Source organism: Pipistrellus kuhlii, unplaced genomic scaffold (assembly GCF_014108245.1).
Source record: "Pipistrellus kuhlii isolate mPipKuh1 unplaced genomic scaffold, mPipKuh1.p scaffold_m20_p_9, whole genome shotgun sequence".
NCBI lineage: Eukaryota > Metazoa > Chordata > Mammalia > Chiroptera > Vespertilionidae > Pipistrellus > Pipistrellus kuhlii.
Window position 1 is genome coordinate 36,180,703 of NW_023425595.1, and position 64,367 is coordinate 36,245,069.

A 64,367-nucleotide genomic window follows, 5' to 3' on the forward strand; every position below is an offset into this window, starting at 1 on the left:
GTAACTTGCCCAAAGTAACAGGGCTTGTAAGTAGCAGAGCTGGGATCCAAACCCAGGCCTTTCTGACTCCAAGGCCCAAGATCTTATTTTTTATTTTATTTATTTATTTTTATTTTATAGGAGAAGGGAGAGAGATAGATAGAAACATCAATGATGACAGAGAATCGTTGATTGGCTGCCTCCTACATGTCCCATACTGGGGAGCCAGCAATCCAGGCATGTGCCCTGACTGGGAATCAAACTGACCTCTGGTTCATAAATCAATGCCCAACCACTGAGCCCTGCTGGCCAGGCAAGGCCCAAGATCCTTTCATTGTTTCAACACTGCCATCTCCTATAACATAGTCCTGGCTTGTAGATGGACTCAGAACACTGGCACAGGGCTGCTGAACATTAGTCTTTTTATTATGGAAACTTTAAACACACACAAAAGGAGAAGGCATAGTATAATGAATCCATGTGTCCATTATTATCCAGAGTCAACTATTTTTAATATTCTGTACTATTGTTTCATCTACCTCTAACACACACTTTTAAGTAAGCATTTTTTAAAAATATTTTTATTAATTTCAGAGTGAAAGGGAGAGGGAGAGAGAGAGATAGTAACATCAATGATTGGCTGCTTCCTGCACATCCCCTATTGGGGATTGAGCCCACAACTCAGGCTTGTACCCTTGACCAGAAAAGAACCAGGGACCCTTCAGTTCATAGGCCAATGCTCTATCTAGTGAGCCAAACCAGCTAAGGTAATAGCAAATTCAAGACATCATTTCATCATAAATATTTCAATCTTGAAAATAACTTTTAAAAAACATATAGTCGATAAATATCATCATACATAATAAAGTTAATAATTCCTTAATATTATTAATATTCAATCCATGTAAATTTTCCCAGATTGTCTCAAAAATATCTTTTTATTCAAATTTATCTCTTACATTTTTGTCTCCTTCAATCTGTAATTTCCACCTCCCTTTTTCTTCATAAGATTTATTTATTAAAGAAATGAGTCACTTGTCTTATAGAATTTTTCCATCTTCTTGATTTCTTCTGTACTAATGGAATCATTTAACATGCTTCTCTTCCTTTATATTTCTGACAGTCTAGTGTTAGAGACTTGTTAAATTCAGGTTCAATTCTTTTAGCAAGACTATACTTGAATGGTTATGTGTAGTTGCTACAGCATCTTATCAGGGAGCAATTAAGTCTGGCTGGCCCACTTCTACTTATTAAAAATATATGTTTTTATTGACTTCAGAGAGAGAGAGAGAGAGAGAGAGAGAGAGAGAGAGAGAGAGAGAGAGAGAGAGAGAAACATCAATGATGAGAGAGAACCAGTGCATGCCTCCCACTAGTAATTGACCCCACAACCCAGGCACAAGCCCAACCAGGAATTGAACCATGACCTCCTGGTTCTTGGCTCAACACTCAAACACTGAGCCACACCAGCCAGGCTGGCTGTTTCACTCTTAATAACACTAAGGTTGAACAGTAGATTCGAGGGTTGTCAGCCTGACACAACCATTATAAAGTTCCTCATCAACCTTTCACTGAATAGTTTGGCAACCATTGATGATGTTTGCATAGATGTTTGCATATTTCATTAGGGACTTAGATTCATTTAAAATCCTGTAAAACATGTGTTTTCAACACCATCCTAAGATGGAATTGTATATTTTAGTTTTGGGACCAAAATATTGAAATATAATCTTACTTATTACCCATCATGAGTTGTTTTGGTAAGAGTAATTTTTGTTTCAATTCCTAAATAAGTCATAAAAAGTAAGAAGAACCCAGTTGTAGTGGCTCAGTTATTGAGCATCAACCCATGAACCAGGAGGTCAGGTTCAATTTCCCCATCAGGGACATGCCCACATTTTGGGCTCAATCTTCAGTAGGGTGTGTGCAGGAGGCAACCACTCAAGGATTCTTTCTCATCATTGATGTGTCTATCTCTCTCTCCCTCTCCCTTCCTCTCTCCGAAATCAACAAAAGCATATATTTTTAAAAAGTAAGAAGAAAAGTAAAAGATTGTCCATTTTTCCATGATCAAATGCCATAGTAAGCCAGTTATACATCTCTGAGTCATTTTCGATTTCACACCCTGCATAACTACCCTTTACATTAGAAAAGGTTACTTTCATCTCGTTCATTTCCCATTCATTTCTGTTTTCACTCATTTCACATTCATTATGGCTTCTGTCCTGGACCAAATTGTGAAGCTAAAGAGAGGGAAAGCCCAGACCCTGTCCTCCAAGGTTCCCAATCACCTACACGGATAAAATAGAGAAATGTCCAGAAGGTTCTTGGGGGTACAGGAAAGAGGCTATGGAATCAGGAAAAACCGCTCAAAGGAGGAACAGGTCAGCTGAGTTTTGAAGGATGAGTGGAAAGTAACTAGGGGAAGGGCATTCCAGGGAAAGAAAACCCATACAAAGGCACAGAGGCAGGAAAGAATGGGCCCTTTGAGAGCACTGCACACGGCTGTGTATGGCTGGGGAGGAAAGTCTGCAGGGAGGGGAGCAGCGGCAGAGCCAGGGCGGGAAGAGCCTTGATGTCCCCAAAGGATTTTAAGCAGAAGAGGGACAGAATCTTATTTATGTTGTATATTTTGTTCCTCGGCGCATTTTTTTTTCTTTTTTCTCTATTGATGTGAAATTCACATAACATGAAATAAATCATTTTTAAAGTATATTTTTATTGTTTTAAGAGAGAGAAAAGGAGAGGGAGAAAGAGAGAAACATTAATGAGAAACACCGATCAGCTGCCTCCTGCACACACCCCACAATGAAGATCAAATCCTGAACCTGGGCATGTGCCCTGACCAGGAATCAAACCACCTGAGTCACACCAGCCAAGGCAAAATAAATCACTTGTACATGAACAACTCAGTGGCATTTACTAAATTTACAATGTTGTGCAGCCACTGCCTCTTTCTAGTCTTAAAACATTTCATTGCCCCCGAAGGAAACCCATGCCTGATGAGGAATCAGTTCCCAGTGCCCCAACCTGTAGCCCCTGGCAATCAGCAATCAGCTTTCTGCCTATGTGTTACCTATTCCCTCAGAACATTTTTCTTTCTAAAATTACACCAGTGATGTGGATTCGCTCTAGGAGAATTAAAATACAAGTGAGCAAAAGAAAATAAACATTGTTCGTAAACTTAGTATCATAAGTAACTTTCAGATGCTGTGCATCCTTCCGAACAGTTTTTTGTTTTTTTTTCCCCCTGAGCTTCCTCACCCCTATCCACTGTGTACTTGACAGGGGCCTCCAATCTACTGGAGTCTCCCCAACTTTTGATATATCAAAAAATTCTGCTCAAGCCGAAACCGGTTTGGCTCAATGGATAGAGCGTCGGCTTGGGGACTGAAGGGTCCCGGGTTCGATTCCGGACAAGGGCATGTACCTTGGTTGCGGGCATATCCCCAGTAGGGGGTGTGCAAGAGGCAGCTGATCGATGACTCTTTCATCGATGTTTCTAACTCTCTATCTCTCTCCCTTCCTATCTGTACAAAATCAATAAAATATATTAAAAAAATAAAATTAAAAATAAAAATATTTCCCCCTTTAAAAAAAAAAAAATTCTGCTCAAACCCATACCCTATAAATGGCATGAAACCCAAGTCCCCACCAGTGTCCCCGAGGGTTCTGGGGATTTTTTTTATTTATTTATTTATTTATTTTTTTTGAGAAAGAGAGGGAAGGAACGGGGGTATATTTCTTTTGATCACCGATAGCTCAGATTTTCTACTTTGATCTCCACTCCTCATTTCACCTCCTGGTCCCTTCCATACTTCTCCACCCCCTTCTCTCTCCCAAATATGGTTGAAACAAGCAAACTGCTAGGCAAGATTTGGGAACAAAAAAAAACACAAAAACAAACAAAAGAAGAAGAGCTCAGAGAACAACTTGAAACTGAGAATAGGGAGTAGTTCTTTTAAGAGTTCACTAGTCATCCTTATCACCGGAAAATTCTCATTGGCCATTTCTCCATTGCCCAGTGTCTGTGCCTCCCTCCCTAATCCTTCATTCTCCAAATTCAATCTCCTCTAGCTGTGAACTCCAAAACACTCATTCTCAATTCCCATTCCCTTTGCATCAGGCAACTCAGCACTCCTTTTGCTTTGCTCTAAATAATAACAAGGTAAGTTATGCTGTGAAATCAACAGTCCCTCTCTGTCAGAATCCTAGTACCAGGTTGTCTAACTAACTTCTCTTCATCTACTGGCAGCATTTCCATTACTACTTTATTATTTTAAATATCTTTCCAAAAATAGTTTTTGTTCCTAAATATTCTTCCTTTGAAGTGACTGCATATATCCCCTATTTTTGGACACTTAGACTGTTATTATTATAGACAGTGCCATGTTACGTATTAAGAATTATTAAGGATATAGAGATATATGTTGAGGATTATTAAGGATATAAGTGTGGAAAGGGGCACAGCAGGAGTGTATTTCAATCCTCTCTTAAATAAAAGATAGTAGAGCATTCTGAATACCTCAAAACCTATGCAATAGCTTTTCCAAATAAACTTTAAAATAGATTTTTCATATTCTAAAAAAAAGTTCTAGGTATTTTTATTGGGGTTTTGTTAAATTTATAGACTTAGCTTAATAAAAAATTAATATATTTATAATATTTACTCTTCCAGTACAGTAATATAGAATATATCTCCCTTTATTTAAATTTTATTTTAGATGGTGAAGTTTTATAAATTTGCACACTTATCATTAAGTATATTATTTGGTACTTTGGTTATTTTTGATTGCCATGATATATGGGTTCTTTTTCCCATTATCTTTCTTAACTAATTATTGCCCATACATAAGGAAACTGTTATTTTTTAAATATTTCTATCATAATTGTCAAACTTTTTAACTCTCTTATTAGTTCTGATGGTTTTTCAAGCAACCATATAATCTTCAAGTAATGATCATTTTTTTCTCTTCCTATCTAATATTTATACCTCCCTCACTGATTAGCACTTCCAGAATAATGATAAATAATTATAATGACAGCCCTACCTGGTTGACTCAATAGATAGAGCATCGGCTTGTGAACTGAAAGGTCCTGGGTTCAATTTCAGTCAAGGTCACATACCCGGGTTGCAGGCTTGACCCCCAATAGGGGGCATGCAGGAGGCAGCCAATCAATGATTCTCTCTCATCATTGAAGTCTCTATCTCTCTCTCCTTCTGCCTTTCTCTCTGACATCAATAAAAATATATTTTTAAATGATAATATCAAAGTATTAGTTTTAATGGAAATACTTCTTCAATGCTTTATTGCTAAATATAATATTGATTGTTGGCTTGAGATCAATATCCCTTAATATTAACATATTAAGATTTTCTTGATTCAAAAATCTATGTTGATTTTTATCAAAAAACATTTTAGCATTCTGTTAAGATGATCATATTATTTTTCTGTTTTGATACACTGATGTCATAAATTTTATAAGTAAGTACCTTTAACTCTGAACTTTTCTGAACTTTAACTCTGAACTTATCCATGGAGTAAACCTTACTTGGTAATGATTATTTGCCTTTTAAAGTTATAATTGCAGAGTCAGTTCAGAAGAAATGGGTTAAAAGGAGGCAAGGTCAAGGGCAGAGAGAACATTTAGGAAGCGATTATAGCTCTAAAATAAAACAGTGGCCATGAAAACAGAGAAGAGGTCTGGATCAATGAGATAGTTAGGAGGAAAGATCAATAGTGACTCACTGGATATGAAATCTGAAGAAAAGAACTAACTGCCGGGTTCTGGATGTGTTGACATGTACAAGATAGAGCTACAGGAGGAAAAGCAGGTTTGGTGAGGGTTGGGAAAGAGGATAGAAGATGAGCTCACTTCTAGGACTCTTAAGTGTGACCACCTGAGTTATCAGACAGAGATACGTGGATCTAGAGCCATCATCTCCATGGATCTAGAGCAGAGAGGTTTGGGCTGCAGATATTGACTTGGTAATTATTAGTGCATAGAAGACAGCTAAGTGTGGAAAGTGAGAACACAAGAAGGCTAAAAATGGAAATCACAAAGAACATCTCATTTTAAGAGATGGGAGAAGGAAAAAGTCCCTAAGAAGTCACAGCCAGAGAAGCAGGAACAGAAACTATTCTGTTAATCAGGAAAACAAGAGGGAAGTAGAGTTTCAAGGTGAGAGTGATCAATAGTGTCCAATAGCCCTAGCTGGTTTGACACAGTTGGTAGGCCTGCGGACTGAAGGGTCCTGGGTTTGATTCCAGTCAAGGGCACATGCCCAGATTATGGGCTTGATCCCCAATAGGGGACATGCAGAAGCAGTGGATCAATGATTCTCTCTCATCAGAGATGTTTCTCTCTCTCTCTCCCTTTTCCTTCTTCTTTTTTTAAATTTATTTTTTATTTTTTTGAAGTGTCCAACGAAGCAAAGCTGTCAGAAAGACAAAAATTAGGAAGTATCCTCTAGATCTGCTATGCTCTCACTGAGGCCCTCCACCACGCACTGCAGTGGAAAGAGGAGGGTGGTATCTGGCTGGACCGTGGAGTGTGCACAGCCTCACCCCTCTGCCTGCTCCCTTTTTCCCAAAGGCACTCACCTCCTGGACTGCCGCCGCCTCTGCTGAGCTCCCTGCAGCCAGAACTGAAGCTCAGACCAGCATGGCTCGCACATCCTCCCACCTGCACTGCTTTGCTTCTTCCTCTCAGGACGAAATGCCATAACAGGGCACGAAATCTTCCTTCTGGAGCTGCTGCCAGTGGGCTGGACGATGCATCACTGAGGTTGCACAGAAGCTCGGGAGAGTTGGCACAAACCTTGACAAAGGGGAAATGGGAGTGAGAAGTGAGGCAAACAGGTGCACTTTTATCGTTTCCCCCTTCCACAGACTATTTTGAGATTGTGATTCCTCCCTGAGGCCATGACAGAGACTCCTGTGGCTCAAGGAACCTGCCTGCTAAGTGGCCTGCTGTTTCTCATCGGGCTTCTTGGAAGCCGTTGTTGACATGGTAATGCATCATGTGGCACTGCTTGACATGCCTTTTTCTTCACTTTTACCTTCCTAAACTTGGCCTCCACCCACAAAAAATCATCAGCACTTTATTGTTGACCCCAGGCTCTGTGATCTAGAGAATTTGGGCTAAGACACAGTTCCTAAGTTGGAAAATTGAGTGGGAGGAAGACAATTTAAACTTCACTTGAACTATTTGAGCTAAGAGTGTCTTCAGAGCATGTGTTCCATTATTCAAAATAATGTAATGAGAAAGAGATTTCAACATAATGTAATGAGAAAGGGAATAAAAAGAAAGTCAGTATAATAGTGTGAATTAGATTTGAGAAAGGTAGGACTGGACCAGGTACAAAACTGTCAACCAATTGATGTGTTTCTCTCTGTCTTTCCCTTCTCTTCCGCTCTCCCTAAAAATTAATGGAAAAATGTCCTTATGTGAGGATTTAAAAAGAAAAAGAAAAAAAAGAAAAGGAAATTATCATTAGGAAAAATACATAGAAACATGGGTAAATGATATTAAATAATATTGAGGGAAAATAATTACAATATAAAACATTTGGAATTATGATAATAGCCTACATTTATTAAGAATTTACAATTGAGCCAAGACCGGTTTGGCTCAATGGATAGAGCGTCGGCTTGGGAACTGAAGGGTCCCGGGTTCGATTCCGGTCAAGGGCATGTACCTTGGTTGCGGGCATATCCCCAGTGGGGGGTGTGCAAGAGGCAGCTGATCGATGACTTTCTCTCATCGATGTTTCTAACTCTCTATTTCTCTCCCTTCCTCTCTGTACAAAATCAATAAAATATATTTTAAAAAAAAAAGAATTTACAATTGAAAAAATATACACATATGGAAATAATTGTTTAGGATATGAGATTTGGGTGAATTTTTATTTTCTTGAAAGTCTTCTTTGATATTATCACAGCAATTTATCAATTAAAATAAATACAGTCTAAGAACTAATTCTAGAAGAAAAACAGACTGATGAATACCCAGATTACTGCTATTGGCTTTCCTGTGCCTTGTCACGTATTCCAGTTTATGATGGAGAAGCACTGGCGGGAAATTTAACTTTGACAGGAAACAACAAAGCAATCACTTGTAAACTTTTTTAACAGAGAGAGAGAAAATGAGGGGTTTGGGTTTGAAAGTTTGAAAAGGAAACATAAGTAGTATTTATTTCAGATACATGACTTGAAGGGACCATGCTAACCCTTCAGCTCTTGTAGGGATTCCCATGTGAGGCCCACAGCCTGGTGGTTTGCATTTGGGGAGCTCTGTATCTGGACTCCAGCTCCACCACTTACTGGCTGTGAGCCTTTGGTTAAATTACATAAGTTCCCTAAGCCTCAGCTCCCTCCTTTGAAAAACAGAGACATAGATAATCCACCTTATTAAAAAATATATTTTATTGATTTTGTACAGAGAGGAAGGGAGAGAGATAGAGAGTTAGAAACATCGATGAGAGAGAGTCATCGATCAGCTGCCTCTTGCACACCCGCCACTGGGATATGCCCGCAACCAAGGTACATGCCCTTGACCGGAATCGAACCCGGGATCCTTCAGTCCCCAAGCCGACGCTCTATCCATTGAGCCAAACCGGTCTTGGCGATAATCCACCTTATTAGACAGTGGGAAGGCTTAGAAGGCACATAAAACAGGCACCTAACCCCTGGCCTGATAGGCAGTTCCTGTTCAGTAAATGCAAGTTCCCTTATCCCTCCATTCCCTTCTCAGAAACCACCGCGTAAAAGTAAACCTATCACCTGGCCAGGTGGCTCAGTTGGATGGAACATCGTCCTGTACACCAATAGGTTGCAGTTCAGTTCCAGTCAGGGCACTCCCCAGGTTTCGGTTCCATCCGGGTTGGGGCACCTGTGGGAGGCAACCAATTGATGTTTCCCTCTCACGTCAATGTTTCTTTCTCTCCCTCTCTCTTTCCCTCTCTCTAAAATCAATAAAAGTATATCCTCAGGTGAAGACTGAGACTGCTTACTAGGAGACTCAGTGCCTGGAACACCGTGGGCTCCCAATAAAGATATGTTGGATGGATGGATGGATGACGGATGGGTGGATGGATGGATGACGAATGGATGAATCTGTCTTTAGATCTCTAGCAGAAGAGGCATGGGTTTGTTCTACATATTTCTAAAGATTACAAGGTACTAGAAGGTACAGTGATAATCCCTCTATATTTCTCGAGCAGAGAAAGTGAGTTGGCTAAGTAAGGAACAGGTTATTGCGGAGGAGCCTTTGGGAAGAACAGACGTGAAAAGGAGTCTTCGCTGAGCAAGACACACACCCTCCCTGTCTTGGGACTTTGCTGGGAAGAGTCCCTCTCTGGGTCTGAGAGGACTGCACTCTGCCAAAGGGGTGCAGCTCGCTTCTTTCCTTCCCTGAGGCCCTGAGGGTGGACAGTGTTTAGGCCAGAAGGAGGAAGGACAGCGCAGAGCAGTGGGGCCCCCACTGGTGTCAGCAACATCCCAGAATAATCAACCTTGTGGAGAAGCCTGACTCAGAGGTATAGGCTCTGCACATGCCTCGGCTCAGCTGCAGATCACGGGCTGTTTCCACTTGCTCCTCTTGTAGAATGGGTGGACGCTACAAGGAGGCCGCGTTTCACGTCCTAACGAAGCTGCGCAAACATGGCAGATCCCACCTCACGCCAGGCCCTGGCCCGGGAGGAACGTTGCCACGGTCGCTGTCATGCTGGAGAGGTTATTCCAGATTTAGGCTGATAGCTAAAATGAGAAAAACTCTTTCCAGCCTGAGGTTTTCAGTTCATCTGAGACTCTCACCCTCTCAAAACTGGGCTTTCTACTGACACCTTCAGGCCTATTTGTAAATATCACCACACACCTCAGCCTGAAGGAAGCGCCATCCTTCCCAGCTCAGACTTTCAGCTTCGCCTCCAGACAGTCCCAGGGGAGGAGTCTCACAGAAGACAGGTGTTAGGATCTTGCGGTATCCTCACGTCTTGAAACAGCCACAGAACCAGGACAGAAACAGTTAGAGCCCTGGCCGGTTTGCTTCAGTGGATTGAGCGTCAGCCTGTGGACCCAAGGGTCCCAGGTTCGATTCCAGTCAAGGGCATGTACCTTGGTTGCGGGCACATCCCCGGTGGGGGGTGTGCAGGAGACAGCTGATCGATGTTTCTCTCTCATCAATATTTCTGGCTCTCTATCACTCTCCCTTCCTCTCTGTAAAACACACACACACACACACACACACACACACACACACACACACACAAAAAAAAAAAAAAAAAAAACACAAAAAACACACACAATAAAATATATTTAAAAAAAGAAAAAGAAAAGAAATACAGTTAGAGGAAGGCCCCCTTCCTCCCCAGACTGATGGAGAAGGAAACGGGTCATACACATGACAAAATAAATTCCCACATGAGGTAGACTTTGCCAAACGGCTAATGCGGGTGATTCATGCCAGGAACGCTGAGTGAATAAAAAGATCCCTGTGGTGTAGGTGGACGGGCTGTGGGGGAGGCAGTGGAACTAGAGCTGGCTCTTGGAGAAACAATCCAGAAGGGAAGGTGGGGAAGGAGCAGATGGCAGCGAGTGCAGCGGAAGAGCCGGGCTTTGGAGTCCAGCAGACCTGCGTCAGATTCTGGCTTCTCCTGGCTGGCCGGGCTGGCCACTGGCCCCTGAGCGTCTCTGAGTGTCTGCTTCCTCCTCCTGCAGCGGGATCCTCACTCCTTCCTTGGGAGCGTGCATGGTTAGCGATTCCATGTGTAAGTGGCTTTGCTCCGTGTTTGGCACATGATAGGCACTCCAATGGCAGCTCGTATTGCTGTGGGTTTGACACAGGAGTGACCCGAGTGTTCAGGGAGAATAACAGGAGACGATTTGATTGGGGCAGAGCGTTCGTGTGGAAGCACAGAGGCGAGCCTGAGGCAGCGCCGTGTGGGAGACAGAGCCCAGGACTGGGAGTCAGGAGACCTCGGCTGGTTACTCATCTCATTTTACCGGACAAGTCCCTTCACTTCGTCTGGGCCTCTCTTTGCCGTCTGGACAGTGAGGGTGCTGGTCCAGAGAAGTATTTCTCTATCCTGGCTGCAGACTGGGATCATCTAGTTTTAAAAATCCTCAAAGACCATGCTGCACCCCAGACAACTAAATCAGAACTTCTCAGGCTGGGACTCCAGACAGCAAACTTAAAACAGAAACAGAACAACAACACGATGCTTTGCTTTGCTATTAATTACATGCCCTATTTTTATACTAGATCTTTAGAATTTATTCATCTAACATAACTGAAACTTTGTACCCACTGAACAACTCCTCATTTCCCCTCCTCCCAGCCCCTGGCAGCCACCATCCTAGTCTTTGCTTCTGTGAGTTTGACTATTTTACTTACTTACTTACTTACTTATTTATTTTAATCTTCATTCGATATTTTCCCATTGATTTTTAGAGAGAATGGAAGAGAGAGGGAAAGACAGAGAGAAACACATGGGTGTCAGAGAAACACATCGATGTGAGAGAAACATATCGACTGGTTGCCTCCGACCAGGGCCAGGGCCCAAGGAGCCCGCAACCAAGGCACGTGCCTCTGACCGGGATCAAACTCGGAACCCTTTGATTCACAGGCTGACGCTCTATCCACTGAGCCAAACTGGCCAGGGTGAGTTTGACTATTTTAGATACTTCATATAAGGGGAATCATCCAGTATTTGTCTGTCTGATACTGTAGTGTAATGTTTTCCAGGTTCATCCTTGTTATCACAAATGGTAGGATTTCCTTCCTTTTTAAGGCTGAATAATATTCCATTGCATATATACATTTTTCTTTTTTTTTTAATATGCATTTTTATTTATTTATTTTATTTATTTATTTATAGAGAGGAAGGGAGAGGGAAAGAGAGATAGAAACATCAATGATGAGAAAGAATCATTGATCGGCTGCCTCCTGATTGGCCCCTACTGGGGATCGAGCCCACAATCCCAGGCATGTGCCCTTTTCCAGAATTGAACCTGAGACCCTTCAGTCCACAAGGCTGATGCTCTATCCACTGAGCCAAACTGGCTAGGGCACCACATTTTTCTTTATGCACTCCTTGATGCACATTTAGGTAGTTTCCATGTCTGATCTATTGTTAATAATCCTGCAGTGAACACGGAAATGTAAATAGCTCTTTAAGATCTTGTTTTCAATTCTTTTGGATACATACCCAGATGTGGAATTGCTGGATCATATGCTAGTTCTATTTTTAATTTGCTGAAGAACCTCCATACTGTTTTCCATAGCAGCTGGATCATCTTACATTATTACCAACAATGTACAAGGGTTCCAGTTTCTCCACATCCTCACTAACACTTACCTTCTGCTCGTTTTTATAATAGTCATCCCAGCAGGTATGAGCTGATATCTTTTGTGGTTTTGATTTGCATTTCCCTGTTGATCCTCTGATATTGAGCATCTTTTCATATATCAGGTGGCCTAAGTAAATCCTCTTTGGAGAAATGTCTTTTCAAGTCCCTTGCCCATCTTATTTTTTTTTTTTTTTTTTTTTTTTTTTTTTTTGCTATCAACTTGTCTACAGTTTATTGATTGGTGTCAGGCCCTTCACTAAGAGCTCTTTATGCTACTTAATATTACAATAAACCTAAGGGGTTGAATAAATGATGCTAAATGAGCTTAGATTTTCTCTTGCCTAATACTGTGCAGCTAAGTTTCATAGCTGGAATTTTAACACAGATCCCTCTGACATCCCAAATGGAAATCTGACCACTGCTTTCTACCACTTCACATCACTCCCACACAGTGTTGGGAATGGTGCTGTTGCTTTTTGTTATTTTATTGATTTTTTTTTTTTTTTTTTTTTTTTTTTTTACAGAGAGGAAGGGAGAGGGATAGAGAGCTAGAAACATCGATGAGAGAGAAACATTGACCAGCTGCCTCCAGCACACCACCTACTGGGGATGTGCCCGCAACCAAGGTACATGCCCTTGACCAGAATCGAACCAGGGACCTTTCAGTCCGCATGCTGACGCTCTATCCACTGAGCCAAACCATTTGGGCTGCTGTTGCTTTTTAATTATGTTTATTTAGAGGCAAATGTCAAGCTCCCAATGCACGTGAATAGGCATAGTTCTGCGAATTTGGGGTCTTTATTCTGGCTCTTGATAAGAATTTCTGGTTAAGATGGGTCCGGACACAGTACTTTTTATTCAGTCTTTTTGTACTGCCAACAGTTGGCCCTGGAGCATGTGTCCCTGAGCCCAACCAACGGGTGAGATGCTGCTGCCATCTAGTGGCCTTTTTTTGTAGGGCCAGGTGTGTAACGGAGGAGAGCCCAGAATTCAACATTTCTTAATAGCCTTCCACCTCGTTATCCTCCTGCTGTCTTCCTACCTGGAACATGACTTTGTTTCCCCACATGTAGTATTATAAATAAGTCAATTCAGCAACATAAGAAAGCAGGTAAGAACTGAAGACAAAACAATGAAGCTGCCTTCTCCTCCTAGTTTCTAGCTTGTCAAGTTATTTTCTTATCTGTAAAATGGGGAGAATAACACCCATCTCTTCGTACGACTTTAAAACCAAATTAAAACATACATGTAGGCATCTGGGCAAAGAGTGGCCACTTAGCAAACAGTTCCGCCCTCCCCCTTCCTGACCCTTCGCCCTTTCTCAGCTCGTCCCACTTGAGCCATCCTCCGCTTCTGCGTTCTCTTCCCTTTCCTCCGTATTCCCCATTGTTTTTCAGTTCCCTGGCCCCATCCCATCACACACACACCGAGGGTGTCCCTGGTTACACACAGGAACCCTTACCCTGGTCAGGTGAGGCTTGGGAAGTCTCGCCACATTATCGGATTATGGCTAACGCCCCTCCACTGCAGAATTTGTGCAGTAGGCCCTGGCCAGTTTGGCTCAGCAGATGGAGCTTCGGCCTGCGGACTGAAAGTCCCAGGTTCGGTTCCAGCCAGGGGGCGTGTACCTTGGTTGGGGGCACATCCCCAGTGGGGAGTGCTGCAGGAGGCAACTGATCAATGTTTCTCTCTCATCGATGTTTCTAACTCTCCATCCCTCTCCCTTCCTCTCTGTAGAAAATCGATACAAATATATATTTTTTAAAAGAGAATTTGTGCAGTAGTGGCTATAACAATGCAAAAAACCCTCCCCCTGGGCTCCACCAACAGCATGCTGTGATCCTGTCACGGTCCAGTGCTCTCAAGCTCTGCTTCTCCCTTCTCCCTGGCCCTGGGAGTCCAGCCACACAAGCCTCCACTCCCTCTCTGACCTCATTCCCCAGCCACCTTACCCGCTCTGCTCAGCCCCTGGGCCTCCTCCCTTCCAAGGCTCCCTGGGCCTGAAATGATCTCCCAGATACCCCATCGGTTTGCTCCCCTACTTCTGCAGATTCCTGATCAGAGGCTTCCTGCCATCCCACACAACTATGTAAAAAGCACAGTCACAAAACCCCAGTAACTCCTCCCCCCTCCCCCTGCCTAGTTTTCATTTCTGGCACCTCTTACCACGCGTCCTATTGGGTCTGCACTAGAGCAAAGGTGAATGAGTTGGTAGCTTCTTAGTGTTCTCCTGGGGGAGGGCAAAGTTCACTTGTGGGGCATTGGGTCCTCGGTAGTGGATTATTCCTGGAAACATTAATTAGTATGCATGTTAGCTGGTGATAACACCTGTGAGATAAAGCCATGGGAACTGATTTTCCATTCTTACTGCTGCTACTCCTCAGCAGTTACTCTACATTTCCCCCTGCCCCCCATATCTTAGAATTTCTGCTTCTTCGGGTTTCATCTGATTTGGATATTACCCTATCTAGGGTAGGAATACTAAACCCAGAGTTCATGGCAGGGCTTGAAATTATTGGCAAGTTTTTGGAGTATGTTTGTTTTCTGAGGCAAGTGTCCATGACATTGATCAAATTCAAGAGGTCTATGACTACCCCTCCCTTCCAAAAAACGATTAAAAAACATCGTTTTAGGGATGACAGCATAGCATGCATAATATAATACATAATCACTCTTCAATATTATCCTGTCTTTCTCAATAGCTTAAGCACCAAGAGCAAAGGGACAGCGTTTATTCATCGCTGTGTTACAGAGCGGAGCACACTGGCTGGCACCTAACTCATTCTCAGTGAGTATTTGTTGAATGAATGAAGGCTCCACAGTGCTAAGAGCCTAGTATTTAGTCATTCTATCCACGATCATCATACAACAAATCATCATAACCAAAGCCTTGTTCTTTGGTTAGGGTATGTCTTGACAGATTCTCGTCTAGAGGTAAGGGAAGAATTAATCCTACTGGAAAAACAAACAAACAAAAAAACCACAAAGACCACTTTTAACATAGAAGAGCCAGTCATAATAATACACACTATAAGAGAAATTTGAGCAAAGATGAAAAAGCTCGATACGCATCAGGAAGGGAACAGAGAATAGGAAGTTAGGTGGAGTGAAATTCAGAAGGACATGGCTCCCATAATTAAAATTCAAAGACTTGATAATCCTGGCAAGGATCAGGTTTGTCCAGTTAAATTCAAAGCTAGACATTTAGGCATACGTTCAAACTACAGTCCCATCATTAGCAATAAAGGGAAGTTGAAAAACCAGTTGGTTGAGGCTTGTATTTCTAATAGATCAGGTATATTAAAAGGGAATTCTGCAACTTCGTACTTTATTTTAATCTTTAAAAAGTACTCTGAAAAAAAATAAAAAAAATAAAAAATAAAATAATAAAATAAAATAAAAAGTACTCTGACTCAGGCCATTAAGTTGCATTGGGTGGGGCATATTTTATACGTTTTTATATTTACATTTATATTTACATTTAGAGAGATGTATAATATCTTGACAATAAGTCTCACTTTTCAGGCATCAGCAAATAAAGGACTGCAACAATAGTCACAAAACAGTCCTTTGTTGGCTCTGCTTCCATCATTCCGCAGGAAAGCCAACTTTCCTGTTTTCTCCCAAATTGTTTTATAAAGCGCCAAGTGCATGGGATAGCAGCTGTTTTCACTACTATTTCCTTCCGGCCTGCTCTTCTCTGGCTCCCAGGAGAGACCTCTGCCTCTGTGAGGCTCACAGAGCAGACCGGCCTCGGATCTGCCCACAGCACTCTGCAGGTGTCCACAGGTGTCTGCAGGTGTCCGCTGGTGCCAGCCCCAAGCTACTCATGTCCTACACGGAGGCCTTTTCTTCCCGGACCATGCTGTGTCTTCACCATCGCTTGTCATGTCAAAATCACCAGAGCCACCTCAAGTTCTGCTGAAACTATGTGGTGTTTCAAATTCTACTAAAAAAGGTAAGAGTGCTCTAGCTGGTTTTCCTCAGCAGACAGAGCTTCGGCCTGCAGATCTAAAGGTTTGATTCCAGTCAAGGGCCCTGGTCAGGGCACATGCAAAAGGCAACCAATTGATGTGTTTCTCTCACATCGATATTTCTCTCTGACTTTCCCTCTCTCTCTCTAAAAAAAAAAGGAAAATATCTTCAGGTGAGGATTTAAAAATAATTAAGAGTAACTTTTATTTTGTGTGATATTATTTTATTTATTATTTTAATAAACTTTTAAAATTTAAAATACTTATAAAAAAAACTCACACAAAAGTTACAGGTTCACAGAAAAATTGCAATGTAGTACCAAGAGTTCTTATGTATTTTATATCCAGTTTTCCCTTATTTTTATTTCCCTTATATTATTATCATCTTACATTAGTATGGAATAGTAGTTATAATTAATGCATCTATGTTAATATTAACTACAGTCCACATTTTATTCAGATTTCCTTAATTTTTACCTAATGTCCTTTAGCTGTCCTAGGATTCCATCCAAGATACTACATTAGATTACATTTAATCATCATATCTCCTTAGGCTCCCTTTGGCTATGTCAGTTTCTCAGACTTCCCACACATAGATATAATTTGAGAGAGTGAAAGGGTGGGAAGCAGGGGGGGGGGGAGACAAAGAGACAGAGACAGAGACAGAGACAGAGAGAGAGAGAGAGAGAGAGAGAGAGAGAAGTGAGAAACATCAACTGGTTACCTCCCGTATCACCCTAACCAGGGATTGAACACACAACCTGGATATGTGCCCTGACAGGAAATCAAACCTGAGAACTTTTGGTGTGTCAGTCAACACTCCAACCAACTGAGCCACACCAGTCAGGGCCAGAGTTCCCTTATTTTTTATGGCCTTGACAATTTTAAGGAGTATTGACCAGGTATTTTATAGAATGTCCCTCAACTGGTATTTGTCTGATGTTTTTCTCATTATTAGATTGGGGTTATGTGTGTTGGAAAGGAAGGTCACAGAAGTGCCATTTTCATTACATTATATCAAGGGCACATACTACCGACATGATATCACTGTGCATGTTAACCTTGATCACCTGGGTGAGGTCATGTTTGTCAGGTTTCTTCACTACAAAGCCACTCTTTCCATACTGTTCTCTTTGGAAGGAATCAATATGCAGAAACCGCACTTAACCAGTGAGGAGCTGTGCTCAGCCTCCTTGAAAACAGAGTATCCACATAAATTACTTAAAATTCTTCTTCATGGGAGATTTTTATACTCTCTCATGTTAATTTGTTTACTCGTTCTATGATTTATCTACATCAATATGCTTCATGGATTTTTAATTTATACTTTGGGTTATAATCCAATACCACTTTATTTTGTTGCTCAAATTGTCCAGCTTTGGCCAACTCTTTTAGTTGGCTCCTGTGTCCCTTTGACATACCTACATCTTTTAAATGTTCCTTATTAAGACTTTCTAGCACTACTAGATGCTCCAGGTTCACCTTGCATATTTCCTGTCTTGGTCATTGAAACAGTCATTCCTGGATCCTTTTATTGGAGAATGGTATAACCAAGATCTGGAGATAAAAACCCTCAAGACAAAGGACTCAATGCCTCCCTCTCTCTCTTCCTCCCTCCCTCTCTCTCTCTTTCTCTCTCTCACCCATGCTTTTGCCCCTCACATTCCCCCAGGAGAGTTTTCTTTGTCTTTCTTTCTCCTAAGCTCCAAGGGCCCTTCTTTAGTCTCTGTAACTTGTTTTTTCTACCTCTGTGACATTCTAAATAAATTTTTGCTTATTAAAAAAAAAAAAAGGAAGGAAGGAAATGAAAGGAAAGGAAAGGAAGGGAAAGGAAAGGGAAAGGGAAAGAGAAGAAAAGAAGAGAAAAGAAACCAAGATCTGGGCACTCGGTGTACTCATTGCTACCAGGGTATCCACCTGCTAAGCTCTTCCAGGTATCAGAGTAAGGAAATACTGTATGTGTACTAGGGGTGTCGAACTCAATCAGAGAAGGGGCCAAAATCTAAAATCCAGCCTAAATCGCGGGCCGAATGGCTTACTGAACAGTCATAAACTGTCATTGTGATGGAAACACAGCAGAGTGCAGTGATGACAGCGCGGTGTGGGCCACATTGCAAGGCCTGGCGGGACGGATTTGGCCCTCGGGCCTTGTGTTTGACACATGTGGTACCATAGCACACACACACAAACATCTATAAATAGTTCTGTATGTAACTGCCTGTATCAGTATTCAGCTAAACATGAGGTCATAGTGACATCTCCAACTCTAGTTCATCACCACATGGATCATTCTAGCCTTTCCCCCTGCGGATAGACAAGTTTTCAACTGAGATGCAGTACAGAAGGCTGCATCTAGCTTTACTGACTCCACTCATTCCCAAGTTATAGACAGGCATATTTTCTCCCTTCCATGAGGTTGGTTCACACATTTATAATGTATGTTACTTTGTTCCAGTCTTTATTCCATTTTGGAATTCTCCTAAATGTTTTTTTTTAATTTTGCCTACATTAATGCATGGTGTCATATATCCACCCTTCCAGTATTATGCATAATAGTGTTACCACCATAAAGTATCCCCCGTGCTTAACCTTTTCAACCCTTCTCTCCCTCCGACTCCCTGCTAATCTATTTTCTGCCTCTATAGTTCCCTTTTCTAGAAGTCTATAAATAGAATCACATTGTTTGTAGTCTTTCAGATTTTTCACTTAGTAATATACATTTAAGGTTTATTCATGTCTTGTTTAACTTGCTAGCTCATCCCTTTAAAAGAAAACTTAAAATTGTAGTAAAGTACACATAAGTTACCATCATAACCATTTTTAAGTGTACAGTTTAGTGATATTAAGCACATTTGTAACAGAGTGAAATGTTTTGTGTTTATTCTTACCCTGCATTTCTCTGAGAGCCTCTGGGTTAATATGCTAATTAACCAAAGGAATTCTACTGGAGGCTGGAGTGTTTGCCCCAGTAGCTCCTGGCCCAGGGGCCTTTCTGTAAGGTGTGGGAAATAGTGACTGCTTATCAAAGATTTACTGGAATCTCCACACCCGGACTCAGATCTGAGGGGCTCAACCACAGACTGGATCAAAGCGATCTGGAGAGGTCCAGCTCTTCCTTGGACTCCTTTTCAGAGCCTAGCTCTCCAGTTCTCTTGGGAGCGGAGGGGAGGGGAGGGGAGGAAACCACCGCTTGCTGTCGCCCCTCATCCCTTCCCTTGACAGATAAGGCAGCCTGAATTTGGGGCTCTCTTAAAATGGATTTGAAGATTATTTCTCCCATCTTCTCGGTTGGAGCCTTCTCGATCAATGAACCCTTCTTCACTCTAAACTCTGACGGCTGGAATATTGGCCTTTCTTTTGAAGCAGCGGGTGCACGAACTTTGCACCTGTAACACATTCGCATTATTGTGCAACCATCACCCCATTCATCACCCCAGAGCTCTCTTCATCTTGCAAAACTGAAACTAGACTTGGGCCCCATCAGACCTGCTCTTTCACCTTTAGGCTCGCACTTCCTGGACTCTTCCTGGTTGCTGGGCTCCGGGCTGCAAACCAATCCGCGAGGTGGGTCCCATGACCCACAGCTCTGTGAGGCAGGTGAGGAAAACTAGCTTGATTATCAAGGAGATAATCGAGCTGCATGCCCTTATTCACGGGTCGAAGGCTGGTTCGCTCTTCTCCGAAGTCCATTGCCGCACAACCACCCCCCATGCACCCGCTGCGCTGCACTTCCCTCACCTCCCGTCCTCTCCGTCGCCTCATTGGTAATAAAAATAAAAAAAAAACTGGTGGTTGGTCAAGGTGATCTTTGGGTGTCTTTCCAGCCTGGCGGCTTTACAGCTTTAGAAAGCGGGTAGTAAAAACCCGCAGTTTCCTCGCTGCAAAGCAACTGTCAAACCGTGGTGGCGGCTCACCTTCCCGCGCCCCGCGGGGCGCACCTGCACCTGCACCCCCCGCGCTGAGGTCCCCCCGGCGCCGCGGGGCCCGGCCGCCGCGCACGCGCAGTGGTCCCGGGCGGCGTCCCCCGCTCCCCGCACCCGCCGGCGCGGAGAGAGTGAGAGAGAGAGGCAGGGGCAGGCTGTGTGCGCGGCCGTGAGGCTCACCCTTGACCCCTGACCCCTCCGCCGGTGCCCTAGCGAAGCCGCCGCCCCCTTCCCCTGCGGCTCCGGTCCCCGCACCTCGGCGGGGAGCGGGGAGCGGGGAGCGGGGCCGGGGCGCGGGGGGCGGAGCCCTGCGGTGACGCGCGGGCCGCTCGCCGGTCTGGAGTCCGCCCGCCCCGAGGGCCGGCGCCGGGGGCGGGGCCGCAGACTTCGGACTCGGGACTCGATCCCACACACCGCCCGCCGCCGCCGCCGCGCCGACCCGCAGCCCAGCCGAGCCCAGCCCGGAGGGGAGCGAGCCATGCCGGCGGCGGCGCAGCGCGGGCTGTGGCCCGAGGCGCAGGACACCTGCACGTCGCTGGGCCTGATGCTGACCGTCGTGCTGTCCGTGGCGCTGGCCCGCGGGCTCCTCCGGCGGCACGTGCACGGGCCCGCGGCCCACGCCTTCGTCCTGGAGGGGCTGGCCACCTTCCAGCTCTGCTTCTGCACCCACGAGCTGCAGCTGATGGGCGAGCAGGAGCCGGGCCACCCCACCTGGCCGCTGACGCTCACCTACTTCTTCTCGCTGGTGCACGGCCTGACGCTGGCGGGCACGTCCAGCAACCCGTGCGGGGTGATGATGCAGATGCTGCTGGGGGAGATGGCCCCCGAGGCCGGCGCGGCGCGGCTGCTGGCGCAGCTGGTCGCCGCCCTGGGCAGCAGGTACTGCGTCGGCGCCCTGTGGGGCCTGGGGCTGACCGGGTACCACGTCGGGGAGAGGAGCCTCGCCTGCAGGAACCCCATCCACGTCGACTTGCCCAAAGCCGTCGTCGTCGAGGCCATCTGCTCCTTTATCTTCCACAGCGTCCTGCTGCACTGCCAGGAGGTCCGAGCCAAGCTCCGCATCCACATGCTGGCGGCACTCATCACCTTTCTGGTCTATGCAGGTTTGTGTTATTCCCACCCACCGCTCGGCTCCGCACCTCTGTGATCCGAGGCTCTGAGCGCTTTACCAGGATGTGAATTTGAAAACCCCTGAACCTCTGGGATGTCAGTACTAGTATCCCCGTTATTCTAGCCATTTTTCGCGGGACTCCCATTCTTTTTACCGGTAGGGCCAACCTAGTGTTCCTCCATTCAGTCCATTTTTGGACACTCAGAAAAAGGAGCCACTTCGGTGCTGAAACTGAGAACGTGTGAGATATTGCCAAGGGCTCGAATAGCCTACAAAGGGGTTGTTTCAGTGGCAGAGAGGAAGATACGTTATCAGCTACCTCTCGCCTCAAGCCAACCTGGTATAGATCCTTTCTGACACTCACTGAAAGATGATCCAGGGCTTAAAAAGTTCCTTCCAACTTAAAGCTACATGATTGTTTAATAGCAAGAGTGGCAGAGTACAGTTCTGTTTCTTAGCTCTTTTCCTGAAAAAATTACTTAAAAGTAATTTATTTCCTCAATAATTCATCTTGAGTAATAAATGAACTTTTAAGTGACCAATCAAGAAAGATGCTTTAAAATTAAGACTTGGCCCTAGCTGGTTTGGCTCAGTTGATAGAGCGTTGGCCTGCGGGCTGAAGGGTCCCGGGTTTGATTCCAGTGAAGGGCACATGCGCAGGTTGTGGGCTCAACCCCAGTAGGGAGCATGCAGGAGTCAGCTGACCAATGATTCTCGATTTTTTTTTTTTAACAATTATCTTTTTTAATTTATATTTTATTGATTTTTTACAGAGAGGAAGGGAGAGGGATAGAGAGCTAGAAATATCAATGAGAAACATTGACCAGCTGCTTCCTGCACACCCCCCACTGGGGATGTGCCTGCAACCAAGGTACATGCCCTTGACCGGAATTGAACCTGGGACCTTTCAGTATGCAGACCGACGCTCTATCCACTGAGCCAAACCAGTTTCAGCCTCATCGATGTTTTTATCTCTCTCCCTTTCCCTCCCTCTCTGAAGTCAATAAAAATATTAAAAAATTAAAACTTGCTTGAAGTTAAAGGTTTTTAAAAACAACTCTTGAGAAATCTGATTTCTTATAAACCATCTGTTTACCTTGACAGATATAAGATGCAAAAAGTTTAATGATGAAATGTGTCATTTTAAAAGATTACAACAAAGTATCTTCATTGGGACTATATCTGAATTATAAAATGTTTTGGAGGAAATATGTAGTAAGAGTTTATCTTCTTCCCATTAAAATAGGAGTAGAAGCAAACCTTGAGCTGAGTTCTCCTACTAAACATATGCTTGCCCTCCCAGGGTAAAAATGAACACCAGCAATGCAATGTTTTCCTTTCTTTAACTCTAGTACCCTTCTTTTTTTAAAAAATAGATGGAAATAAATGCTACAGGCAAGAGGGCAGGATATAATGTATATTTGAGGAGCTGGTGAATAATTGCTTATTAAAGTTTTAGGTTTTAGCTAAAGCAGAAACATCACATATAAACAGGGTCATCCCTTGCAAAATGTTTTGCCAGTTGGGACACGGTTGAGGGCACTCAGAAGTCACCATCAATACAGGTCACATCAGAATAGCTGGTTCTATATTTTAAGGCAGAACATAACTGTCCAGCACCGTAGCCACATGCCCGTTGGATAGCCAGTGACCAGGTGTCTGATGGTGCGTTTGTTGATTTGGCGCCCTGCACTGGATGCACGAATTAAAGCCACTGATATCACCTCTAGTGTACTTAATTGATTTCCCAAATAAAGAGGACGAAAAAGGTGGCAGGGAAAAGCTGTGTGCCCTATTACTAACATAAATTTCAAGAAAATCTTAACTTAGATATGGGGAATTTTAGCTCATTGAACAGAGTAATAGAGAACTGCATTCATTTTTCGTTTTTTCAATATATTTTATTGATCCTTCACAGAGAGGGAGAGTTAGAAACATCGATGAGAGGGTAACATTGGTCAGCTGCCTCTTGCACACCCCCTACTGGGGATGTGCCCACAACAAGGTTAAGTGCCCTTGACCAGAATCGAACCTGGGACCTTTCAGTCTGCAGGCCAATACTCTATCCACTGAGCCAAATCGGTTTTGGCTGTATTCATTTTTCAGTTCTACGTTGGAAAAAATTAGTTTACACATCCAATTTGTCTTTACTACAGCCCCCTGTTCATTTCCTTTGTAGAATTTTTATACACTTGTTTTCTGAGACAATGTCTGTTTTCCTTCACCAGACAGTAAGCTTTATGGGTAGAGACTAGAATTGATTCATTATAACATATAACCATGACTTAGCATGGTGTCACCTGCTACAAAATAGTAAGGATTTTCAGAATGAGTGAATCAGCAAATATTGTTTACTTTTTAAAACTCTCACAGAAAGAAATAATACAGCCCTAGCCGGTTTGGCTCAGTGGATAGAGCCTCGGCCTGCGGACTGAGGGGTCCTAGGTTCAATTCCGGTCAGGGGCATGTACCTTGGCAGCTGATCTTTGTTTCTCTCTCATCCATGTTTCTAGCTCTCTATCCTTCTCTCTTCCTCTCTGTAAAAAAGTCAATAAAGTATTTTTTTTTAAAGAAATAATACATATCTGGATATTCCATATGTAATGTCTAAGTACTTTCAAAATAAGCACAATAAATTATCTGAAGAAATTGTAGGATTTTTACTTTATTATTTAATTCAGGAGTTTTTCATGAAGAATGTAAGATTTTTATCAGTGGAGAAGGGAATTAAGCTTTTTACATGTTTTCATTTTTAATACAATAACCATCTGAAATAGGTGCTAATTTAAAGATGAAAAATAGGTTCAAATAAAAGTTTAAGACGTTTTTTAAAATGTTTTTATTTATTTCTGCAAGAAGAAGGGAAACATCAGTAGAGAATCCTTGGTTGGCTGCCTCCCACGCTGGGGACGAAGCCCACAGCCCAGGCCTTGTGCCCTGACAGGGAATCGGCCCTGATCTCTTGGTTCCATATTCGGACACTCAACCACTGAGCCAGATCAGCTGGGCTCAAGACATTTTATATTACGCTAGTTATAAGAGAATGGTTAAGAGGAATTGGACTGTTTCCTTAGGAGAGATACTTAAATTGGGTTCAGTTTCCTCATTTTTAAAATGAAGAACATACTGTCTATCAATTGTGAATAGAATAATGTATGCAAGTTCTTAGCATAGTACCTGCTACAAATACTCCAGTCACTAGTAAGGGCTAGTCCACTGTAAATGAGTTCATGGACATTCTGGATTACACGAGCCTTATGGGATTTTAAGAGGGTCATTTTGCCAGAGAATGTGATTCCCTTCAGGAGTGCTGAGAAATAGTGCCTAAAATTGCCAAATTTGGGGCTCAGCCTTTCACTGTGGTGACTTCACTCAGTTCATGCTGTCCTCCAGGACTCTTCACGGCAGCTGGCCAGCTCACCCTGAGACCTGTTCAAGTTGTTAAGACTTCTCCCTTTCAAATGTCAATGATTAGTAGCTTGTTTTTCAAAGCCATTTTGTTAGTTCTATGCCTGGTGCATGATTTCTTTTTAAATAATTCATGTTTAATTACACAATACATGTGTTCTTTTTGTAAAAAACAAAAACTAAAAACTGACACTACCAGTGAGACTAGAAGTGACTTCTGCCTGCCATCCTCCTGCCTACCCTCCCCGTCCGTGTACTCTCCCCTCCAGGCAACCCTCTGTGCATGAATTGTGTGTCCTTCCAAACTTGTTTCCTGTGCATTTATTATATATATAGATGAGACCCTACAGAATCCAGTATATGTGTTTGTGTGAACATAAAGTTTCATATCTTACTTCCTGTGGTTTGCTTTTTTTGGTGGTGGTTATAAGGATACTGAGATCTCACATTATTCCAAATATTGAATGGCATTCCAAGTTAACAATAAACTAGCGTACTTAGCTGTTTTCTTATGAATGGGCACGTAGGTTTTCCCTATTGCTACTATAAACAACCTGTATGCAGGTATGTCTACTTGGTTGTCCAGCTAAAATATGAATCATGCTATGAATGAGGCTAGTGAGCTAGAAGAAAACTCTTAGCCAAGTGAACTTGGGTCACTGTTCAACATCGTCATCTCAACACAGCTTCAGCGATTTCAGCCTATCAAGTGTGAAATCTGGGTGAATTCTTATGAACAGGTCACTAAATTTCCCATTTTACTTTGCTGCATTTTATGAAGGCAGTATGCAATAAGGATGTGTATCTATATAAGATCTGTGAAAATATTGGCTTTATCTCCAGAGCTGTCAGGGGCAGCTGTGTGCGCCCAACCTTCCTCATTGAAGAACCACCAGAAATGTCCCTCTCAGGCATGCTCTTAGGGTGTGTTTTGAAAAGCTGGGCTCTGCTGAGCACTGTTGGACCGGCAGGCAGTCCTTCCTCCTCTGCCTTTCCTCTCTTGCTGTGCAGCAAGAACGATGAACTCCGAGGCCCCATGTCAGAGAGAGACCCTGGGGGAGGGCTAGACCGTGAATCCTGAAAAGCAGTTGACAGAACTTGTGCTCATCGTTCATGACTCCTCAGTCACTTCTTGGCAAAACTTTTTGTAACCACTTTACTGAGGTGTAATTTACATACCATTCACTTGCTTCTTTAGGGCTTTCTTGACAAGTAAAAATGGAGTTCATGATAATGCTTAGGTCCATTTTACTTTTTGTTTTCTACACAAAAGTATGCTGTGTACAAGAGAAACCTGAGGTATTGAATCCATTTTTTTAATGTATTTTCATTTTATTTTTATTATTTATTCATTTAAATTGACCGGTCAAGGGCAACCAAATCTCCCGTTTTATAAAACCTTATAGGAACAGCAATAGAGCAGATTCATTCTGAATGTGCATTTTGCAATAATATATAGGAAAAGCATTGGGTTCACTTTCTTTTCTTTTTTATCCTCATCTGAAGAGTGAGGATATTCTTCCACTGATTTTCAGAGTGGAAGGGAGGTCAGGGAGAGAGGAGAGGAGAAAAATCGATGTGAGAGAGAGACATCAATTGACTGCCTTCCATACATACCTGACTGGGGGTGGAGATCAAACCTGCAACCCACGCAGGTGCCCTTGACTAGGAACTGGACCTCTGGGGTACAGAATGATGCTCTAATCACTGAGCCATGCTAGGCAGGGCTGGATTAACTTTCTTAATAATCTGTCTTTTTTTTTTTCTTTTTGCACCTGGCATACTATAATCTATTTTTATACTCTATGACAGGTGATTCTACAAAGAAAAATCATAGAGCAAGAATCCAGTCGGCTCCTATATTTGAAACCCCACAGGTTCTGAATCTATAAATTCCAAATCCACGGATTCAATCAACCATACCTCAAAAATATGCTTAAAAAATTATGTTGTTGTTGACATGTACTATGTAGCTAGGACTATGATAATTGTGTCTGTACTGACTGTGTGCACTTTTTTGCGTCATTATTCCCTATATAATAAACAACTATTTATATGGCATTTAGATTGTATTCCATATTGTAAGTAATCTTGAGATGACATAACATAGGGGAGGATGTATATATATATATGTGCAACTCCTATGCCATTTTATATAAGGAACTTGGACAATTATGGATTTTGGTATCTGCAGGAACTCCTGGAACCAATACCCCACAGATACCAAGGGGTGACTGTACTTAACTATTGTATGTAAAACAGAAGTCACATTTAGTAACCCCTTTATTTTCAGTTACAAGAAAATGTTTGGTATCACTCTGTTTAAAATGTATTACAGGAGGAAGTCTAACAGGAGCTATATTTAATCCAGCTTTGGCACTTTCACTACATTTCAAGTGTTTTGATGAAGCATTCCTTCAATTTTTTATAGTATATTGGCTGGCTCCTTCTTTAGGTAAGCATGTTTTTATTTAATATGATTGAAAGATCAATTTATCTTGAAATATGATATGGAATGTCACTGTCACACATCAATTTCTAAAGCCAGAGAAGGCACACAAAAAAAATAAAAAGGATAGTTAACATGCCCGAAATAACAGTTTATCTTGTGCAGTATCTTTTAAAACTGTTTTTATCTTCAAAGAAACAAAATTATCTAGTTAAGGATAGTCAGTTACAGTATGATACCACTTAAAAAAAACTCTCAGATATGAGGGCAAAAAAAGTGCCCTCATATCTGAGAGCTTCATTAAAGGTAAATCTTCTCTAGTTTTGATTTTTAAGAAGTTAAAAATGTCACCAAAGTTAATTAAAAATGTATTGTTTTTTACTAAAGAAATTAGTTTTTTCAAACTTGTGAATTCCAGATAAAATATTAGTTCATTTGGCTCATGTTGCAGAAAAGCATTTCATAAAGCAATGTGTACCTATAATGAGCATAGTTTTAAAATCCACAAGATTCATTACTGTTACTTCTATTTAGATCAGAAGATATATAGAACTCTATACAGATGGGCCAAATAACAAAGAAAGTTAAAAAATAACTGTAGTTATAATATGCACTTCTTTATGTTATTGATCAGTCGTTTGTTTTAAGCTTGATTATAATTCATAACTATAAATGAGTGTGAGGATACCTGGCTTTCTATTAGTTCATCCCTATTTTTATCTATAGTTAGCAGTTTGTTTCTTGTTGCTTGGTTCCATTTTTTGTTTGTTTGTTTCTGTTTTAAGGGTACATTTAGAAGGGAACAATGGCACAGGTTTGACTAGTCCTCACACTTGACTCCTGCCATTTACCTCCCATTCTTTCATGTAGTATCTATTATGTTAATATGTAGGTCTAAACATGAAGAATGTCAGAGAAAACCTGCATTTTAAAATGCTAATATTGGTGCCCTTTTTTTTTAGTTCAGCAGATTGCTAATTTTCCAATAAAAGCTTTAAAGGTAAATCTTCTCTAGTTTTGATTTTTAAGAAGTTAAAAATGTCACCAAAGTTAATGAAGAAGTTCCAGACAAATGGGACATGTAGGTACTGGTTGGTTTTTCAGTGAGGAACAGGTTAGAGTAGAGTGCTCAAGTCACTGCCTTGAAAGGGAAGTCTCCAATAGTTAATGTGTTTTATCTTAACATCCTTAGGGCTAAAGCTCTAAGCCACTTGTAACTGAGAATAAGAATATTTGCCACATGCAGATTTGATATTATATTACCCTTATTTGGTAACAACAGGAAACCTTAAGGTTTAGCTAGCATTTGGATAGCTTAACATTTTTAAAAAGATGAGTCTGTTTTGCAACCAAAGGCTTGAAATGAAAACAATGTCAGAACAATCCTGTTACGATCCACCAAATCTGACATTTTCTTTATAAAGAAAATAAGACATTACATTGAAAACTTTTTCCTAAAATGGAATTCCCATTTCATATAAGCGAATGTAATTTGCTAATTTTTATTCTATGATAGGTATAAATTAGAGAAATAATTTTATATTATATAGAGTCTTATAGTCACAACATTTTAAATTCGTTTTGGGGAGATGGCAGAGAGCATTAAAGGAATTACAATATCTGCTATGAAGAGAAATAAGAACTCAAAATGAAGATTTACTATTATGTGATTTTTTTTTATATCTTTTAAAATTTCAGCATTAACCCAAATTTTGTTTTGGATATTTTGCTTGATACAGCTTTAAAAGCTATTAACGGTTAAGATTTGATGAGAAAATGAGGAGATAATCTAACATAGTGTTCTTTTTGATCATTCCAAGTGAAAACTCAAGAGTGCTTTCAGTTGTTTTATTTTCCCAGAACATCCTTAGGGCAGCAATTTTTCTTTCTTTTTTTCTAATCCTCATCTGAGGATGTGAACTCCTCTCCCTCCCCCCTCCCCCCATAGGTTTTGAGAGAGAGAGAGAGAGAAATCAATGTGAGAGAAACATTGATCGGCTGCCTCCCATATATGACCAAGGCCTTGACTGGAAATTGAACTAGCAACCTTTAGGTGTAAGGGGTGACACTCCAACTAACTGAGCTACCTAGCCAGGGCGAGGGCAGCAATTTTCAATGGGTATACTGCCGGGATTTTATAAAACATGCATTAATGACCATTTCCCTTAGGGTTGTCAAATGAAAAAACAAAAAACAACAACAGCTAACATAACTATAGACATCAGGTGTGGATGAAATCAAAATTATACCTATCTTTTCTGTCAGATTGGCAAAAAATGTATTTTTTGGTGTGCTGCAGAATTTTAGTAATTAGTTTATGTGTGCAATGAGATGAAAAATGTTGAAAATCACTACTCAAGAGTGTGATGATACCAGTTGCCATTTTAAAGAGCAAATGGAGACCCAAGTCCAGTTTCTTGCTCAGCAAGTCAGTAATGGAGTCAAAACTAGAATTCCCAACTATTTAGATTTAGTTTATCCTTTATGTTTAGATCTTACTGGTTTCACCAAGTACATATTGTTTTTAAGGGCTCATGATTGAAGAAAAATAATGTGAAACAGATTTAGAAACGATCTACATTTCACGTCGAATTGATGTAGCTAATTCTTTTAAACATTGCTTTCCAATCTCTAGATATATAATTGTACATATAATCTTAAATTATTCCTACTTGGTGATTATGAATTTCCTTAGAGATGTGTTTTTATTTTATTGTGCTTTATCTTTCAGGTATATTGTTGATGATTTTGACATTCAGCTTGTTTCTTCCATGGCTGTATAACAACCATACACCTAATAAGAAGGAATAATCTGTTCCAAAAGACTCAGACTAAGTCACAAGACAGTCCAGTTGGACGTGACAAAGACTTTGTCTCCTCAGATTCAGCACACTGGCTGCCCTGGACTCATCAATGGCATTTCCTTTGAGGAAGCTGCCTTAGTTTTCATCACTGGGACTTAAAAATTACAATGAAAAGGAGGCATCTGTATTTCTGTTAAGACTTGTTTTTTTGAGTGTGAATTAAATGCTTCTAGCTGAGACTTGCTACATTAACTATAAATCAAGTGATAATTGTTCATTTTGATGAGGAAAGAAAGAAGAAGAAAAAAAAAGAGTACTGGGTGGGAAGGGGAAGGAAGGTGATGGGAGGCCCAAAGGGAGTGTGTATATCAAGTGTCTCCGGAATGAACAGGATTTTAACCACAGCTCGAGTCACGCTTTCAGACCTGGAGGGGATCCTTTACAGCCAGCACCTCACACAATGATACCCAGTGTCATTTTTCAATAGGAAAGTTGCTTCTGGAAGCAGATTATATACCCACTCATATTCCCCGTGTTTCCTAAATTTTAAATATATTCTAACTAAAATATTATCTCTAAATAGAGCATCTCACTAGCTTTAGGCAAGTTTTTATCCTTTAATAGTATATAATGACACAAAGCACCCACACAAAGTCAAAATGTAACCTTTTCACACTCTCATTTGATCCTAATCAAAGTAGGTAGGGCATGTATTTTTAATCTGTTTTACAGATAAGGAAACTAAGTCTAGGGAGCCTGCTGCCCTGTCCAAGTTCAAATACAGTCAAACACCATCTTGAGGACGTCTACTTTAATACAAAAAAATAGTCTCAGTCATCAGTACGACTAAAGGAAAATTAAAGATTTTGAAGAAAACATTAAATATTTTATAAAAGCAATTTTTAAAAAATATATTTTTTTATTGATTTTTTACAGAGAGGAAGGGAGAGAGAGAGCTAGAAACGTCGATGAGAGAGAAGCATTGACTAGCTGCCTTCTGTATACCCCCTACCGGGGATGTGCCCGCAACCAAGGTACATGCTCCCGACCGGAATCGAACCCGGGACCTTTCAGTCCGCAGACCGACGCTCTACCACTGAGCCAAACCAGTTTCGGCTAAAAGCAAATTTTGTTTAGGAATTAACTAGCGCTTTTTTTTTTTTTTTGCCTTAAAGAACCTTCAAATCTTCCCCTATTTATTGTATGAGGTCTACTTTAATGAAAGTTCTGGCCATAAAAGGTTAGGTGTGTTTCTCTGCAAAGGCAATTTCATTATCAGAGTTAGAACTGAAGTAAAAAAACATGGGGTGAAATAAAATCTGTTTGCTTAATCAATTAAGCAAGTGACAAACTGCCAGGTACTTCAGGTGCTGCTTGGTGATCAGCTTGTAGACAGTCCCTGTTTACACCTGCCAACTGAACTGTGGCTGCAGGCCATCTGACAACCATGGACTCACAAATACACACCTTAGTAGTTTCTATTTTAAAGCAGAGTTCATAAAATTGTGACAATAGCTAAATTCAGTCTCTGTCATATTGTTGTGTTGTTAATCCTCACCCGAGGATCTCTTTCCATTGATTTTTAGAGAGAGTGGAAGGGAGAGGGTGAGACAGAGAGAAACATTAATGTGAGTTGGGGAGGGAGCCTGAAACCTAGGTACATGCTTCTGACAGAAATTTTACCCATGTCCCTTCAATCTGTGAGCCTATGCTTTATCCACTGAGCCAAACCAGGCAGGGCATGACATGCTTTATTTGGCCTGCACAGTATTTAAAAACAAAACGCTGGTATTTTAAGTCTTTTTCACATAAAAATCCAGTTTTCTCTTGCAAAATATCAAAATAGCTGGTAATACTAGACCTGAATTCTGCTCTCTATAAAAAACATGCCATCAGACATGACATCTGCTACCTGGGACTTCTTACTGCAATAATCTACTGTACAGTTCCAATTCCCCATTGTTCCTTTAAGAACTTAGTTCCTGTCTTACTCTCTACACTACTCCGGTATATTTCTGGTGATTTCAATGCCCAAACTGATGATGCCTTCAGTGTCTTGGCCTCTCATTATGTTGGCTGAACTGAAAGACTCAGTAATTTTGCCTATTCTGTCTCAGCTACGACTTTGGTCATAACCTTGAGTTTGTCATTAGCAATAATTCAGACTCTTCTATGATCTCAACACCCCACTCTTCAACACTAATATCTCTTTCCAGATTGAGGACCCTATTTCGAATGATACCTTGGCCTTCATGGGGAGTTTTTGTTTATTGCTACCACCCCCTTTTCACATCTCTCAAGTGTTCTCTTCTCCTTACACATCTTAAAATTACACATTTGCATACCATTTTAACTTCCTTGTTCCTTTATCTCTTTATCATACTCACATGGCTTAACCACAACTTGATTAAATCTATGTGCTTTTCCATGCCTATACCTGAACAGTTTTAGAGTTTTTCTGTAAAGGAAAGAAAATGTGGGCAGTTTCTTATGAAGGAGAAAACTGGGTCAAGAGTTGTGGGGGTTTTTTTAATGGGAAAGACATCAGCATGTTTATATGCTGATCAGAATGGTGCAGTAGAAAGAAAACAACTGATGATGCAGGAGAGGAAGGGGTCATTTAGTGAAGACAGAATCAAGTATACAACTGAAGGGATTGGCTTCAACCAGAGGCACAGACAGCTCCTTCATAGTTTCAGGAGAGAAAGTAATATATTGGCACAAGAAGAGTTAGGTAAGTAGGTTGTTGGTGAGAGTTTGAAGTTCTTCAATTTTCCTCTTCCCAATTTCTCTAAAAGCATTCTAATCAGGCCTTCAATCCCAACATTCCACTGAAACTTGCCAAGAATCTCCATGTTGTTAAATGGAACTCTCATCTTTCCTGCCTTTCAGTATTTGATACAATTGATTGCTGTCTCCTGAAAACACTTGTTCCAGAAAATAATTTTCTCAAGTTTCTTTAGTTAGTTCTTCCTCCTTTCCCCATACTACATGATAGTTTCCCAGGGCTCACTTCTCTGAGCTCTTTTCTATTTATACTTACTCCCCGGGTAATTTTATCCAGTCCCGTGGCCTTATAGCAGCAACTATATCCTATGACTGCCAAATTTCTGTATCTTCTACAACTCCAGACTCATATTCATCTGTATATATGGCATTTCTCTTCATCTAGTAACTCAAGTTGATACACACAGCTCTACTTAATTCAAATTGCATAGTTTATCCAATCTATTGATGGGGTATTCTAGTCATTCACTTTAAAAAATTTTTTAATTGACTTGAGAAACATTGATGTTGTTCCACTCATCCATGCATTCACTGGTTGCTTCTTATATGTGCCCCGAACAGAGATTGAACCTGAAACACTGGCGTATCAGGACAATGCTCTAACCAACTGAGCTTCGCAGACAGGGCCTGCTTATTCACTATTAAAACAGTGCTTCAAAAAGCTTCTTTGTGCACACCTCCTGTGCACATGTGCTTTTCCAGGAAGGCAGGCTTTCATAATGTCCATTATGGCCTCTTTTGGTCCAAGCCTCCACCTACTTCTTACTTCCCAGATTACTGCAGTATCTTCCTGTTTCTTCCATCTGATCGATCCTATCAACATATGACACAACTTCCTATTTCTGACATAATGCATGGATTCCTCCAGTTAACTTATAAAACTGTAGAAAATGGGTGGTACTTCATATTAATGTGTTGGGGAAAACTGCGTATGAACCAATGGGACTTTGGGTTATACTGACATCACTGCCCTATTTAGCAATTGTTTGTGAACTAGTTCACATTATTTAAAAAACATTCTATAACAAAACTGTATTTGAATGCTGGGGCTAGAATAACTACAATTTAAATAATCCTACATGGGAATAAATTTCCTTGCTTCTAAACAGCATACAAAATTCCACAACTTCTTGTGGAAATATATCTTAAATGCATTTTTATTGATTTCAGAGATGAAAGGAAAAGGAAAAAGAGATAGAAACATCAATGATGAGAGAGAACCATTGACAGGCTGCCTCCTGCATGCCCCCTACTGGGAATCAAACCTGGGACCCATCAATCCTAACCATTAGGGTTATTTAAATGGCTCACATATGGGCAGGAAATATCTATGCCTTTCTTTAAATTTGCTCTATATCAAGGAATAAAACAATTTTAGCAACCCTAAAATTAAACTCAAACAGACTCAAGTAATGTTGGCTTGCTGATAATTACGAATTTGACTTTTTAAAAGTCTAACCTAATCTCTTTCTCCCTCCTTCTCCTATTTTCTCCCATGGGTGCAACTGACTAGTATTACAGAATGTGACAGTTGACTCTTTGCATCTTGTCTGCCCCACCAGGAGATGCATGGCCTCCTACATCTTATTTGAGTATGTTATTCACTACTAAGCCGAGCACAGCAGTGCCTACAGGAAACACAATGCACAGAATCTTCTTGACATTTTGTTGGTATGTTATCAGAGCTCTTTATATTTCACTAAAAGTTAGGATCAAAAGTCTGTAAGCATGACTTTTAAAAAGGAACTCAAGCCTGGCTGGCGTGGCTCAGTGCTCGAGCAGCGACCTAGGATGTGATGGTTCAATTCCCGGTAAGGACACATGCCTGGGCTGTGAACTTGATCCCTGGTGTGGGGTGTGCAAGAGGCAGACAATCAATGATTCCCTCTCATCACTGATGTTTCTATCTCTCCGCCCCCCTTCCTCTCTGAAATCAATAAAAACGTATTTAAAAAGCGGGGGTGAGGGGGTATTAAAGGGTAACTCTCTCTCTAGAACACACCAGCATCTTTCCTCAAGTCAGTTTCCCTGGCCTCTTTCTCCTCAACTCCAAGGGCCCTTCTTTTGCCTCTGTAACTTTGTTTCTTGGGCCCCTTTCTTCTATGGCTCACTTCTACCTCTGACTTTCTAAAAAAATGTTTTTATTGAATAAGTTAATTAAGCTAAATGGTACCCGAATAGAATTTCTAAAATCAACCCATGCATAAGAATACCTTGACTGCTTACTGGATTGGATAAATGTCTAGGACAGAATGAGTGCTGCGGAGATTTATAGCAGTCCGTTTCCTTTCAGCTCCTGGTAGATGGTAAGGCTTAAAAACCCCAGCTCTCTCTCTCTGATATTAAGCGTTTACTTTGCCTCTCTATTAAACCATTTCCTCATCTCTAAAGTAGAGCAATAAAAACATCTCATATGTACTTTTGAAGAGTATATGCATAACGTATGCAAAGAACTCAGGACAATAGTTGGTACGAAGGTCTCAGTACATTTCAGTGTCCATTCCAATGGCCCTTTCACTTGCCTATTTTAACAAATTTGGTATTTTTGAGAGGGTCAGAAAAAGAAAAATTACTTTCCTTTCAGTCTACCATGCAGGATGAGAAAAACTAAGTGAAAATGTTGAAAATAAAATTAGGCTTAGTGGTGACAAAGTTTAATCACTAATTAGCCAAGTGCTTCTGAATAGCTTTTCTAACCTCATTTTTAAAGTCAAATAATGGTACTGAAGTTCAAGTATAAATCTGTAAATACAAACTGAGAGTTGGTAAATACGCTAGAAGAAATTACTCTAAATCAAGTGGAAGAAGCAGAAATTCCTTAAAATGTGTTAAATCCTTGCCCTACTAAATATCTGCCAGAAGCTTTAATGACACATTTTCTTATTCATTTCATGTTCATATTCTCAAAAGTCAAACAAAAATAAAAGACCAAAAAGATTCTCATTTTTGCCAACATTACATTAAAAAAAAAACACAAAAATTTCCCGTTAATGGTTTTAGTCAAGAATGAGAGTACAATCACATAGAAAACCTAGATTTATTTGTTATGCTATTACAAAGACAAAACAATTATCATGTGGAATACTTTGAGAACTTCATCCCAATTTCATGTGTCCTGCTACAGAAACTGAATGAAGAGGCTAGAAATTAAAGGATATAACAAAACCTAAGAAGCTTTATTAGAACAGACTGGTGAAACATGGTGAAAGGAGCAAAAGCTGGTCAGTGTTAGTATGTGTGGCTGGGATGCTTCCAAAAAGGCTCCCTAGAGATGCCTGAATGAATGAATCTGGGTCCCAATAGTAAAAAGACCCTGACCCCTGTGGAGAACGAGCAGACGCCAGATTCATCTGAGATCTTTGTCTTTCATTTTAGGGTAAGGGTGTTCCTGGGCCCTAAACGGTCTATCTTAGCTTCAGCCTCTCTTCCATCCCGTCCACCAACACCTAAGTGCCCGTGCATTTTCACCATATACCCCTGCTAGGTTACAGAAGATACATACACTGAAGGCAGGAATTACAGGCCTACTCAGAAGGTACCTGGACACAGAAGGTTTGGGGACAAAAGATAAACTACAAATACCCTCTTGGTTAAGTAAATTCACCTTGGTTAATAAAAGTCATAGTTTCCTCTGCTGGTGACAACTTGTTGTCTCATACAGTCTGTGCCAAGAAAGAACTGGTTGAGGAAGTTTTGGAGAAGGAAAAATAATTTCATCAACACCCACTCCACCGAGGAAAAGGCACCAAGTTCTCTCCTACAGTTATGAGTAAAATCTGAAAAACAAAAGGTTTACAGTGTTTGTAATAACAGCTGTTATTTATTGAGCACCTAGTCAAGAGTGCCACCAGACTTAGATATTACATCTCAGACTATGCAACAATCCTCCCATCATCCCCTTATTTTGCAGAAGAGGAAACTGAGGATTAGAGAAGTTACACGCCTTGCCCGAAGAGAGAGCCAGTATGTGGTAGGGCTGACATTCCACCATTCATGTGCCTTCTCCTTCACCCCATCTCATGTGTTGAGAGATGGGAGGTTCCACTGCCTTAAAAATTTTAATTGTTACATAAACACTCTAATTAATCCCTGCTCATTCCTTAAAGGCAAACACAACTTTAAGTGATTAAAAATATACAGATATTGTTTGGAATTCAGGTCAATTATCCACATGAAGAACTTGCATAAACTTGATGAATAAATTATCTCTTAGCTCCAGCTGTAGCATAAAATGAATAGAAAACAAATCACCTCATTAGAAAGTTTATTTCACCATAAAATTACATTACAAAGTATGCTACCAATTCTTTCCTAGGAACTGCAATGACATCCCATTTGTGCAACCATTAGTGACAGACCAAATGAGTTTCTCTAATCCTTATTAATGAGTGGTTGGTGTTTTCTAGTCTACTTTTCAGGAAGAAATATGTGAAAGACAGATCAAATAAATCTGTTTTCCATTTCCAATAAAAGATATAAAAAATATTACTGAATTGAAAAAACAACATGCTATAAAGAATATGATAAAGTATAAGACAAAAAGGAAGAATTAAATTTATACCAAAAGAGTTCCCATGAAATAAAATGCTTAAGTGAAACTATGAGATATGAAAATTAAAGTTAACAGAGCTCCAGCAATATGAATATAATTTTTTAGCTAACTGTAGAGGAGATATTGCTAATTTTAGACTGTATGGCTACCAATGACAGAAGTAAATGTTGCAGAAATAAAAATCACGTACTTAAAGAAAAAGAGAAGGACTGTAAGACAGTATTTTCTGATAGTTCACCTGGCAGCACCTGAGATGAAAGCATGGTAAGTGTAAGAAGTATTGGCAATAATTTGGAAGGTAAATGGAACTTGGATAATGGATCTCACAACCTAATTAGATGCCTGACAATAGCAGAAGAGTCAAGTTAAATATATATAAATCTTGCCATGCTATTGCTACCTGCTTTAATAAAATAAAGTCTCTATTTATTATAATAAATTATTAAAATAAAGCTGGACGTAAGTAGAATTTCAAAGATTGGAAGAAAGCCAGTATTCAAGAAAATGCTATCAAATCAGAGGCAGGACACTATAAAGAAGAGGGATAGTAACTTAATGTGAAAATCTTACAGCTTATAAGGAAGGGTTGCTAGGATTATTTGTCTTGGCTCTGTATGATATGAACTAGTTACATAAACTTTAACCTATTATATTAACTGCCATGCATCCACATCACAATATTTTGAATTTAATTTTAAAAAATCATCTGATTCTGGAGTTGAATAAAGGATGTCACTTCTTCCTGCGAGGTGCTTGGTTCGATTATTTTTTCATCTGATGCCATTAATGAGGAATGAATTTTATTTGCACAATATAATATATTACAATGATAAATTCAATAATTTTCAATTCTATGGAAATATCAACAAAAGCAAGTGCTAAATAAACTGTCGATATGAAAAGCCTCAAAAGACGAAATCTGTAAAAAAAAATAATGAAGAATGCACACCATATTTACCATTTTTGGCGTGAAATTCATAACACAAACAAATCTCAAGTACTCAAGTGTCACAGTGTTTATCTCGTGGTCTTAGTCTGCCATATATATACATATACATATATATATACATATACACACACACACACACACACACACACACACACACACACACATATATATATATATATATGAATTTTTTCCACATACGCTGGAATATTTACAAATTTAAGTTACCATAATTTTCTTTACAAACCCAGAGATGTCACCAACAAGTCTGATTTTAAAATTAGGCGACAAGAGTTTTGCTATGCAAAGTTTATATCTATAGTCACTTATGGTGTACAGAGGGTTATTATCTAACATTTAATTGCGATGTTCAAGCTTGCTCAGGACAACTGATTTCTCAGAGTACCATGTAGCAAATAAACAAGAACAAAATGCAGACGAAGCTCATGAAAAGAACAGAGGGCAGAAAACTGGCAGTGAGCTCTTGTATTAGTCAGGAAAAGCAGGTAAGAAACAATTGGAAAATGATAGCTTTTGGACAACTGTACATGGACTCGTTATGCTTTGGCAAACCAACCTTGAACAGTCAGGTGCCCAGGACCTAGGCCCACCATTATTTTCAGAAGTAGAGAAACCAACACAAGATTATGAATAGAAGCTTAATGAAGTTTGAAATTACTTCTACTTCCTCCCTGATTTGAACAGCAGTGAGTTGTAGCAAATCTCTGCTTTGTGTTTTCTGAAGAAAATGTTAAGGTTTCGCCCTAACTGGTTTGGCTTGGTGAATGGAGCGCAGTCCTGTGGACTGAGGGGTCCCAGGTTTGATTCTGGTCAGGGGCACGTACCTTGGTTGTGGGCACATCCCCAGTTGTGGGTGTGCAGGAGGCAGCTGATCGATGTTTCTCATTGATGTTTCTGGCTTTCTATCCCTCTCCCTTCCTCTCCATTAAAAAAAAAAAAAAAAAAAAAAAAAGGCAATAAAATATATTTGAAAAGAAAATGTTAAGGTTTCAAGTCACAAATGGGGAAAGGTGACTCACGAGCAGACCAGGACATGATCTCAGGCTTTGCAGCTCCCACCTGAGCCAGCCAGGAGCACTACGTTTTTGAAAAAAGGGCTAATGTCATTCTCCTCAGTTCACTGAAGACAGGTGTGTCTTAATCTTCCATATACTCTCAGTGCCTGGCATGCGTTAAATGCTCAGTAATTGTTAATTAACCTGAACATCACCATGCTTGTAGACCTTGATTTCTTAGAGAAAACGCCACACACATAATTTTCAATAATGTCAGAAATGGATTACTTTTTTCCAAACTGCTCATTTTATACAATCCTCCTGAATTATGAAAATAAAAATTAATTATTAGACAGGATTTTCATGTTCAGTGACAAGGGAAAAACAAACTACTTACCCCAAAGCAACATAAAATCATTTTCAGTGATCAACATCTGCATCCTCAAACTGTCCAGCAACCGTGGGTGTAGCGTCTACCTCCATCCCATCTGAAGAAACAAAACTGACTGCTGAACAAAGTCTTCAGAGCACTTTAAACATGTAAAGATTCAGCTTATACTTTGACCAGAAAGAAGCTAGTGCCCTCTGTTGGTAAGAGTTCCCATTTTTTTCTATTTTGAAAATTCAAGTACTATAAAGGAACACAATGAGAACGAAAAATGCCATCTGTGGATTTAGGCCAAGGTAAAATGAGTTAAAACACTTTAACATTTACTTTGTAAATTCTCAGTCTCAACACTAACATAAGGTAGGAACTTGCAAATGCAGTTACAATTGTTCACTCTTCACAGAACTGTGTTAGGTAAGGATTTCTTTCTTTCTTTCTTTCTTTTTAAATATATTTTGATTTTTACAGAGAGGAAGGGAGAGAGATAGAGAGCTAGAAACGTCGATGAGAGAGAAACATCGACCAGCTGCCTCTTGCACACCCCCTACCGGTGATATGCCCACAACCAATGTACATGCCCCTGACTCGAATCGAACCTGGGACCTTTCAGTTCGCAGACTGACGCTTTACCACTGAGCCAAACAGATTTCGGCTAGGTAGGGATTTCTGTGCAACTTTTTTTTTTCCCCCCTCAAGTATCAAGTCCTATCTTCACAGAACTTTGACATAATTCAGAAGGAAAAAAAACAAAAAACAAAGTAAAGCAAGGTTCTCACTTTTCCTATTTATCTCATCTTATTTTTTTAAAAGGGGGAGGTTAGGACTGTGGTCGGCAAACTGCGGCTCAAGAGCCCTTGAGTGTGGCTCTTCCACAAAATACCATGCCTGGGTGAGTCTATTTTGAAGAAGTGGCATTAGAAGAAGTTTAAGTTTAAGAAATTTGGCTCTCAAAAGAAATTTCAATGGTTGTACTGTTTATATTTGGCTCTGGTGACTAATGAATTTGCCAACCACTGGATTAGGACAAGTAAAACCCCCATCACATCTCTAACTTCTATTGCTTCTATCTTTTAAATATCTTCCAAATCTGTTTTGTTTTTGTTTTTGTTTTTTTGACATTCAGTGCTACTACCTAATTTGAGTCACTATCTCTCATCTAATTTAAGACTTAGGTTACTTAACAGGGTTTCTCTTCTTTTCTCCAGTATTTTCCTCTGCAACTAATTTTCCATAGCATAGCCAGAGAAACACTAATCAAAGTGTTCCTTGGCTTCCCACCGACCTAAGCATAAAATTTAAATTCTTTAACAGAGCTTCAAGTTCCTTCTTTATCTGTTGCTATAACTACCCTTCACTCTCAGAGTTGCAGACATAAGTTTCAGTTCTCAACTAGCACATAGATGACCCCTTTACTGCCTACCTAACCTTCATGCAATCCCTCTTCACCAGGGTCATCATTATTCATCTTTCAGGTCATGGTTTAGATGTCACTTATGTTGTTTGATTCTCTCCCTTGACTATCCAGGCTGGATGAAGAGTCCAGCCTCTGACACTGCAGCTATTCAAGCTTCCCCTGTATCTCAACACTATACCACCATGAAATGTAACTAAAAATAAGACCTAGCACAACTTTGGGAGAAAAAATTAATATAAGACACTGTCTTATTTTGGGGGAAACAGGGTAGCTAATAAGTGATGAGAGGATTAAATGAGCTAATATGCAAAAATAATATACCAAGCACTGTTATAAGCACTTCTTGAATCTTGTATGTGTTTAACATCCTAATATAGGATCTGTAACGACTGAACACCAGAAGTCAGTCCTGCAGTCACTTTTTTTCAGGGGATGTCTTATCTTTCCAGGTGCTAGGTCTTATTTTCGGAGGATGTCTTATTTTTGGGGAAACACGGTATTAGAGGACCGATGCACGAAATTTGTGCAAGGTGCTCGGCCCTGGCAGCCCCAGCTGCTGCCACCCTCTGCAGGACAATAGATGTGGGGCAGCCCTACCCCACCCACTGGTTATTCCGGAAGGTTGTTCTGCACATCTCCAGTAGAGGGTGTGCAGGAGGCAGCTGATCGATGTTTCTCTCTCATCGATGTTTCTAACTCTCTATCACTCTCCCTTCCTCTCTGTGAAAAATCAATAATATATATATATACACACACACACAATTTTAAGAATCTAATTTAATTAGGATATTTAGAAAAGAGAACCCAACTAAAACATAAATATTTTAAAGCCACTTATTTAAGGCTCAGATGTTGGTCACAAAAAGAGAACCCAAGTTTCTTGCTGCCTCAGCCTTTAAATCAATTGACTATACTAGTTTTGCATATCATCATGTAGGAATTCATTTTAAAACTAAAAATAGCAACATAATGCACGCATACACACAATATACACACAAGCAAACAAAAAGATAGGAAAGATATGCAACAGAAATTTTATAGATGTTTTCAATTAGAATTATACTTGATTTTTTATTTCTCCTTTGCCTGTGCTCCCCCCTCCCCCCTTTTTTAATTTGACTGCTTATAGACTATTTTTGTAGTTAGGAAAAAAGTTTTAAGAAATTTACACAAGTATTCTCATTCTATGTAATTCTACATTTGCTTCCTACACTATAAAGTTAATTCTGAGATTTCTCTTAGTTTCCAAAAGAACTTGGATATGGCCCGGCTGTGTAGCTCAGTGGTTGAGCACTGACCCAGGAACCAAGAGGTCGCCAGTTCAATCCCCAGCAAGGGCATATGCCCAGATTTCAGGTTCGATCCCCAGTAGGGATGTTTTTACTTCTCTATCCCTTACCCTTCCTCTAAAAGGAAAATCGATAAAAAAATAAAAATAAAAAAACGATATATGTCTCTCCATAGCTGACCTTGTTGCCTAAATGAATATCTGTTCAAACTGATAGAAAGCAGGATACTTACCTTCATAATCTCTTATTGAATCTTCTGTCCGGACTCCAGCCATGTTATACTGGCTGCTCACAGACTGAGAAAGCATTCCTTCTAATCTCTCCAATGTGGCCTGGCCTTCGGCTGTTAAGTGGGACAATCCTTCTTCATAGGTGTAAAATGTAGGGATGTCCCCCTGCCCTTGTTCTAAGCAAAGAAAAGACTTTTTAGCTATTCTAACACCATGAGGAGAAAAATAAGTACTCAACAATGCATTTACTAAAGACAAGGCACAGTGAAAAAAGGCTTCCAGGAAAATATTTTTCAATATCATTTAACATTCACATACAGACCATCTATTGGAAAACAGATAAAGAAAGTGCCCCTCTAGAATGAGAAGGGATTATAAGAGAGAGTGAGTCAGGAAATAGCAATTCCCAAAGAATCAAATGCCAGGGACTAGAAGGAAGAGGGTGCTCCTGAGGCCAGATGGTCTTATATTATTTAAAGGTAGAAAATACATAGATGAGTGTAAATTAATTTGCCATTAATTGGTACTCAAGGTTTTTTCATTAGATGCTCCTTTTAAAAGATCAGAAATTCTGGAAAATGCAAAAAAGATTTTAAAAAAGCATAAAAAAATTCTTAACTAAGATGAGGATGTGTTAATATATACAAAAGAAAATGCTAGAATTAGCTCTGGCTGGTTTGGCTCAGTGGATAGAGAGCTGGCTCGCGGACTGAAGGGTCCCAGGTTCGATTCTGGTCAAGGGCATGTACCTTAGTTGTGGGCACAATCCCAGTGGGAGATGTGTGGGAGGCAACTGATTGGTGTTTCTCTCTCATTGATGTTTCTAACTCTCTCTCCCTTCCTCTCTGTAGAAAATCAATAAAAATATATCTAAAGAAAAGAAAATGCCAGAATTAGCTTGTCTCAGGCCAAGAAGTGGACATTCATGGAGGAAAGGGTTTTGCATAGCCAGACTGATGCACAGGTCAAGACCATGGGGAAAAGAAAAGAGAATAGCAGGCATCTCGAGTCACAAGACTCTCTCTACCAAACTACTAACTGGATTCTGATCAGAGGAAGGGGAAATACCCTTAAATAAATAAGGTCTGGGAAAAATAAATAACTTTGGCAGTGAGCTATCTAAAGGCAGTTCTTCAAGAAAAATGTAGATACAGGTTTTAAGTGATAAAGGAAGAAGTTTTATTCTCTGGTAGCAGCTACATCAACTTAAAAAGACTCTCCTAACTACCCACTTTCCTAGCTACCATTTTCTTTCCTTCCATTGATCTCTTTCCATTTTTCCCTTCACCTCCTAATAATCTCTATTTTTTTCCATCTACCTTGGAAAGCCCATAAATTTTCCCATTTTGGCATAGACATGAATTATGCATTCACTTTCATTATAATAGAGTCATATTATATAGGAATTTATCAGAGATATAATGATTTATGGCTTGGTCAACATAGCTCAGTGGTTGAGCATCAACCAGGAGGTCACAGTTTAATTCCCATTAGGTGCTTGATCCCCAGTGTGGGACATGCAGGAGGCAGCTGATCAATGGTTCTCTTTCATCATTGATGTTTCTCTCTCTCCCTCTCCCTTACTCTCTGAAATCAATAAAAATACATTTTTAAAAAATCTATAATCCTACCCTTTACTACAAATAAATGCTTAAAATGAAAGACACAAACACTTTTAAAAAATTCATTTCACTAACCATGTGCTTCCACATCATATTCTTCTCCATCGTAATCATCTGAATCTTCATCCTCGGGATCTGGATGCAAAGCCTGGCATTCACACATTGCAGTGAACATTGCCTCCACTGAACAAGAAAATTAAATTATAATTAATATTCCTTCCTGGCCAATGTGCAATTAGAATTTAATTAAATAACCATCAGTGCAAATAAATTTAATGGGTAAACAAGAGATATACTAGGTCACAATATTCACAAAACCTGCCAAATTTAAGTTGAATCAATCTTGAAAAGTGCTTCATGGCAGCGAATATGTCACAAAATAATAAAAGTTCATTTCAGGATATTATTGAGATCTCTTCATGCCTGGTTGGACTTTCTGAGGAAAAGAGTCAGAGAATCCTGGTCAAACTGCTACCCTGTTTCCCCGAAAATAAGACAGTGTCTTATATTAATTTTTTCTCCCAAAGTTGCGCTAGGTCTTAATTTCGGAGGATGTCTTATTTTCGGGAAAACACGGTAGTACCAGAGTGAAGCCCCTCACGGTTGAAAGGACTTACCCTGACATCTTCCATTTTGGAACTGCCATGACTCCTCTGCCCTCTATCTGGTAAAATTCAGTCATAAAATGTTTCAAAGTTTATAAAAATAACCAGATCCCTCCATTCACAAAGCACACGAAAGAATATGCTGTTTACTATACATTCACTCACTGTCTGTCTTATTCCCATTCTGTGTTGTACATTTGCTTCTTATACTATAAAGTTAATTCACTATCTTTGTTATAATGACTGTACAGATATCTGATTCTCAATATTATAGATGCTAAAATGAAGAAAAAGCAGAACAGAGGTAATGGGGGTAAAAGTAAAAGTGTGTGTGTCAATGGGGAATACCTTATATGTAAGAAGAAAAGAATCAATTCTATAAACACTCACATGCTGATTTATCACCAGGCACAAATCTAAATTCAGCAATAGGTTCAACATCATCATCACTGTCTTCCTCTTCTTCATCAGAAACAGATTCTTTTGATTCTTCTAGAAAGGGAATAAAAATAACTTTTTTATGATATTACTCGTTTTGGAAAAAAGCCTAAAAGAATTTCTTAAAAGGATGCTTATTGGTCTATCTAAATACTGAAATTTCAATTTTTACTTCAAATTACAAGAACACATTATTTTAGAGCTAAAAAAGTCTCTGGGATAGTCTCTCTGGTCTAGTTACCCTGTACTTCACTGAGCCCTAGGAATTTCAAGTCCCCACAGGGGGTAGGAAACTCAAACAGTCAGGCCTCTAATAAGTACAGTTTCCCAATGTCATCAAAAAAACCCACAGATGAGAAATCAAAGCCCAAAAAAGTTAACTAATCCAACAGATAAATTAAAGTCTGAAAGCAAGAAGAAATACAGACTGTACACACGCTGCTGGTGGAAGTGGAAATTGCTACCACCACTCTGGAAATGCTATTACCCAGCAATTCCTAGTCTAAATACATACTATATGCACAAGAAGTTTGTACATAAATGTATTTTTATTAAAGTATTATATGTTGGCCTGGCCAGTGTAGCTCAGTGGTTGAGCACTGACCTATGAACTAGGAGGAGGTCAAGGTTCGATTCCCGGTCAGGGCACTTAGGCTTGATACCCCCAGTGTGGAATATGCAGAAGGCAGCTGATTAATGACTCTCTCTCATCACTGATGTTTCTCTCTCTCTCTCTCTTCATTCCTCTCTGAAATCAATTTAAAAAATAAAATGTGATTTACATGTATCAAAATATATTTTAAAAGATAAATCATCCAACAACTATACTGTATACCTAAAACTAATACAAAATAATGTTGAATGTAAACTATAATTGAAAAGTAAAATTTTAAAAATAATTTAAAAAGCCCTGGCTGGTATGGCTCAGTTGCTTGGAGTATTGTCCTGTACACCAAAAGGTGACGGGTTCAATTCCCAGTTGGAGCACATACGAGAGGCTACCAATTGATGTTTCTCTCTCTCACTTGGTCCCTTCCACTCTCTAAAATCAATAAAAAGCATATCTCAAGTAAGAAAAAATAATAATATAAAAAATAAAAATATATGTGAAAAAGGTAGTTGCAGAATATACATAATGCCACTTACATTAAAACTTTAAACATAAAACTAAATCATTATACTGCTTATAGGTATATATTCAGTAAAAATCTAAAAGCATAGACAGGAAGGACACATGCCATCGTTAGAACAATACTTAATTCCAGAGACAGAGAGTAAGGAATGAAATGGGAAAGGATACAAAAAGGATTTCAACAGTATTCATGTACTTTTCTTTATTAGAAAGACTAGAATAACTATGAAAACTGTTATAATTTATGCTGGATATTAAATAATGAAAAATTTATTACTCTGTGAACTTTTTAATGTTTTAATTACTTCATTAGGGGAAAAAAGTTAACAAAATACTTAAATAGACTCCCAAAACATAAAACATGTTTAAAACCAATAATATTCTTCATGCAGATGAAGATAAGGTAAAAAGGTATTCTTATATACTGTTATTCAAACTTATTGATATAAGCTTTCTGGAAAGCAATTTGATAATTTTGAGAGCTTTAAAAATGTTTATTACCTTTAATGTAATAATTCTACTCATAGGAATCAATCATAGAAAGATATCTACTAAATTTTTTAAACTTAATTTTATAAGTCATACAAGCTTACTGTATAATGGAAAAAAAAAAGATAAGCAGAAAGGGGAAAATATTTAAATGGCCACTATTAACTGTTTTTAAATAACCAATTAAATAGGACTTTTTCTGCCCGGTTTCTGTTATTATATTGTTAAATATAACATACATATCCTCCATAAACAACTTAAAACAATACAAAACATCAGAGAACTTTAAATAATTATAGAAAGTACTACCAAACATTTCAATGCATTTTAAAAAACAAAATGAGCCCTGGCTGGTGTGGCTGGTCGGTTAGAGCGTTGTCCCGTACACCGAAGAGTGGTGGGTCCATTGCTGGTGGGGCACATACCCGGGCTGTGGATTCAATTCCCGGTCAGGGCGCCGTGTGCAGGAGGCGGCCGATCGACGTTTCCCTCTCACATCAATGTTTCTCTCTCTCTTTCTCTCTCTCCCTGCCTCTCTCTAAAATAAATAAAAAGCACATCCTTGGGTGAGGAAGAAAAATGATATCACACTGTAATTATTATTCTATAACTGAATTAACATTTTTTAACTTGTAAAAACAATACATGCTGGTAATAAGATAATTGAAAGAGTCTAGCTAGATGGCACAAACCTAGTTCTCTCCCTAGAAAAAAATACTATTAAGTTTCTTTTATACAGGGACGGGCAAAAGTAGGTTTACAGTCATAATACAGATAATACAATCATTAATAAATAGTAACACAAGAATAAACTCTGTGTTTTACATAAATCATAACTGTAAACCCATTTTTCCAACCCCGTATCCTTAGGAATCTACCTTAGGGCAATAAATAGAAATGTAATAAAGTATTTTTACAAACAATGACCATGACCAACACTCATCAGTGGCTGCTACACTTGCAGTCTTTTTGAATATCTCTCAATTTACGACAGTGGCAATGAAGCTTTAGTTACTTTAAAAGTCATCTAATGTCCTTAACAATGATCTGATGGTCCACCTTAAAAAGGTTTATGGAGGCTCTGGTCTAACAGCACAGTTGGTTAGAGCATTGTCCAAAGGTTGTGGGTTCTATCCCCAGTTAGGGCACATACAAGAATCAACCAATGAATGCATAAATAAGTGGAACAAATAATCAATGTTTCTCCTTTCCTTTCTCTCTAAAATCAATCAATTAAAAAAATAATTTAATTAACCATTTGTTAAAAATAAACTGGATATGGAGGTAAGCCAAAGAGAAAAAGAGTCTGGAGCTTAGAGAATCAGGATGAAAGGAACAAAATTTGGGGAAATAGGATCCAAGCATGTGAAATTTATGAGAAGAGTGGAGTTCCAGAAAAGAACTGGAGAATCACTGAAATAAATGTAATCCAAGGAAGATAGAAAAGTCCTAATTCCATCAATTTCAAGAAAATTATTATAGCCCAGCCAACATAGCTCAGTGGTTGAACACCGACCTATGAACCAGGAGGTCATGGTTTGATTCGTGATCAGGGCCCAAGGCCAGGTTGCCGGCTTGAACCCCAGTATGGGATGAGCAGGAGGCAACAAATTAATGATTCTCTCTCATCATTGATGTTTTTATCTCTCCCTCTCTCTTCCAATAAAAAGATATTTTAAAAGAAAAGAAAATAATTACAGAGCAAATACTTAAAATGGCTACACCGCTCCTAGCCTTTTTGCTCAGTAGATAGAGCATCGGCCCGCGGACTGAAGAATCCTGGGTTTGATTCTGGTCAAGAGCACACGCCCAGCCTGATCCCTAGTGGAAAGCACAGGCGGCAACAAATCAATGATTCTCTCATCATTGATGTCTCTCTTTTCCTCTCCCTTCTTCTCTGAAACCAATTATATATACAGAAAAGAAAAAAGCCTACACCAGGCCTATTGAATCCTTTTTTCCTAGTTTGGGACTCCCAACATTTGCTTTTAACAAGAGTCCCAGGTTTCTAATGTGCAGCCAGGTTTAAGATCTAATGAGTACTACAATCTCCGGATTTTTCTGAATAAAATTTGGGTGCAAAGCCCTCACCGGTTCGGCTCAGTGGATAGAGCAGGTGGCCAGCAGATAGAAGGGTCCCGGGTTTGATTCTGGCTAGGGCATATACCTAGGTTACAGGCTCCTCCCCAGCCCAGGCCCTGTCTGGACTTTTGTGGGAGACAATCAATCGATGTGTTTCTCTCACTTGGATATTTCTGTCTCTCCCTTTCTCTTCCACTCTCTCTAAAAATCAATGGAAAAATATCCTCAGGTGAGGATTTAAAAAGTAAACAAATTAGCCCTAACCGGTTTGGCTCAGTGGATAGAGCGTTGGCCTGCAGACTGAAAGGTCCCAGGTTCGATTCCAGTCTAGGGCATGTACCTCAGTTGAGGGCACATTCCCAGTAGGAGGTGAGCATGAGGCAGCTTATCAATGTTTCTCTCTCATCGATGTCTCTAACACTCTATTTCTCTCCCTTCCTCTCTGTAAAAAATCAATAAAATGTATTTTTTTAAAAAGTAAACAATTTAAAAATAAAACAGGAAATTAGCGTGCAGAAATGATGATTTGCCTAACAAATTAATCAATCTTTTTATTGTGTGCTTTTCTCTTTATCTAGTTTTATTCAAGCTAGATTTATTTGAACCCTACCTCTTCAACCTTATTTTTTGCCTTTGACCAATGGCAGTGGTCTACATTATTTATGGGCATTTCACATTAGCATTTGAAATTGACTGACAAAGGTACCTCTAAGGATTCCCATTTCTATGAATGAATGAATGCCTTTAAACTAAATATGATACAAAGTACTCTTGGTTATGAAATTACAGTTGCATTTACTTAGATGGAAAGTAAACTTTGTGTCAATACCTCATTTGGAAGTCTTACTATGACCCAAGGTCAAAGGCTTTTCCTTTTCCTTACCCTTTCTTTTAGACTCGACTAGATCTTTTAATCTATCTTTGGGCCCTTTCCAATGGTAATGAAGTCTTGTAACAAAAATATTCTCAAATAGCTGAATCAGTCATTACCATTTAATGAGGCAGAACATGCCAAATGCCCTAAAAATTAATAATTGGTGTCACACTGAATATAAATAATTTTTAAAAATATATTTCTTTATTGATTTCAGAGAGGAAGGGAGAGGGATAGAGAGATAAAAACATCAATGATGAGAGAGAATCATTGATCGGCTGCCTCCTGCACACCCTCTATTGGGGATTGAGCCTGGGCATGTGCCCTTGGCCGGAATCGAACCTGGGACCCTTCAGTCTGCAGGCCTATGCTCTATCCACTGAGTCAACCAGCTAGGGCCAAATATAAATGGTCATCTTATATCAGGAATTATATTAAAATCCCAAATTGAAGGAGCAATAGCTCACTAGGCAAACTTATGGGATTGTCTTTTGTACGCTATTTCAAAGAAAAGCAGCACCCATTATTTAAAAGCAAGTTTACTAAAGGTTTTACAAATGTCCTTTAATCCCAAAGCTCTATACTTCCACATAAAAAAATGAACATATTAAATTAACACAATATAGTATACCCACATCTTACTTTTTATCTTGTGCCTAACTTGTTTCTCATTGATAATTCCAATTTTTTTAATTGATTTTCTTTTTTTGAGAGAGGATGTGATAGAGGGAGAGAAACACGTTGATTCGTTGTCCCACTTAGTCATGCATTCATTGGTTGCTTCCTGTATGTGACCTGACCAGAGATCATACCTGCAACCTTGGCTTATCGGGACTACACACTAGCCAACTGTGCTACCTCTTCAGAGCTCACTCAGAATTCTTATAACCCATAGTTTACAGCCTAAAAATTGATTTTTTAATCTTTCTTATTTCATCTTTTATCAACCTCACTAGATTTTTATGAATCCTGGAAGTTATCTTCAATAGCAAAATTTGGGAATCTTATATTGCATGGTTTCTCAATCCTGACACTATTGACATTTGACCTGGATAATTCTTTGATGTGGAAGGCTATCTTTTGCATTGTAGGATGTTTTGCAGCATCCATGCTCTCTAACTTCTAGATGCCAGTAGCTCTACTCCTCACTCCAGTCATGGTATCAAAATGTCACTGCTAAGTGTAGGGGGAGGGCAACATCATCCCCACTGATAATGAAGCAAAACAAATCAGGTTCTATCATAAACTCTTGGAAGCACAAAATATACTGATCCAAACTTGTAAGGGTGCCAAATATAAATGCCTTTATAGAGAGAAAGAAAATAAACAGTTAAACCCACGAGGAAAAATTAGAACTATAAACCCGTAATAACTGAACAATTCTAAATGCAAATATATATAAAAAGGGCAATGTTCAACTTATTTTACTGTGCTGAAATTTTGCTTAAGAAACTATTATCCAAAATCGGCCAATGGCTTGAACATTACATTGATTATGATCAAAGACTGCTTTTACATTGATTATGATCAAAGACTGCTTTTAAATATGTAATATTTTACCAAAGCCAGCCCAAGATTACCTCAGCCCTGGCCTGGTAGCTCAGTTGTTTAGAGCATTGTCCTGACATGCCTAGGTTGCAAGTTCAATCCCAGTAAGGGAATATTCAAGGAGCAACCAATGAATGCATAAATAAGTAGAACAACAAATCAATTTCCCTCTCTCTTCCCCCTCCCCAAATCAATAAATAAAAATAAAAAATATAAGATTAAATTACCATACATACCTTCAAATTTGGCATTCACCATAACATATAAATGCTCTCGTGGATAGGCATTTAGGTCCCTGGACACTGCATGCAAACTAATGGTGGGGTATTCCAGTGAGAATCCCAATCCAGAGCCATCTAACCAAGACAGGCGGCTGAAAAACATGTTTTAAGTAGATTATTTCAAGCAATTAAATCCTAATTTAACCTCCTGATATTTATAAACGTTCAGCTTAGACATTTTTATGCATAATAGTATCAAGCTTACTATTTAAAAATAATCCTAAAATAAGAAAATTCAGTAGCAGGAATTAAATTTCTTTAAGACCAATTCTGCTATTGTCTCTTTTTCTCCAGCTAATAATTCAGGTATATTAGAAATGCAATTTTTCGCCGAAACCGGTTTGGCTCAGCGGTAGAGTCCCAGGTTCGAATCCAGTCAAGGGCATGTACATTGGTTGCGGGCACATCCCCAGTGGGGGGTGTGCAAGAAGCAGCTGATCAATGTTTCTCTCTCATCGATGTTTCTAGCTATCTCTCTCCCTTCCTCTCTGTAAGAAAATCAATTAATATATATAAAGAAATGCAATTTTTCTTAATTCACATATGTGTTTCTATGCCTCTTATGCTTGCTCTTATTTGGAAGGTCTTCAGGTACCTTCTTTGCTTTTGCAAATCATCTTCATCTGGTAAAGTCCCAGCTCCTCCTTGAGTCTTCCCTCCAATTACTTGAGTCTATAATGATTTCTTCCTTTTCTAAATTGCACTTATGCCCAGTAATATACCATTTAGCATTTAACTTTATGATAATGAGTCTGGTATATACCCTCACCCGAATGTGAGCTACCAGAGAAACTGTCATATTCTTTATATAATGTTCTTCAAAACCACTAACCCAGTAAGTATGAAATAAATACTTGGGAATCACTCATTTCTCCACTAATCCTACATTAAATGAAATATACATGAAATGGCTGTAATCATACTTACCACAAGTTATAAAATAATTACCACACTGAAAGACTTTATTAAGATTTTCATTTACTTTGCAGCTTTAAAGGAAAGCCACAGATAAGCAAGGTATAGTTTTAAGCAAGCTCAAAAGGAGTCAAATGCAAATATTTTATTGATATAGAAAGGAAACATAGTCCTAGCTGGTTTGGCTCCGTAGATAGAGCACAGGCCCACAGACCGAAGGGTCCAAAGTTTGACTCTGGTCAAGGGCACATGCTCAGATTGTGGGCTTGATCCCCAGTAGGGGTCGTGCAGGAGGCAGCGAATTAATGATTCTTTCTCATCATTGATGTTTCTATCTCTCCTCTCCTTTCCACTCAGAAATAAATAAAAATATCTTTAAAAAAAAAAAAGAAGAAAAGAAAAGCTAATGCAATATAGTGGTTACAAAGGGCTAGAGGGAAACAGAGTGGCTGCTAATGGATGTTGACTTCTTTAGGAGAAAATAAAAATATTCTAAAATTGATTGTAACAATGGTTACCCAACTCTGTATATTGATTAAAAACCACTTAATTGTATACTTTAAATGTATAATGATGAATTGTCAAATGAATTACAGTATCTCAATAAAGTTGTTACTTTAAAAAGAAGTTAATACAATATAACCCCTGTATCATTCTATTTTCTATACAATTTTAACAAATCTAATTTATAACCAAGCAAAAAACAGACACAGTAAGAAAAGCTAGGCTTCCCTTGGCAGTAACAATGACAGTGCAGCAGTCAGCTCATTCACAGTCAATGTATGGAGAGGTTAAACACATATGTCAGTGCCTCTAAAGGAAATCGATGTTTAACAGCGTAAGTGTATAACACATGATGATACTTATCAAAACTTAGGGGAGAATTAGATTGTGATAAAAATTGTACAACTCTGAGTATACTAAAATCTAATAAATTGTATACTTAGTAAAGCAAAAACAAAAAACGTGCATACTATAATTTGCAAAGATTTTCACTGAACATGCTTATTAAAAAAGAAAATGTGGGAGGCTTAAAGGAATCAACCTTAAGGAGCTTAAAGTGGTAAAAGCTCTAGAACTGATTTTTCAGAATGACATCCCATTAGTCCTAAGGAAATGGATTTTATTATTGCAATTAGACTGTGCATGCTACATGTGCCTTTCCTGGCCACCGCATTCATCTTACTGTGGGAAGGAAATAGTGGTCACATGTCACGAAAGTATAGCCAGTCCCTTACTAAAAGTATTATTATTTTAAGCAAACACTTTAAAAGCAGCATTCCAAATGTGGGTGTCCAAAATTTCAAATATCCAGAGCCATAAAACTTAATGACTCATTCATTATAAAGATGGAAAAACTGAAATACTCTAAACAGACTCAGTGCCTACCAAATTATGGCCTTGACTTTAAAAAGCACATCATAATTGCTCTGTAGTTCCCTTCTGTTAGCAGGACACAAATGCTGCCTCAGCGGAGCATCTCTCAGAGAGCTCTTATAATTTTATACATAAGCAAGTTCCACTTAAAAGCATCATTTACTGCCGAAACCGGATTGGCTCAGTCCGACGTAGGGGTCCTCAAACTTTTTAAAGTGGGGGCCAGATCACGGTCCCTCAGAGAGCTGGAGGGCCGGACTATATGAACTACTAATTCCTACTGTAACACCTCGGCTGCGCTCACTGCCCAAAAAACCTGGCGGGCCAGATCAGACTCCTCTGCGGGCCGCATGTGGCCCGCGGGCCGTAGTTTGAAGACGCCTGGCTCAGTGGATAGAGAGTGTCAGCCTGAGGACTGAAGGGTCCTGGGTTCGATTCCGGTCAAGGGCATGTGCCTTGGTTGCGAGCACATCCCTGGTGGGGGGTATGCAAGAGGCAGCTGATCGATGATTCTCTCTCATTGATGTTTCTAACTCTCTGTCCCCCTCTCTTCCTCTCTGTAAAAAAATCAATAAAATATATTTCTTTTTAAAAAAGCATCATTTAGCCGAGACTGGTTTGGCTCAGTGGATAGAGCATTGGCCTGCGGACTGAAAGGTCCCAAGTTCGATTCCGGTCAAGGGCATGTACCTTGGTTGCGGGCACATCCCCAGTAGGGGATGTGCAAGAGGCAGCTGGTGGATGTTTCTCTCTCATCGACGTTTCTAACTCTCTATCCCTCTCAATTCCTCTCTGTAAAATCAATAAAATATATTTTAAAAAAATAAAAATAAAAATAAAAAAGCATCATTTAGTCTGTCATTAAGTTCTGATTTTATCATCTTTTTATATATTCTAGAAGAAATGCCCTACAAAACCATCAAATTAACTATATCCAGTTCCAAAGAAAGCATGAGTCACAAAAGAAAAAAACAGAAGAATTCAAAAGCCAATAAACATGCAAAGAATGACTCGCTAATTTAGAATGTTTTTGCACAGTATGACCAGTGTCCTTTATTCCTGGCACAGGGTGAAAAACGGGACAGGAAGGTAACAGAGGTCTTGAATTTGATTTGGTTTATTTGGTTTTAAACTAATTTTGGATCAATTACCTTTTTATTCTTTTAAATTCTCGCCCAAGAATATGCTTATTGATTTGAGGGGGACTTTATAGGGGATCGAACCCAAAACCTACCAGTAAGTATGTGCCTTGACTGAGAATTGAACCTGCAAATTTTTGGTATATGGGATGACACTCCAACCAACTAAGCCACCCAGCCAGGGCAAAATTACCTATTTTTAATTTAATTACCTATTTTCTTTTACTTGTTTCAAATGATCCTCTTTGAATAATTCAAGCCCTTTCTTATTTGGCTAAAACGTCAACTTCCTATGAAAACTAAGCTTTGAAAATAAACTTGAGAATTCTAAATCTCTCAATATATATCTGAGAAACTATATTTACCTAAAACCAAATCAGACCCTGCCCTTTTTGCCTAAAATCCTAAAGCAGTGTCCCCAAACCCTAAGGGCTAAAAGCCAAGCTCATGAACATGCTTTATTATTTTCCCACCCTTTCGCCTTCATTTCCTCAAATAAAGAACTGCTCGATTGTGTGTGTGTGCTCTATGTGTGTAAATAACTTTCTAAATATATTATATTGTTTTTAAATATATATTTTGTTATAACAATACTAGTGGCCCAGTGCATGGATTCATGCACATTGAAAGGAAATTAATTAAAAGATTTGTTCAGTAATTACATATCTGTAAGTTACATGTTAAAATAATATAATATAGTATTATAAAATTGAAATACGCACGCAACTGGTGCCAGCGAGAGCTTTATATGTATCACGCATGCAGGAGTCAATCTTTACTTTTAAATTGCCAGTGCACATCATATGTACCAGCAGGTTGGTCACCTAGCCTTTTATCTGTAACTAGAGGCCCAGTGCACAAAATTAATGCACTGGGGGCTTGGGGGAGGGGGATTTATCCCTCAGCCTGACCTGCACCCTCTCCCATCTGAGACCCCCTCGGGGGATGTCTGACTGCCAGAGGTATCGGGCTTAAACTGGCAGTTGAGCATCCCTCTCACAATCTGGGACCACTGTCTCCTAACCGCTTGCCTGCCTGCCTGCCTGATGGGCCCTAACTACTCTGCTTTCCAGACCAATAGCCCCCTAACCGCTCCCCTGCTAGCCTGATTAACTCCTACTGCTCCCCTGCCGGCCCAATCACCCCCAACTGCCCTCCCCTGCTGGCTATCTTGTGACTACATGGGAGTGGCTATCTTGTGACAATGTGGGGCTGCCATTTTGTGACAACCTGAGGGCAGCCATCTTGTGACATGGGAGTGGCCATCTTGTGATGATGTGGGGGCAACCATCTTGTGATGTGAGGGTCAATTTGCATATCATGCAAGCACCGGTTTGGCTCAGTGGATAGAGCGTCAGCCTGGGGACTGAAGGGTCCCGGGTTCGATTCTGGTCAAGGGCATGCACTTTGGTTGCGGGCACATCCCCAGTGGGGAATGTGCAAAAGGCAGCTGGTCGATGATTCTCTCTCATTGATGTTTCTGGCTGTCTATCCCTCTCTCTTCCTCTCCGTGAAAAATCAAAAAAATATATTTTAAAAAAATTTGCATATCACCTCTTTATTATATAGTACTAGAGGCCTGCTGCACAAATTCGCGCACCAGTGGGGTCCCTCAGCCTAGCCTGCAGGATCGGGCTAAAACTGGCTCTCCAATATCCCAAGGGGTCACAGATTGTGAGAGGGCGCAGGCCAGGCTGAAAGACCCCACCAGTGCATGATGGGGGCTGGGAAGGGACCCTGGAGGTTGGCCAGTTGGGGAAGGATTACGGGAGGGCCTCAGGGCATGCCCAGTCCGTCTTGCTCAGTCCCAATAGGCCAGACCCCAGCAGCAAGCTAACCTACTGGTTGGAGCGTCTGTTCCCTGGTGGTCAGTGTACATCATAGCGACTAGTCCAGCGTTTTTCAACCGCTGTTCCGCGGCACACTAGTGTGCCGCGAGATGTTGCCTGGTGTGCCGTAGGTGCAGACAAGATAAGAATTTTATAATTTTTCACTATTTTGTTTACTTAATATTTCATAATAAAGTAATTATAAAATACTTTCTTTGTGTTTATTTGATTCCTATTCAAGAGAATTACTTTATATATAGTCAATATAGGCACAGAGTTAAATTTTTTAACATTTTCTAATGGTGGTGTGCCTCGTGATTTTTTTCATGAAACAAGTGTGCCTTTGCCCAAAAACGGTTGAAAAACACTGGACTAGTCTACTGGCTGACTGTCTCCCCCTGATGGTCAGTGCACATCACAGCAAGTGGTTGAGTGACCTTAGCATACGATTAGCATATTATGCTTTGATTGAATGGACCACCAAATGACTGGACACCTAGTATATTACGCTTTTATTATTTATAATAATTTATCCTATATAATAAAAGTATAATAAGCTAATTAGACCAGACAGCTTAACGACCTTCCAGACCTTCTGGACAACCTTCCAGACGAAGCCAGGACTGAGAGGGCCAAGCCCCTTACACAAATTTGTGCATAGGGCCCCTAGTATATAGATATAAAATACACATACATTTACATATAGATAAGATACTGACACAATAGTTTCTCACCCTTACCTCTCTGCATCCTGCTTCTTCTAATTAGAACATTTCCCCTTTTCCCCATCTCATTCCCCTAGATCAGTGTTTCCCAAACTTTTGACATATGTGTACCCCTTCTATAATTTTCGTAACGCTGAGTACCCCTCGTACTCATTAGAACGTAGAATTAGGCGCAGCTAAGCACGGTGCAGTGCATATCCCCACCAAACTCCGGTGCAACGCGTACCCCCACCAAACTCTTCCCATACACCTGGGGGTACGCGTACCACACTTTGGGAAACACTGCCCTAGATAACTGCTAATACTCATTTATCACTTCCTCTAGGAAGCCTTCTCAGTTTGCTGAGAGCTTGATTCTATCAAGACTTGGAAATGCCACACAGGAAAGAACAAAATGGGAAAAGAGACTAACAATGAAGAAAGAGGGGTAAATGGAGGTATCCAAGGTACTGGTAATGTATTCTTAACCTGGACAGTGGATACACATGTTAATTTAATTGTAATTCTTTAAACCATAAGATATTTAACTTACATTCTTTTGTGTGTGTGTGTGTGTGTGTGTGTACGTTTTTTACAAAAGTATTTTCTTTCAATAGTAATTTTTTAAAAATGTTTTTACTGATTTTAGAGAGGGAGGGAGAGATAGAAACATCAATAGGCTGCCTCCTGCATACCCCCTACCTGGCCAGGCATGTACTCTGGTGCATGGGATGACGCTCAACCAACTGAGTCACACTGGCGAGGGCAGAAAACTATGGTCTTAAAGTAAATGCCCTAGCTGGTCTGGTTCAGTGGATAGAATGTCGACCTGCGGCTCAAGGGTTCCAAGTTTGATTCCGGCCAAGGGCACATGCCCAGGTTGCAAGCTCAATCACCAATAGGGAGCAGGCAGGAGGCAGCCCATCATTGATTTCTCTCTCTCTCTCTCTCCCCTCCTCTCTGAAAATCAATAAAAATATATTTACAAAAAAGTAAAAAATGTGTTAATAAAAAGTTGAAATGAAATTTATTTTAAATGAATAAGAATTTCAAATGAGTTGTACTTCCTGAATGTGATAACTGTGTTGTGGTTATACAGGAGAATGTCCTTCTTCTTGGGAGAAAACACTAAAGTATTTACAGATCAAGTAACAACATGTCTGCAAGGAAACACATGGCAAAATGTTAACAACTGAAAAATCTTTGTGAAAGTTGGTCTATGGATAGTAACTAACAATGTAAGTCTTCTTTTAGGTTTAAAATTTTTCAAAATGAAGAAGCATATATAGACCCTTCCCCCCAAAAGGGTTATGTTATAGAAAGAGCCAAATACAGAAAGAAAAAGAACTATGTAGGGAATGGGGATATATCTGTGCTCCACTTTCTACCACTTAAAAAGAAACTGCTCTCTCAAGATCACAAAAGATCTCCTTGTCAACACCCAACAGGTGCTTTTCAGATTTTACTGCTCTCTCTCTTCTCCAATCTCTTAACCTTTCTCTCCTAATGTATATGTGTCCCCAAGGTTCTATCCTTGGCCCTGTTCTTTTTTGGAATATCTAATCTATTCTCATGATTATATGCTAACACTTATACTAACAATTTCCAAACCTCTCTCTTTAATATCACTCTCTGAAGATATGTACACCCATTTTTGTGTCTAACTACTCCTCACTGTTCAAAGCAAACTCATTACCTGCAGCTCAGTCAAAACTTGTTTCTCCTCTCATCCATATTTCTTATCTCGGTGACTGGCCAAAAGCCACATTGTTCAATGTCTAGGTTTCTCTCTAAACCAGGGTGTTTTTAAAAATTTTTTGTGTGTCCTCCGTGGCAGGCAGAATTTTGGCCTCCATGTTTTCCATTCCTGGGAGTTAAGATTGTGACTACATAGTTAACTGGTAAAAAAGGAGTTTGTGGGTGTCATGAAAGTTTCTAATCAGTTGACAATAAATATGGAGATTATCCTATTTATGTGTGTACGTCCAATGTAATCACAGGAGCTCTTAAAAGCAGAGAATTTTCTGTGGCCAAAGCGAGGCAGCAGAAAGATTTGAAGGGCAGTAAGGATTCAAGGTTTCACTGCTGGCTTGATGACGAATGGAAGCATATACATCAAAGAAAACCGGGGCCTTAGTTCTACAACCGCAGTATTTAGAACCTGCCTGACTGTGAAAATACAGTGCTCCAGATGCCAAATAAAAGGGCTATACCTTCTAGCAATGGAAATGCGGGTCAGAAATGGGAAGTGAGAGGCCAGGTCCCCCTGGAAATAAGCAAGCTGTGTGGGGTTGAAGGTGTTCCTCGCCCAACCCATACCCTAACAGAAAAAAGGATCAAGTCCTTAAACCAAACTTCCGAAATGTCCCACAATCATCTCTACACCTGCATAACCTGCCCAGGGCCACATCTCCCGCATCTGTTTCGTCGGAAAAGACAGGCAGGCACATCGAGGACTCTAAGTGAGGGTCTGAAAATTCAAAAGCTTAAAACGACACCGTGAGTCACGGGCAACGCACGCACCAGTCCTCCCGGTAAACAGGAGGATAAACAGCATCATCAACGAGAACCCGGACTGAAGAGGAGAGAAAGGAAAGCTCCGGAGGAGATGGTACGAGAACAATCGCGCGTCTCCAGACCTGCACGGACGTCCCCAGGCCACCCGGAGCCCGCCCCGCTCCCAGCGGCCCCCGAGGCGGCAGGCTCGCCCCGCTGCTCCGCACCAGCCGGGCGCAGGGGCAGCCCCCGGGGCCCGGGCGCCTACCTCTCGGCGATGTAAAGAGTGCCGGTGCCCAGGCCCTTGCCGTTCAGCACCGCCTCGGTGTCGGGCTGCTGCTGCCGGAGCCCCTCCGCTGACCCGGGTGGCGGGAAACTTTTGAGGAAGCTCATCGCGGTGGTGAGGGCCAAGAGGATGCAGACCAAGAGGGAGCTGAAGCACAGCAAGAAACAGCTCGCCGCGTCTCGCCCCGGAAGCGATGGCAGCTGCCCCGGAAGAGCAACTTGGTCTGCACCGGGTTTGGAACCATAGAGACGAGACGCTCTAGCTAGCGCTCGGAAGCCTGGGACGGCCAGGCCTGGTTAGTCACGTGGGGCCCCTCCCTCTCCCTTTCTCCAGGATCCAGGCTAGGAATTAAGGAGCATTCTCCCCCACATCCTACTTCGGGGTCAGCATAGCACCCCCGTGAGAGAGGAAACACAAAAAATTATAAATCCTTTTTTTTTTTCTACAAAAAGGAAAACGGAGGCCTGAGACAGGGAGTCCCTTGCCTGAGGTTGCACAGGGAAGTAGAGACCACACTGAACTAGAGGTCAGAGGTCTCCTAACTGGGTTCCAGGCTCTTCTCCACCTGAACCCGCCTGCTTCCAGCTTGTTCACGTCTCCTAGGTCCCAGCTGCAGACGGCATTCTAGGTCCTGACGCCGCCCTGCTGTCTCCAGGTCTCAGGCAGGCAAATGAACCCAAAGAGGCAATCAATGCTGGGGGAAGAGCTGGATATGTCTGCAAGGAAACGGGGTGTCCAAGGGAAAGAATCCACCAGATTTTGAACTGCTTTACTTCTTCGTTAGGCACTGAAGTAGTAATAGTAGCTAAAGGTAACCAAGTGTTATGCACCAGACATGGTTCTAGGCCCATGGTCAGCAAACCTCAGCTCACGAGCCACATGCGGCTCTTTGGCCCCTTGAGTGTGGCTTTCCACAAAATACCCCGGCCTGGGTGAGTCTATTTTGATGAAGTGGTGTGAGAAGAAGTTTAAGTTTAGAAAGTTTGGCTCTCAAAAGAAATTGCAATTGCTGTATTGTTGATATTTGGTTTTGCTGACCACTGTTCTAGGATCTCTCTACCTGTGTTATTTCTTCATTTCCTCTTTATGACAACCGTATGAGAAAGTTATTGGCGAAGTTTTACAGGGGGAAGGCCTGAGGCACTCAATTCAAGAGCAAGGGTTGAAGCCATGGCCGGTTAGCTTGGCTGGTAAGAGCCTCATCTCCTAGGGCAGCCATGGTTGCGGATTCCACCCCAGGTCAAGGGACATACAAGAATCAATCAATAAATGCATAAATAAGCAGAATACCAAATCAATGCCACCCCTCTCTGTGTTAATAAGGAAAAAATTTTAAAAAGAACAAGAGCTTAGCCATGAAAGGCCAAGTGGAATTCAAGTCAGTCAGTCTCGTTTAAGGCATCACTTTCTTGCCTATACCTTTAATATTGGACTATTGTGGCTGGAGGATGGGAGGTTTGTAGTTTTATTCCTAGCATTTGAATGGTTAAAGGAATTTTAGATTTTAAATTGGGATTATTTTGTTAGTACTGAGACTGGAGGAGGGCCATTCAGAGCAGGGAGAGTGTTACAATGTTGTTGCCAAATTAGACAGGTGAGCAATTGGCAGTAAAGATGGACAGATTCTAGAGCTATCCAAAGGTAAAATCCTCAGGACCTGGAGACAGACTCGGAGGAAGTGGTGGTAAAGGTGAAAATCGGGATGGATGAAGAAGAGAGAAGTCAACGATTATTCCTTAATTCCCAGCCTAAGTCATTGAGTGAATTCTGACTAATTTCTCTAAGATGGAGAATCCAGGGGGAGGAGGAGGCTTTGAAAGTAGCTAACCAATTGAATCTTGGTAATGACTAGTTGGAAGGTTCCCATGGAACATCTACATGCAATTGGCCATTTAGTAAAACAGCTAATGCTTTGCTCAGAAACAGAATCCCCCAATAACACGGAGAAAGTTGGCTAAAACCTGTATAATGGATAACAGAAGTCAATACCACAGTTTGTGCTCACCTGGCTGTACGGAGTCTTACTGATGATAATTTTATTGTAAAGCCAAGGGCCCTTGGGTATGTGCAGGAAAGAGTTATCATAGCAAGCCCAAGAATGCTTATCCTTAGAAAGGCCTGCTGGTAAGCTGGCCCTTCAGTATTGCCTGGGAACTTCGATTTAAAGAGGTCCCCATAGCCGAAACCGGTTTGGCTCAGTGGATAGAGTATCAGCTTGGGGATTTAAAGGTCCCGGGTTGGATTCCGGTTAAGGGCATGTACCTTGGTTGCAGGCACATTCCCAGTAGGGGTGTGTGCAAGATTCTCTCATCAATGTTTCTAACTCTCTATCCCACTCTCTTCCTCTCTGTAAAAAATCAATAAAATATATTTTAAAAAATAAAGAGGGTCCCCACACCTTAACTGGGTAGTTCAGTTGTTAGCACTCATTAGTCAACAGAGCCAAATATCAACTGTACAAAGATTGAAATTTCTTTTGAGAGCCAAATTTTCTAAATTTAAACTTCTTCTAACGCCACTTCTTCAAAAGACTCGCCCAGGCCGTGGTGTTTTGTGGAAGAGCCACACTCAAGGGGCCAAAGAGCCGCATGTGGCTCACAAGCCACAGTTTGTCTATCAAGGGGGTAGATCATTGTGCTTAAATTGTTTGGGCAAACAGTGTGGCTTATGCTAAACACCTGCTTCCTTTCCTTCTGAGGGTCTGTGATTTTGGTATGTGCTAGGCAAGATGGCCCTGTATGATCAGTTTCCAGTAAAACCCTGGGCACTGAGTCTGTAATGAGCTTCCACCGAAAAGCACTTCACAGGTGTGGTCTCAGCTCATTGCTGCGGGAATGAAGTGCATCCTGTGTGACTCCGCTGGAGGGACCCCTTGAAACTTTGTCCATATACCATGTCTCTTCACCAATTTTGCTTAGTTTGTTTCACTGTAAAAAATCAAAACTGTGAGTTTGACTATAGGTTAAGTCCTGTGAGTCTCCCTAAGGCAGTGTTTCTCAAACTTCTCTCATGATGAGAATCACTTGGTGGAGTTGTTAAAATACAGATTCCTGAATCCCAACTAAGAAGTGCTAAACTAGAATTTTTGGGAATATATAGGTAAAATTGTATACTTAACTAGTGCTCTAAGCTTATATATATATATATATGGTAATTAAATTTTTAATTTTTTGAGGAACCACCAAAAAACTCTTCCATAATGATGGCACCATTTTATATTCCCACCAACTATGCACAATGGTCCCATTTTGCACATCCTCACCAACACTTCTGTTTTATTTTGTTTTTTATAGTATCCATCCTAAGGTGTGTAAGGTGTGGTTTTGATTTCCCTAATGATTAGTGATTCTAAGTATATTTTCATTTGCTTATTTTCATTTCATTTATATATCATTGGAGAAATTTTCTAGTATTTTTGAAAACCATGGCATGAGCACATCCAGATTATTGAAAGTGGCTGTCATAGAGAGGTCAAACATCCTAAACACTGTTTCTTAGCCTTCTCTCCTCATCTTGTATGCCTTTCCTGGTTATGGGTCCTTACCTCTTATCCTTGCCTCCTTGGCACTGTCCTGATTCTCCTTATAACATCTCAGTAAAATTCCAGCCCTGCTTTCTGGATCAGCCTGAATCTGAAGCTGCTCATTTCTTGCCGGCATAGATTAGCTTTCACTCCATCTACTTAAGAATTTCTTTACCTTTTTTTTTTAAAAAAAAACAAAAACAAAAACATTTTATTAATTTTTTACAGAAAGAAAGGGAGAGGGATAGAGAGTTAGAGACATTGATGAGAAAGAGATACTGATCAGCTGCCTCCTGCACACTCCCCACTGGGGATGTGCCCGCAACCAAGGTACATACCCTTGACTGGAATCAAACCTGGGTCCCTTCAGTCTGCAGGCCAGCGCTCTATCCACTGAGCCAAAC

At 40.3% G+C, this 64,367-nt stretch overlaps 2 protein-coding genes across 3 annotated transcripts; one reads left to right on the plus strand and one right to left on the minus strand.

Moving 5' to 3' along the window:
• The first annotated feature begins 20,623 nt into the window (after positions 1–20,623).
• Positions 20,624–30,260, plus strand: AQP11 (aquaporin 11). Its single transcript, XM_036428554.2, has 3 exons — positions 20,624–21,332; positions 27,087–27,203; positions 29,929–30,260. The coding sequence occupies exons 1-3, from the start codon at positions 20,708–20,710 to the stop codon at positions 30,006–30,008; spliced, it is 822 nt and encodes a 273-aa protein (XP_036284447.1). The 5' UTR covers positions 20,624–20,707; the 3' UTR covers positions 30,009–30,260.
• A 5,548-nt stretch (positions 30,261–35,808) lies between these two features.
• Positions 35,809–60,646, minus strand: CLNS1A (chloride nucleotide-sensitive channel 1A). Of its 2 annotated transcripts, XM_036428559.2 has the most exons (7): positions 60,423–60,644; positions 51,650–51,786; positions 45,241–45,342; positions 44,321–44,428; positions 42,626–42,799; positions 39,700–39,790; positions 35,809–36,564 (listed from the first exon to the last, which is right to left on the minus strand). In XM_036428559.2, the coding sequence occupies exons 1-6, from the start codon at positions 60,545–60,547 to the stop codon at positions 39,723–39,725; spliced, it is 714 nt and encodes a 237-aa protein (XP_036284452.1). In that variant the 5' UTR covers positions 60,548–60,644; the 3' UTR covers positions 35,809–36,564; positions 39,700–39,722. The 2 variants fall into 2 exon arrangements, with proteins under 2 accessions (XP_036284452.1, XP_036284453.1); XM_036428560.2 differs by lacking the exon at positions 35,809–36,564 and having other exon boundaries at positions 39,725–39,909; positions 60,423–60,646.
• Between the last annotated feature and the right edge of the window lie 3,721 nt (positions 60,647–64,367).

Bases quoted from the DNA above. Each gene is read 5' to 3' on its own strand.
- AQP11 (XM_036428554.2), top strand. From the start codon at position 20,708: ATGCCGGCGGCGGCGCAGCGCGGGCTGTGGCCCGAGGCGCAGGACACC. The intron at 21,333-27,086 runs GTTTGTGTTATT...AATGTATTACAG, and splicing joins CACCTTTCTGGTCTATGCAG to GAGGAAGTCTAACAGGAGCT. The intron at 27,204-29,928 runs GTAAGCATGTTT...TTTATCTTTCAG, and splicing joins TTGGCTGGCTCCTTCTTTAG to GTATATTGTTGATGATTTTG.
- CLNS1A (XM_036428559.2), bottom strand. From the start codon at position 60,547: ATGAGCTTCCTCAAAAGTTTCCCGCCACCCGGGTCAGCGGAGGGGCTC. The intron at 51,787-60,422 runs GTAGGCGCCCGG...CATGTTTTTCAG, and splicing joins ACTCTTTACATCGCCGAGAG to CCGCCTGTCTTGGTTAGATG. The intron at 45,343-51,649 runs GTATGTATGGTA...TTCCCTTTCTAG, and splicing joins GGTGAATGCCAAATTTGAAG to AAGAATCAAAAGAATCTGTT.